At 41.0% G+C, this 72,089-nt stretch overlaps 3 protein-coding genes and 2 pseudogenes across 3 annotated transcripts; all 5 read right to left on the bottom strand.

The window, feature by feature from the left end:
* Positions 1-4,204: 4,204 nt before the first annotated feature.
* On the bottom strand, positions 4,205-8,256 carry LOC112214875 (annotated as a pseudogene).
* A 19,500-nt stretch (positions 8,257-27,756) lies between these two features.
* Positions 27,757-31,518, bottom strand: LOC121839395. Its single transcript, XM_042298279.1, has 6 exons — positions 31,388-31,518; positions 30,856-31,212; positions 28,827-29,177; positions 28,341-28,457; positions 28,169-28,218; positions 27,757-28,028 (listed from the first exon to the last, which is right to left on the bottom strand). The coding sequence occupies exons 1-6, from the start codon at positions 31,467-31,469 to the stop codon at positions 27,864-27,866; spliced, it is 1,122 nt and encodes a 373-aa protein (XP_042154213.1). The 5' UTR covers positions 31,470-31,518; the 3' UTR covers positions 27,757-27,863.
* Positions 31,519-32,801: 1,283 nt separating this feature from the next.
* LOC121839358 lies at positions 32,802-36,597 on the bottom strand. The gene is made up of 6 exons (XM_042297840.1): positions 36,461-36,597; positions 35,929-36,285; positions 33,905-34,255; positions 33,386-33,502; positions 33,214-33,263; positions 32,802-33,073 (listed from the first exon to the last, which is right to left on the bottom strand). The coding sequence occupies exons 1-6, from the start codon at positions 36,540-36,542 to the stop codon at positions 32,909-32,911; spliced, it is 1,122 nt and encodes a 373-aa protein (XP_042153774.1). The 5' UTR covers positions 36,543-36,597; the 3' UTR covers positions 32,802-32,908.
* A 1,274-nt stretch (positions 36,598-37,871) lies between these two features.
* On the bottom strand, positions 37,872-41,355 carry LOC112214874 (annotated as a pseudogene).
* A 10,789-nt stretch (positions 41,356-52,144) lies between these two features.
* On the bottom strand, positions 52,145-54,256 carry LOC112214963. Its single transcript, XM_024373995.2, has 6 exons — positions 54,173-54,256; positions 53,633-53,977; positions 53,433-53,474; positions 53,180-53,311; positions 52,981-53,015; positions 52,145-52,880 (listed from the first exon to the last, which is right to left on the bottom strand). Exons 1-6 carry the CDS (start codon positions 54,213-54,215, stop codon positions 52,761-52,763), a joined length of 717 nt encoding a protein of 238 aa, XP_024229763.1. The 5' UTR covers positions 54,216-54,256; the 3' UTR covers positions 52,145-52,760.
* Positions 54,257-72,089: the final 17,833 nt, after the last annotated feature.

Genomic DNA, 72,089 nt, shown 5'->3' with positions numbered 1-72,089 from the left:
GACACATCTCTGTGGAGGAGACCCAGCCTCAGGGCTCTTCTCACACTGATCACTCCTGTTTCCATGGGTGTAAATGATTCCTGGACGGGATTCTCCTGAGCCATGTCTGAACCAATAGACACTGTGTTCTCCTGCACAGGTCTCAGTGTGTATTGTACAGTTCAGAGTCACAGAGTCTCCTGGATGGACTGACATCCAAATCAAGGGCAGACATCTCATAAGCAGAGAAATATAAAAGTTGGACTTACACATCTCTACAAGAAGTGGAAATATCAGACACAGTGTGATCCTCATTGGAGTTGTCATCCTCCTCACAACTTGTCTTGAGTGGAAAAAGTCCACCTAAGTAGACAACACTTCAACAATGGAGCTGCAGGTGATTTGTCGAACTGGACCCATAACCTTATTCCGGTACGACAATTTTCTTCACATTGTACAGAGTCACAGAGTATAGATTTAGTACAAATTTAGTAATAATCATTCAAGTTTGACATCCCTTATTCTTCATCACTACAGATACTGTTGTCTACGTCAAGAGACTCAGTTGTGAACGTGTTGGGAACATGCATGCAATGACACTGTCATCCACTAGGGCTTCTATCACCACACAGTCACTTCACCTCACTAAAAAAACATCTATTGAAAAAACATAATTCAGGACTTACACTCAATTGTATTGGCTGGATAGAATCCCTTCCCATGATTTTGTTATTGAGGAGGCCGATACCTCTAGGCCTATAGGTGATGATAATACTTCACTGTTAAAACTGTGTTGTGATTGACTAAGAACTACAGCTCTAGCTGAAATGACCTAATAAATAGCTCATTGTGGTTTTTCACAGATTTCAGTCGACTATGTATAGAACAGCTGCCTCATCAAAAGAGTTGGTTTACTGTTGTTAAAATGGTCAACTTGAAGAGCAAGTAGTATAGCCTAGAGTATGAGATAGCTAAGAGTTCTGAGGCATCCGGCTTAAAACCACAGAAACAGAGAGAGAGAGAGAGAGAGAGAGAGAGAGAGAGAGAGAGAGAGAGAGAGAGAGAGAGAGAGAGCGAGAGAGAGAGAGAGCAGAGGGTCCTGTGTACAATACATTGGCAGCAGGCCATAACAAAGTGTAGATACATCCTCATATTGTGTTCATCGCAGACCGCAGAGTAACTGTAAATAGGTTGCTGTTTGTTTGAGGGTGTGTTAGTGTTAGTGGCATGAGAAGAGAAAAAACGGTTTAACATTATAATTTGAGTTATTGATCTTTCTTTAAAGACATTTTCAACCTGTCCCTGTAATACCAACATGTTTCAATCAGAATACCATAGTCCCTGTGCCTGAGAACAACAAGGTAATCTGCCTAAATTTCTACCGACCTGTAGAACTCACATCTGTAGCCATGAAGTGCTTTTCAAGGATGGTCATGGCTCACATCAACACCATCATTCCAGAAACCCTAGACCCACTCCAATTTGCATACTGCCCCAATAGATCCACAGAGGATGCAATCTCTATTGCACTCAACACTGCCCTTTCTCACCTGGACAAAAGGAAGACCTACGCGAGAATGTTGCTCGTTGACTAAAGTTCAGCGTTCAAAATCAAAGTGCCCTCAAACCTCATCACTAAGCTGAGGACCCTGGGACTAAACACCTCTCTCTGCAACTGGATCCTGGACTTCCTGACAGGCTGCTCCCAGGTGGTAATGGTAGGCAACAACACATATGCCACGCTGATCCTCAACATTGGAGCCCCTCAGGGGTGCGTGCTTAGTCCCCTCCGGTACTCCCTGTTAACCCATGACTGAATGGCCAAGCACGACTCCAACACCATTATTACGTTTTCAAAAGACACAACGGTGGTAGTCCTGATCACAGACAACAATGAGACACGCTATAGGGAGGAGGTCAGAGTCTTGGAAGAGCGGTGCCAGGACAACAAACTCTCCCTCAATGGGATCAAGACAAAGGAGATGATCGTGGACTACCGGAAAAGGAGCACCAAGCATGCCCCCATTCTCATTGATGGAGCTATAGTGGAGCAGGTTGAGAGCGTCAAGTTTTTTGGTGTCCACACCAACAACAAACTATCATGGTCCAAACACACCAATACAGTCGTGAACAGGGCACGACAACGCCTAATTCCCCTCAGGAGACTGAAAGGTTTTTGCATGGGTCCTGAGATCCTCAAAAATATTTCAAGCTGCACCATCGAGAGCATCCTGACTGGTTGCATCACTGCCTGGTTGGGAGCTGCTCGGCCTCCGATTGTAAGGTGCTACAGACGGTATGTACAGCCCAGTACATCACTGGGGCTAAGCTTCCTGCCATCCAGGACCTCTATATCAGGCTGAGTCAGAGGAAGGCTCTAAAAATTGTCAAAGACTCCAGCCACCCTAGTCATAGACTGTTCTCTATGCTACCGCATGGCAAGTGGTACCGGAGCACCAAGTCTAGGACAAAAAGGCTTCTTAACAGCTACTACCCCCAGCCTTAAGACTGCTGAACAGCTAATCAAATGGCTACATGTACTATTTGCATTGACCCCCCCCACACACACACCTTTTTTTTACGCTGCTGCTACTCACTATTTATAATCTATTATCTATGAATTATCACTTTACCCCTATGTACATATTACCTCAATTAGCTCGACAAACCTGTACCCCAGTACAGGTTTGTGGTAGACAGTTTGTGGTGTCTAGAATAATTATTTTGGGGGGGAAATGTATAGTTTGCTATGTGGGCACCAGCTGAATCAAAGATGTCCAACAATGAGGCAGTGTGTAAAGAGAATATATGTATATCTTTAATTTAATGGGGTTAAAAGTATAATATTATCTGGTAAGTATGGAGTACATTTTCAAGCATACATTACAAATTAATGTACCTGTATCCTCTTGTTGTCAAACTCAGTTGTGTGCCTAAAATAGATTTAGCCCCTCCCCATATAACAGTTACAGGCAGTACTCCTGATGACCTATATGGGGACTGTTATACAAAGAACATGTCCTGACATGAAGGGTGTAGCATTACTGTGAGGGTATGTGGAGGAAACACCTACAGAATGAAAGTCAGTCTTATCTCTGTCATTCATGTACTAACTCAAGTGTAGGCTACTAGTTGAGCGTTTAGTAGGGGTGTACCTCATGGATAGGCCTCTTCACTGTAGCCTAATATACATTAATACAATTTTTTAACTCAGTAAACAAATGATTGTAGTTTGAATGAAATAAACCTATGATCTTGCAAGTGACAAGATATAGGCTACATGACATACAGTATATAAGTGGACTATGTTGCTTATTGTCATGGTTGTGAACAACAATGAAAGAATGAGAGAAAACAAAGTGACACCACATAGACATCCTGCTGAAAACCACATAGAGGCACAGGGTGTGTAAAAGGCCAGCAGGCCTGTCCAAAGCGTAGAGACGGTCTTGTTTTGTGCTCACAGCAGACCACAGAGGGCAGGTACATGTGAACATCTCGCTGTGTGGGTGCATGCATGGGTGGGATTTGCATTTATCAGTAGGTTGGGTCTGCAGAATCCCTCTGCACACATTCATACAGACATACTGTATGTACAGAACACAAAGGGAAGGAACAAGTCTATTTCAGTCAGTATCAGTTGTTTAAATGGATATTTATTAATGCTATAAGAAGCAACTTATACATGGATTTCAAAAGTACAATTTAATCAACTGACACAACTTTTTAAACAAGGTCACTGGCCATTTATTTTTAGAATGCAAAACAACTCAGCAATCTCAACAAATACACATTTTCAATGATGATATTTCCAACATTTACTGCAAAAAGTCCATCGTCATTTGTCTTAGATTGATCTATTTCCTGGTGGTGTAGATGATGATGAAGATGGTCAGACAGTGGAAGAGAACTTCAGTTCTTATGACGGAGAGAAGGACCAGGATTCTCATCTGTGGATCATCAGAGTGACCACACTCAACATCCAGCTTGATCCCGTTCCCAAACAGTATCTCCCCACGAGGCCACAGCACAGAAGTATGTCCCAGCATCAGAGAGGCTGAGGTTCCTCTTGGGGAGGTTGTAGACACATCTCTGTGTAGAAGACCCAGCCTCATAGTTCTTCTCACACTGATCACTCCTGTTTCCATGGGTGTTAATGATTCCTTGATGGGATTCTCCTGAGCCATGTCTGAACCAATAGACACTGTGTTCTCCTGCACAGGTCTCAGTGTGTATTGTTCAGTTCAGAGTCTCCTGGCTGGACTGACTCAGACACAGGCTGCTGTGCAACAGACATGCTCTTGGACTCTAATTCTGAAAAGAGTGACAGAGTAAGATCATGGTGTGTCAACTGTTTGTCCTGCTAGATCTTTTTTTATGAACAATTTATATTGTATATTTAGAATTTCATGAATGCAAAATGAAAATCCAAAACAAAGACTTACTTGAGTTAGTTTACCTTTGACAATCAAATCTGCTCCTTGTCCAAATGTGACTTTGCCCACTTCAATAGCAGCACATTAGCATGTAGCTGAGTCCCCTAACTGTGTCTTAGAGATGGTCAGGTTAACGCTGTCAACTCCTCTCTCCGCACTCAGGCATTTAGTCCCAGTGAAGTCCTTGATATAGGTCTATAACTTACTTATTTTTTTGCAATTAATCCTACTTGCTCCGTTAAGCTGCTCTGAATAAGAGTGTCTTCGAAATTACTAAAATGTAAGTGTGAACAGGAGTAGAGCATTGGAAGTGTATATGGGATAAACACCTACAGCATGAAACAAGTCAATTGTATGTCAGTCTCATTCCCTATCAATTACAGAAACATGAATTAACTTTAGTGTAACACCTGTGAGTGCATCACTGATTGGACACCCCAGCCTAATATAACCAATACACATGACACACTTTATCCACTCTGTATCACTGTCTGGTTACTGTTGTTCTCATATGAGGCAATCTATCAGAAGGAGGATCCTCCTCTATTGGTCTCCTTACAGAGAACCCTGCAGTTGTCCAAGAACACTTGTCTGATTGAGAATGCACTAGTTCTCCCATGACATCATCTTAAAATAGCCCCTCACCCTGAGCAGATATATATAGTATAGATGGTTCCGTATTATGACATGAGATGCTTAACTTGGAGAGTTCATTAGCAGTTCTTTGTGGTTTGAAACTGATTTCAGATAACTATATATATCCAAGTAAATTTATAAAGAACTGGTTTGCTGTGACTGCAAGCTGTCAGTAGAAACATGAACAACAATAACAAATGTGAAAACAACTGACTGACACCAGAATAGACATCCTGCTGAAAACCACAGAGACACAGAGAGCAGGTAGGAGGGTCCTGTGTGTACAAGGCCAACAGGCCTGACCAAAGAATAGATATAGCCTCGTACTTAGAGAAGACCTCAAGTACCTGTGAACTTGTTAGCTGTGTGTGGGTGGATGTGTGTGTCATGCTATCAACACATCTAAAACTAGTTCAAGACATTTCAGAGGACTTGAAAACAATAGGTTGTGTGCCTTAATTATGCAAGGACTCCCTGGAACTCAATTACAAATCTACACAGTCAAACAAATGAGTCTTCATCATACAGTTCTCTACTGCCTGTTTCATTTTGAGTGATTGTTGCTCCTTGTTACTAAGCTACACTTTATTATAACTATGTTGAGGTTAGTAGTCATGATCCAGGGATGATGACTGTTTGGCCTGTATGGTGGCTGCTATTTAAAGATGCTGGAAATGATTTCGACCATGTTATAGATGTGTAATAAGCATGTAATAACTATATTACCTTGTTATAGATTCTTCATAGCTACAAGTTGCTGCCAACTTGACTGTTGAGGCAGTTGTGGGGACTTCCATGTGCTTTGCTGCTCCCTGTTGAAAAATGAATGGATTGGACTCCTGCAAGGTGCACTTATACGTATTCACATGTTGTCAACAGTTTGTGAAAACTTCTCCATTACAAAGTGAACATGGTCATGTTTATTATCAGTCTCTCAACCATATCAATTCTGTTCAAAGTATATTCAGCTAAGAAGTGTATTTTTAGTTCAGTCTTTTGTTATGGAGAGAGAGAGAGTTGGGCTCTTAGTGACATGGATGTTGGTGTTTTAGATGGGGTGTGAAAAGAGAGTGTGGTGAGGACTGATGGTCATTGCTGGGGGTTAGAGTTGAGTTTACGTGAGTGAGTGGAACATCTATTCAAGGCAGTCAGAAAACCACAGTGAGCTGTGATACAGGATAAAGCTAAAAGAAGACCGTTTGAAAGGCTAAAACACCAGCAATAGATATTTACAGTTATTATGCAACCAACCTTGTGTTTTACATTGAGCATTGGCTTGATATGGTTGTTGCACACTGAATCTGTGGGTGAAAGTGTTGTAGAAACGTAATGACAAAACTATGAATGCTCATCAAACAATTCCTCTTTTTGAAAGCAGTTGAATGTTATATTTGATCAAAATGGAATAACAGTATCAATGTAAGTAATTGTAACTTACAATGAAAAAGCCACAGTCAAACATACAGTGTAGAAAACACAGAATCAATGCAAATTCATAAAGAGTAAAAGTGTACATTTCTGTCCATGTTTTTGTGCCTCACTCCAGAGAACACAGTGTCTGTCTCCATGGCGCTCCTCTGTCTCCCGGACTTTGGTTTCTTGAGGACGACGTTCAGAGCGGCGTAATGGAGAGTAACAGGCTCTTGATCCTGAGAGGAATAAGAAAAATTAAAATCTAAATATTTGGTATTATACTAAATATTGCGGTATAGTGAAACAATCCACTAATAAAATTAATATTTTCATATTTTGATTGAAGGAAAAATACATTGATTCAGCAACAACTAAACAAGTGTTAGATCAGGTTAGCTGGTTATCATGACTGGGGACTGCAGGAGTAGTTGGCTGAGGGTGCGTTCCTTTTTATCAAACACAAATAATCAATATAATCATATTCATCATACATTGAAGAGCTTTTTTGACCAGTTTTGACCAAAACATGTCTACTAATGTAGCTGTAACAACAATTGAGAAGCATACTGGATCTTGCACAATATTGTCGCTTACCTATGCACTTGCTCATCTTGTACAAAACACAAGTAAGGACAATGATGAGGAGGACACACAGACCCATGTATTGCCAAGGCAATACATGAACAGAAGATGGTCCTCCTTACAACCATCTGTGAAATATCAAATAGGGATGGAGACACTGAGACACTGAGGGATAAAGCTATGACAAATTTAGAGACACCAACAAGACTCGGCCTGATCTGAGTCATATTTTATTCTCTCATATACAAAGATATCTGAAGGATATAGAAAAAAATAAGATATCTGAGTGATGTAGAAAAACAAAGATACCTGAATGATATAGAAAAACAAAGATATCTGAATAATTTAAAAAATATATGAACGATACCTTGTCTGCAATCTAAAGAACTTTGATTATATAGATGTCAGAAGTATCACTTACAGTCAATGTCCAGCTTGGTCCCGTCTCCAAACAGTATCTCCCCACATGAGCCCACAGCACAGTAGTAAGTCCCAGCATCAGAGAAGCTGAGGTTCCTCTTGGGGAGGTTATAGACACAGCTCTGTGTAGGAGACGCAGCCTCAGAGCTCTTCGCACACTGATCACTCCTGTCTCCATGGGTGTAAATGATTCATGAGCAGGATTCTCCTGAGCCATGTCTGAACCGATAGACACTGTTCTCCTGCACAGGTCTCAGTGTGTATTGTACAGTTCAGAGTCACAGAGTCTCCTGGATGGACTGACTCAGACACAGGCTGCTGGAGCACAGATATGCTGTTGGACTCTGAATCTGAAGAAGGTGAGTAACTAATGTAAGTCGAAGTGGGTGAAAAACAGTAGTTGCAGAAACATACCAATATACAGTGCCATACATTTTTTAAATGAAGAAGCAAATGTTTAGTTACCTTTGACAAATAAAACAGTTCTGTCTCCAAATGTTTGCTCATAGATGTCTGTAGTAGAACAATAGTATGTAGCTGAGTCCTCTGGCTCTGTCTTGGATATGGTCAAGTTACAGCTGTAGTCTCCTCTCCTCACACCCAAACGATTGGTCTCAATAAAGTCCTTGATAAAGTTGTGGGAATAATAACTATCTTTGCCAATATAAAGAGATGATGCCATGAGGAGGGGTTTCTGTCCAAAACTCTGCTTGAACCAATCATACCTGGTCACCAACAATTTGGGACAAAAGCAAGTGAGAGTCACAGTGTCTCCCAGCTCAGCAACCATCACAGGGGTTGTACGTTTGGTTTGGTAAAAGCACAAACTGTCAAAGCTTATAAACAAAATGGATCAAAGATAAAGACATGGATAAACCATTTCTAGCATTACAGAGAGAACGTGCACTTAACTTATTCATATTCTAACTACATACTACAAATAATTGAAAAATAAATTCAATTAAAATGTCTTACACTTCCACAAGTTGATGTAAAACATAAATACTTCTCTATTCATCATTGTAACAATAGTCCCTTCTGCACTGTATAGTCTGTGGGTCTGACAGTGGGACATCTTATGTGTACCGTATATATGATGGCACTTTACATGTACCTTTCATGCAGTAGGACGGAACACTGAAAAGAGAGATATTATTGGCCGACTACAATCTTAGAAGTGTGTCCTCTGGCTTACCATAATTTGAGCTTCCTTATAAGTACTTTTTAAGCATTATAAAGCAGGTCAGAGTAGCTGGATCAAGGAAATCAAATATTTGCTTGATACGGCTGCTTCTATATTGAGAGAAATGAAACATTAACTTCAATTCTTTCTCTTTTGATGTTTGGAAATGATACTGTGAATGATCTTTAGTGCTGCTAATACTACCGACCCAACCCCAGCCCAATGGTTAAAGTAACCCATCATGTACATTGACCCACCACTGCATAAAAGCTGCACCAATAAAATCTAATATTAGTTGTAACCGCAATAGCATTGAATAATATGGGGTGGGGGGGTTCAAACATGTGTTTGGTACCACTACTTTCTCTTTTTTCATGAAGGAAGAGTTGACAAAACTATTGAGATGACACTCAATGATGACCCCTCCCTCTCGTCAGGGGATACAGCTGTTTCTTCAATTACCAACTTCTTCTCCAGCTTGATGAAAGCCAGTGTTCCAATGTCAGAGAGCTTTTTTTCTGTCCTGTGTTGGTTGTTGTGGCGGTCAGTAAAAGCTTTTTTTTAAATATTATTTTGTAGCCGCTCCTTCAGATGTATGTGTATGACAATAGGACTTAGTGTTTGTGGTTATTGAAATTTCACACTTAGAGTATTGGTAAATTATTCTGCTTCATTTGTTCCCCAAATGCACTTTGGAAGTGTTTAGGCAAGAGGACTGCGGGCATACATAACCCGTAGCATTTAATCTGTCTATGCACACTAGGTAAGACCTGGGCGGACCACCTCCTGTTTTTTGGTTAGCGCGCCAAGTGGTGCTAAAGGTTAGGTTAGAAGGGAGGTAAGGTAGGAGAGGGGATTCCTTAAACGTTTACTTTCTTTGCTTTAGTTCCATCCAGCCCATTTTTCCCAACATTACCTTGTGTTAGGAATAATACATTCCCTGTAAACGGTATTCTCTGCCTTTGTCGTCCTTCTCCGAACCTACGATCACACTTTTTTCACTCCACAGGGAGTTGAAATGTAGCGGGGTCTTGCGTTCCCTCCAAGAGGCGTACGCAACAATGATCAAACTAACTGTTCACCAACCCTAACCCTTAACTCCAGCTCTAGCCTAACCCTAGCCCTAACCCCAGCCCTAACCCTAGTCCTAGCCAAGCCAAACCCTAACCAACCTGAACCCTAGTCTTTTATTTATTTAACTAGACAAGTCAGTCACAAATTCAGTCACAAATTCTGATTTACAATGAGGGCCTACCAAAAGGCCTCCTACGGGGGCCTGGGATTAAAAATTAAAAATAAATACAATATATAGGACAAAACACACATCACAGCACTACATAAACAGAGACCTAAGACATCAACACAGCAAGGCAGCAACACATGATATCACAGCACTATTGCAACACAACATGGTAGCAGTACAAAACATGGTACAAACATTATTGGGCACAGACAACAGCACAAAGGGAAAGAAGGAAGAGACACCAATACATCACACAAAGCAGCTACAACTGTCAGTAAGAGTGTCCATTATTGAGTCTTTGAATCAAGTCTAACCCTAACCCTAACTGTCCAGTTTGCTTGCTTTTTGCAGCTCATTCCATCGCTAGCTGCAGCGAAGTGAAAAGAGGAACGACCCAGGGATGTGTGCTTTGGGGACTTTTAATAGAATGTGACTGGCAGAACGAGTGTTGTATGTGTAGAATGTGGGCTGCAGTAGAAATCTCAAATAGGGGGGAGTGATGCCTAAGAGGTTTTATAAATTAGCATCAACCAGTGGGTCTTGCGACGGGTATACAGAGATGACCAGTTTACAGAGCATTATAGAGTGCAGTGATGTGTCCTATAAGGAGCATTGGTGGCTAATCTGATGGCCGAGTGGTAAAGAATATCTAGATGCTCGAGAGCACCCTTACCTGAGGATCTATAAATGATGTCTCTGTATTCTAGCATGAGTAAAATCGTCATCTGAATCAGGGTTAGTTTGGCAGCTGGGGTGAAAGAGGAACGATTACTTTATGTGCTGAGAGCACAGTGCACCGTCTAGCCATACTCCCAAGTACTTGTATGACGTGACTACCTCAAGCTCCCTCCTGTCACTCACTTGGTGACAGACAGTGTCTATAACAGCAGATTTTCCGACTTTATACACTGCACTCTTTGAGAGGTAGTTAGCAAACCAGGACAAAGACCCGTCAGAGACACCAATACTCCTTCGCTGGCCCACTAGAATGGAATGGTCTGCCGTATCAAAAGCTTTGGCTAAGTCAATAAAAATAGCAGCACAATATTTCTTAGAATCCAGGGTAATGTTGACATCATTGAAGACCTTTAAGGTTGCAGTGACACATCCATAACCTGAGCGAAAAGCAGATTGCATACCCGAGAGAGTACTATATACATCAAGAAACCAGTCAGTAGATTATTGACATGTTTTTCCAACACTTTTGACAAATAGGGCAAAATAGAAACAGGCCTATAGCAGTTAGGATCAACTTGATCTCCCCCTTTAAATAAAGGATGAACTGTGGCTGCCTTCCAAGCAATGGGAACCTCCCCAGAAGGAGAGACAGGCTTGGCTATGATAGGGGCAGCAACCTGAAAGAAGAAAGGGTCTAAACCATCTGACCCAGAAGTTTTTTTGTGGTCAAGTTTAACCGTTTTACAGAACTTCTTGAGGTTAGATCCACAGAAAGAGTACTGCTCCTTAAAGCAACTAACGATAGCCAATCAGCCTGAGTATGCGTGTGCTGAGCCTTTCGCAAAATGCAATTCTTGAGGTGGAGTAACTCTGTAAGATCACAGGCGAACAAGGGACTGAACTTGTTTTGATTCTCATTTTCTTTATGGGGGCGTGTTTGTTAAACAATACCACCACATATCAAAAAAGAAGGTCCAAGCATCTTCAACAGAGGGGATCAAGCTAATTCTGTACCATTTACAGAGGCCAGTTCGTGAAGGAAGGCTTGCTTGTATTTTAGCAAGCATCTATGACAAATCAGGACAGGTGGTTTCACTGAGTGGCCTTTAAGAACACAGGCTGTAAAACAGCGATCACTAAGGTCATTACAGAAAGCACCAGACTGATACTTATCAGGATTGTTTGTGAGGATCGAGGAGAGTAGCCTTTTCTGGGTGTTTGGAGTCATACCTTGTTGGATTGGTAATCTGAGAAAGATTTAGGAAGTCCCATTCAGGTGGTTTAAACATGTCCCAGTTTAGTTCACCTAGCAGGACAAATTCAGGAGAGAGCTTAGGGCAGGTGGGGTACAAGCCGGTTCTGATGGAGGAAGATAGCACCCAGCAACAGTCAACAAAGAGCTATTTGAAAGTTTAATGCTTAAAACAGGCAAATCAAATTGTTTGGGAACAGACTTGGTGGAGACAACCGAGCACTGAAGGTGTTCCTTGGTAAAGATTGCCACTCCACCACCTTTGGAAGATCTGTCTTGCTGAAAAAGGTTATAACCAGAAAGGTTAACATCAGTATTCAAAACACTCTTTCTTAACGACGTCTCAGTAATGACCAACACATCTGGAGCTGTGAATACACACTTTCAATTGATACATTTTAGGTAATAAGCTTCTGGTGTTAACGTGCAGAAAACCCAGACTTTTACGAGAGCTGAACTTAGTGAAGCAGATATCAGAGCACAAGTCAGAATTGTAGATAGCAACAGTAGATGGGCCAGGGTGTACATGCACATTTCCAGATATCATCAACAGTAATACAATCAAGGCACGGCATAGGACAGGGAGAGCTCTGCAGTGCTGATTTATGACATCTGAATGTGCATTATGCGTTATGGTAATGAGCTTGAGGCTATGATTACGCTCCCGGATACGGGATTGCTCGACGCTAGAGGTTAACTTCTTATTGGCAGGTGGGACGGTAGCGTCCCACCTGGCCAACATCCAGTGAAATTGCAGAGCGCGAAATTCAAACTACAAGTGTAATCCATCAAAATAAAGCTTAACTTCTTGTTAATCCAGCCGCTGTGCCGGATTTCAAAAAGGCTTTACGGCAAAAACAAACCATGTGATAATCTGAGGACAGCGCCCTGCATACAAACACATGAAAAACATATTTCATTCAGGCAGGTGCAGCACGAAAGTCAGAAATAGCGATATAAAAAATGCCGTACCTTTGATGATCTTCTTCTGTTGGCACTCCAAAAGGTCCCTGTTACATCATAAATGGTCCTTTTGTTCGATAATGTCCTTCTTTAAAAAATAAAAAAAAACTCAGTTTAGCTGGCACGCTTCAGTCAATAATCCACCCAGTTTCCCTCCATCAAAATGCATTCAACATGAATCCCAAACATTACTAATAATCTTTTCCAAACAAGTCAAACATTGTTTATAATCAAACCTTAGGTACCCTGATACATGAAATAAGCGATCAAATGTATTCATAGATAGGTCTTTACCGGAGAAAAATACCAAAGAACGCGTTCTCTTCCACGCGCTTGGAAATACTACAGCCAAAATGGGAGCCACCTAGACAAACTACAATTTCTGCCTCATTTTTCCAAAAACCAGCCTGAAACTCTGTCTGAAGACTTTTGACATCTAGTGGAAGCCCTAGGAACTGCAATCTGGCAGGACTTGGCCTTATAATAAAAGTGATAGCAATTGAAAATAGTGGTAGGCTGAATTTTTTGGAGGGGGATGGTTTGTCCTCGGGGTTTCGCCTGCCATATTAGTTCTGTTATACTCATAGACATCATTTTAACAGTTTTAGAATCTGTAGAGTGTTTTCTATCCAAATCGACCAATTATATGCACTTCCTAGCTTCTGGGTCTGACTAACAGGCAGTTTACTTTGGGCACACTTTTCATCCGGACGTAAAAATACTGCCCCCCCACCCAAGAGAAGTTAAAATAACCTTCAGGCCGACTGGGAGCCCAAGGCTGGTTAGGAGACACCGCAAGGGACACTGTTATAACCATATAACCACTGTTTCACAAGACGACAGCCTGGTTTGCTGGTTTTCACAGGAGTCCCTAAAACATTAAACAACACGAATTACAAATTCATTCTCATGTCATAACACTAGCAAGCTAGCTGGCTAATGTTGGGTAGTCAGCTAACTTGCTAAATAGCGATTTCCGTAAATCAAATTTATGACAAAAAAATATGCACAAACATTTGCCTCAACATTAACTTAGATCTGTAACGTCGGGATAGTGATGGGTGTGGAAGGCAGAAGGTAGACCGGAAAAAAACGCTTTAATGTCCTCAAGCACAGTAACAGGGACAAACATGGGTGAAGCCCAAAACACAGGTTCAACAAAACCCAAAACCACTGTTACCAAAATACTGGACAGCGAAAACCCAAAAGTACACAAACACCACTAACGTAGAATAACCACAAGCCCGCACAAACACCAGTGGCCTAAACGAACTTAAATAACACCCATCCCAAAACCCCAACAAGGAACAGGTGAAAACAATTATACAAAAACAAACTAAAAGGAAAAAGGGATCGGTGGCAGCTAGTAGACCGGCGAAGACGACCGCAGAGCGCCACCCGAACAGGAAGGGAAGCCACCTTCGGTGGTATTCGTGACAAGATCTTTGTTGTGTGTTAGAGATGTGTTAATTTTTTTATAGGGTGACCCGGAATGGCAAAGTACCCAGCAGTAGACAATTGTATTGATCACTTCTAAAGACAAATAAAGAGTTTAGCCAAAATAGCCTTTATCATTATGTTTTTCTTCCCTTAGAATTTCCTGTCCTGACTTTGCACTGATCACAGCCCCCTATTCCGAGAAGCACCTTATAAGGAGAATATGATTGAGCATGATTGAGCATCTCTTCCTGTGGTGTGAGTGACAGGAAGGAGCAGCTCAGTGTAGAGTGAGACCTGCTGAGGTGAACATCACTGGGCTTCTCATAGACTAACACTGTGGGCTGAAATGTCCTTTATGCTCTCTCTTTCATTCTCTTTTGCTCTCTTTCGCTCTCTCTCGCTCTCTCTCTCTCTCTCTCTCTGTATGTGTCTCTCTCTCTCTCTCTCTCTCTCTCTGTGTGTGGAAGAGTAAATACCTGGGTGATTTGAGGGTGTGGGTGGTATTTACACACCTCTCTCTCTTCATCTGTTCATCTGGACGGTAAACACCAGACCCCTGCCATTCATTTAGATGTGCAAAGCATGTCAAGAATGTATACAACAAGCTAAAATAATTTGCCAAACCCTAAACTGTACAGGTTTTCTTGAACTATGGGTCCTGAATTATGAGAATACATCTACAATCACACACTCTTCTGCTTACTTTGGGTCGTTGGAGGACGATTCGGGTCATTGGGAGGACAGTCAATTTATCATTTGGGTCTCGTGTTGAAAACATTTAACAAACCTAAATATATATAACAAGAGGACAAAGTGCAGATAAAGATTGAGTGTCTCAATAGTTTTGTCAACTCTTCCTTCATGAAAAAAAGATATTGGTAACAAACAAAAGGTTTGAAATTAAGCCAACATATATTATTGAATGCTATTGTGGTTACAACTAATATTAGTATTTATTTGTGGAGGCTTATGATGAAAACCAATAGCCATGAATGCAGCTTTAATGCAGTGGTGGGTAAATGTACATTATGGGTTACCTTAACATTTGGGCTGGGCTGGGTTGGGATAGGTAGTATTAGCAGCACCAGAGATCATTCACGGTTTCCTGTCCAAACATCAAAAGAGAAATAATTTCACAAAATGTTTAATTTCTCTCAAAAATATATATGAGTATCAAGCAAATATTTGACTGCTTTGATCAGGTAACTGAATTGGGGCGGTTGATCCCCGAGCTGACAAGGTAAAAATCTGTCATTCTGCCTCTGAACAAGGTAGTTAACCCACTGTTCCTAAGCCGTCATTGAAAATAAGAATTTGTTCTTAACTGAACAAATTAAATAAATAAATAAAATATAATTGCTTAATAATGTCTTCTTAAAAAGTAATTCCCGGGAAGCTCAAATTATGGTAAGCCAGAGGACACATTTAGATTGTAGTCAGCCAATAAAATCTATCCTTTCAGTATTCCCTCCTACTGCATGAAAGGTACATGTAAAGTGCTGTCCTATATTAGGTCCATATAAAGTGCCCCACTGTCAGACCCACACACTATACAGTGCAGAAGGGACTAATGTTACAATGATGAATAGAGAAGTATTTATGTTTTACATCAACTTGGGTAAGTGTAAGACATTTTAATTGAGTTCCTACATTTACAGTATGTAGTTTGAATATGATAGGGGAAGTATGATGTTCTGTCTGTAATGGGTAGAAATGGTTTATCCATGTATTTGTCTTTGATCCATTTTGTTTGTTTGCTTTGACAGTTTGTGCTTTTACCAAACCAAACGTAATCCAACCAACCCCTGTGATGTTGGCCAAGGTAGTTATGATTCCAACAACTTTATCAAGGACTTTACTGAGACCAAACGTTTGGGTGTGAGGAGAGGAGACTACAGCTGTAACTTGACCATATCCAAGACAGAGCCAGAGGACTCAGCTACATACTATTGTTCCACTACAGACATCTATGAGCAAACAATTGGAGACAGAACTGTTTTATTTGTCAAAGGTAACTAAACATTTGCTTCTTCATTTTAAAAATGTATGGCACTGTATATTGGTATGTTCGTATGACTGCTACGTCAAATGCTAGTTATGAATACATGGCCTTTTATGTATTTCACCAACACATCTTAGTCTTACTTTAGTCTCTCTCTCTGTTTTCAGACTCAGAGTCCAACAGCATGTCTGTGCTCCAGCAGCCTGTGTCTGAGTTAGTCCAGCCAGGAGGGTCTGTGACTCTGAACTGTACAATACACACTGAGACCTGTGCAGGAGAACACAGTGTCTATTGGTTCAGACATGGCTCAGGAGAATCCCGTCCAAGAATCATTTACACCCATGGAGACAGGAGTAATCAGTGTGAGAAGATATCTGAGGCTGGGTTTCCTCCACAGAGCTGTGTCTTCAACCTCCCCAAGAGGAACCTCAGCCTCTCTGATGCTGGGACTTACTACTGTGCTGTGGCCTCATGTGGGGAGATACTCTTTGGGAATGGGACCAAGTTGGACATTGACGGTAGGTGATACAGCTTCTATTTTATTTTATATCTACTGTATAGTCTACTGTGTAGAATGTGTGCAGTGCAGAGGTAAGTTACTATCCCTTGCTATTCATTGACGTCACCATTTGTTGTTGTTTCAGTAGTGGAAGAAGTAGAAGTATCCTAATCTTTTTTGTCATTCGTTTTAGGGCTCGTCTCACAGACCAGAGGTCCTTCAGTTACCAGATCAGATGTAGGGGTAAGCAGAAATACTTTTATATTGTCTGAAGTCTATCGTAAAGCCTGTCATTAACCAACTTCCCTATTGTGGGTAAAACAATTCTACATTTAAAATCATTTATTGTCAATAATGCTATGTTGTGCTTCACAGGACCAAGATGAAGACAGTCTCCATTACGTAGCTCTGAATCTGAGCAACAAGAAGAACAGGTCTAGAAGACAGAGAGGTCACATGGAGACAGTGGTGTATGCTGGGATCAGACAGTAGAACTGGATGAATGAAACAATGATAATTTTATACTAGATAACTCTTTATTAACTAGTTCTAGCTTCATGAACTATCTGTGAATGCATAAGCAGTCAAATGTGATAAACAGTGGTCATAGCTTTTTTGTTATTCAATGTTTAAATAATGGAATGCATTGCTTCTCTGACAAGCTATTTTTTTAAATAATAATACTTAGGGGGGTGCTTATATTTGTCTTGGTACACAAGTGTGTAATGGAAATGTTATTTTTATGCTAACCCCAACTCCCCCTGAGACACCAGCAGGGAGTGGGTTCACAGCCAGGGTCACCATTGTACAGCACCCCTGGAGCAATTAGGGTTAAGTGCCATGCCCAAGGGCACAGTGACAGATTTTTTTTATTTTATTGTATTTGTTGTGCCCATTTTAGCAACAATAAACTAGTTGCTTGTATAAAGAAAAAGAAGCGTTTCCAACTGTTTGAAGTTGAATAAATTGAACCCACTACATACTATGATGATGTGGCGCGTTGTACAGACGGATGCTCTTAACTGTCTCAGACATTATGGTCTGTTTACAAAGCCTTGTGGTGAAGGTGGAAGTGTTGCAGTAACTTTCCACTGATGGAAACTAACGTCTTATAGACATTTAACACAGGAAGACTGACCTGCACCCACACTACTCTCCACTTTGTCCCTTAGGGCCCTGTATTGTTCACACACCTTAGTGTGAAACAGACCTTTAGTGCAACAAGGACTTCTCAACACAACTGTGTAGGTCAAAGTTTACTTAATTATGTGAAGTCTAGCAGTACTGCATCATGTTATGGTAAATTATTTGCAACAGAACTACTCATAGTGAAAGTTGCACAACAGCCACTACCATGGAATGAGGACAGGCTATGGTTAAGTTTTTATTAAGACATCTGCCTACTTATTGCATGGGACACACACCCTCACATACACAGCATCCTATTTCAAGGTAGGCTTTGTTCTGCTATGAACAAAACACGAGGTAGTAACTAGCTACACTTTGGTGAGGCCTGCTGGACTTCTGCGCAGGACCATCTCTTTCTCTCTCTCTCTTTAGCTTTCTCCTTCATTCTCTGAGTTTCTCCTTCTCTCTGAGTTTCTCTTTCTCTCTTTCTTTCTTTCTTTCTTTCTTTCTTTCTTTCTTTCTTTCTTTCTTTCTTTCTTTCTTTCTTTCTTTCTTTCTTTCTTTCTTTCTTTCTATCTCTCTCTCTCTCTCTCTCTCTGTGGTTTCCAGCAGGATGTCTCAGTGGTGTCAGTCAGTTGTTTCACGTACTCTATACTTGCTCTTCAAGTTGCCCATTTTAGCAACAGTAGACCACTATTTTCATGATGCAGCTTGTTATCTGTATATATATTCAGATGAACTTTCTATTGGGTCATTTGACAAAGACATCTGAAGTACTTTTCCGAACACACATGACAGTTTTAAGTGTGATGTAAAGCATCATCATCATCTGGGACAAGAAGGATGAGCCTCCTCATATTTATATCATTGGAGGGCTTTTATCTGTCCATACATTGGATAATACTTTGTATGTGAGATATTGCTGGTTAAGCAAAGACAATTATCATGTTTTCTGTAGATGTGTCTTTGTGTTAGAAACCCTACAGGATGACAGTGTCATAACATGTGGCCAACAAAGTTCCAACTACTGTATGATTCCCATGGACCACAACGGCAATAACAACAGATGAAGTGAAGTGATCCATTGATGCTTGTCTTATACTTTCAGGTGGACAAGCAATCAGGTGGACGGCTGTAGTACATAGTATTGTAGACAGTATGAGCTGTATTTTTGTATTATAAATAATAAATTCACAGTCACATTCAGTTAAAAAAAGTGCTGTTAACATAGTCATTCAAACTTGCAATGTGATGAAGTTGTGCAACACATGTTCAAGCTGTACAACAACATGAATATACAGAGTTTGTTGCATTCGTGAGCCAAGCAAATTTGAACATCCAGATCAGATGGTACCGGAGATCAACCAATGAAAGCAAACACAAGTTTCCTTTCTCTTCTGTAGAGAGACTGCATTTCACACAGGTCAATATCATCACTTGAAGGAACATGCAAGATGGACCAACTCTTCATCTTTCTTTTCATCTGGAAAGCTTGTAAGTAACATCTATCTCAATTTACTAATCTTATAACTGTTAAACATACCTCACAGGTTCTTACTATATTTGGTGCATGTGCTTTCAACATGGTACATTTATTATTATAATTCAGGAGTATCTAAAACACAAATAATTGTTCAGCCTGCTTCTTTCCAGAAGGAGGCAATATGACTATTGATTGCCACATGACCAGTGAGAACATCAACTACATGGTATGGTACAAACTCACCACTGGCATGGTGCTTCAATACATTGCTAAATCTTCAAAGTACCAGAGTGATGTGCAATTCTACAACGAATTTGATGGTGGGTGATTCTCTGTGTTGGCTGGCAAAAACACATTTCACCATTTCAACATTTCTGCCACATGGCAAGAGGACCCTGGGACCTACAATTGTGGGAAGATTTTCTTGAATCATATGCTGTTTGCTGATGGAATCTTGTTAATGCTGACAGGTGAAAATATAACAAAATACTTTATTTTGTTAAAATACACCACCGTTCAAAAGTTTGGGGTCACTTAGAAATGTCCTTGTTTTTGAAAGAAAAGCACATTTTTTGTCCATTAAAATAACATCAAATTGATCAGAAATTGATCAGTTTAGACATTGTTAATGTTGTAAATGACTGCTCTAGCTGGAAACGGCAGATTTTCTTATGGAATATCTACATAGGTGTACAGAGGCCCATTATCAGCAACCATCACTCCTGTGTTCCAATGGCACGTTGTGTTAGCTAATCCAAGTTTATCATTTTAAAAGGCTAATTGATCATTAGAAACTATTTTGCAATGATGTTAGCACAGCTGAAAACTGTAGTTCTGATTTAAGAAGCAATAAAACTGGCCTTCTATAGACTAGTTGAGTATCTGGAGGATCAGCATATGTCGGTTTCGGGCTCAAAATGGCCAGAAACAAAGTATTTTCCTTTGAAACTCTTTCAGTCTATTCTTGTTCTGAGAAATGATGGCTATTCCATGCGAGAAATTGACAAGAAATTGAAGATCTCGTACAACGCTGTGTACTACTCCCTTCACAGAATAGTGCAAACTGGCTCTAACCAGAATAGAACGAGGAGTGGGAAGCCCTGGTGCACAACTGAGCAAGAAGACAAGCATGTTAGTGTCTAGTTTGAGAAACAGACGCCTCACATGTCCTCAACTGGCAGCTTCTTTAAATAGTACCTGCAAAACACCAGTCTCAATGTCTTTCAATTCTGGTTAGAGACAGTTTGTGCTGTTCTGTGTGTAATGTTAAATTTTTTCCATAGAACGTCTGCCTGTCACTGTTCCACTGACTGTCAGGTCATCGTAGTGGGTGTACAGTCTGAACAGTCATGTCTTTTGTAGAGTGTTTTCTAGATATAGAAACATTATATTGTAGATCATGCTGTTATCAAAATGTACAGTGCCTTGCAAGAGTATTCATCCCCCTTGGGGTTTCTCCTATTTTGTTGCATTACAAATTACAATTTAAATGGATTTTTATTTGGATTTCATGTAATGGACAGACACAAAATAGTCCAGCTTGGTCCCATTACCAGACATGCTGTTGGACTCTAAATCTTAAAAGACTATTTTGCACTGCTACTTTTATTCATCAACAATTTAATGTATATTTAGAATTTCATGGATGCAAAAGAAAAATCTAAAAGAAAGAAGTAGGTTAGGTTGCCTTTGACAATCAAAACAGCTCCTCCAAATGTGACTTGGCCCACTTCAATAGCAGCACATTAGCATGTAGCTGAGTCCCCTAACTGTGTCTTAGAGATGGTCGGGTTAAAGCTGTCAACTCCTCTCTTCACAATCAGACGTTTAGTCCCAGTGAAGTCCTTGGTAAAGCTGTTGTAGTAAAAACCATCTTGGCCAATGAAAAGTGATGATGCCATGAGAAGGGGTCTCTGTCCAACAGTCTGCCTGAACCAAGCGGCCAAAAGCAAGTGATAGTCACACTACCTCCCATCTCAGTAACCATGACCAGGCCTGGTTGGACTATGTCCTTGATAAAGGAACAAACTGTAAAAGGAAACAAACAATATAGATTGAAGATCAAGATATAGATATAGACCAAAAAACATACAAAATACGTATAATATTCATACTATAAAGTAATTCAAATGGATTCCAAAAGCTTTTTTGAAAAAAGGATCTAAATTCACAATTCTTACACAAGTTAGCATAAAGCAAAAAGATAGATCAATGTCTATTCATCATTGTAATGTCAGAGTTTGTCTCTGACAAAGGGGCAGCTTCATACACAGTATGATGACATTCTACCCGTAGCCATCATATAGTAGGAGGGAACACTTAACTGGTGGATTTAATTGCATGTCTGAACAGGAATAAAACGTACTATAATAATTATTCTCTGTCCTAACATAGTTTGAACATGTTAAGCTTGTGAAGAAGACAATATAAAGCAAATCAAAGTTATTGAATAAAGGCAATCAAATATTAGCTTGATCAAGCTGCTTATTTATTTGGGAAATTGTAGTGCAGTGAAACGTTGGCTAATATGAGATGAATGTCTGAGGATGGAGCTAGAACATGATCTAGACTAAACACACAAAAAAACATGACCTACCGTATTCAAAATATTAGCCATTATTAGCCATTATACACCTCAAAATACAACAAATTGAGTGTTGATAGCCTCAAACTGTGAATAATCTTGAAATACCCATGCCTTTTTTGGGGTGCACATCCCATAAGTATAGAAATATATAACTTATATAACTCACCCATTCCTTTGAGACTTAGAAATATCATCAACAGTGACGCCATCTTTGAATATCCCATCTTGAGTGGAGAAAGTCGACCCATGTATACAACACTTCAACAAAGTGCTAATGGGTGATTGGTAGAACTGGACCCAATCTTCTTTGTTGACTTCTCATTCAGGCGACCATGGTCTTGTGGTCTATTGCACCATACAGAGTCACACAGTCTACTGGCTGGACTCACTGAGACACAGGAAGCTGTAGAATGCAAATAACTGTCTTGAAGGTTTTGCCTGTTTGGTGGTTCGTAGTTTTCTCACCTCCCTGGAGGTCCCTGGGTCAAAATATTAGACTATTTGTTTCCTCACCTCCCTGGAGGTCCCTGGGTCAAAATATTAGACTATTTGTTTCCTCACCTCCCTGGAGGTCCCTGGGTCAAAATATTAGACTATTTGTTTCCTCACCTCCCTGGAGGTCCCTGGGTCAAAATAGTAGACTATTTGTTTCCTCACCTCCCTGGAGGTCCCTGGGTCAAAATATTAGACTATTTGTTTCCTCACCTCCCTGGAGGTCCCTGGGTCAAAATAGTAGACTATTTGTTTCCTCACCTCCCTGGAGGTCCCTGGGTCAAAATAGTAGACTATTTGTTTCCTCACCTCCCTGGAGGTCCCTGGGTCAAAATATTAGACTATTTGTTTCCTCACCTCCCTGGAGGTCCCTGGGTCAAAATAGTAGGTTGTTTGTTTTCTCACCTCTGGAGAACACTAGGTCAAAATAGTAGGCTATTTGTTTTCTCAAACCTACTTTAGTCACCCTTGATTTATCTTGCCTCCATTGCAGAAGACAACAAAACCAAATGTACCTAAAGTATTTGAAAGAAAACTTTATTTTATTTTAAACAGGTCATTCAACAGTTACAGTACTCCAGATGACTCATGGGAGGGCTGTTATGAATAGAACATGTCTTGTCTAGCAGTTAAGAGCATTGGGCCAGTAACCAAAAGGTTGCTGGTTAAAATCCTTGTGCCGACTAGGTTAAAAATCGGTGAATGTGCCCTTGAGCAAGGCACTTAACCCTACTTGCTCCCATATGTTGTTCTGGACAAGATATTAAATCTCTCCCTATCCCAGTCTGTTGTCCACACTTGCTTCAAGTTGTCCACCATTGTTCCTGTACCCAAGAAAGTGAAGGTAACTGAATTAAATGACTATCGCCCCTTAGCACTCACTTCTGTTACCATGAAGTGCTTTGAGAGGCTAGTTAAGGATCATACTGTATCACCTCCACCTTACCCGACACCCTAGACCCAATGCAATTTGCATACCGCCCCAACAGATCCACGGATGACGCAATTGATGACGCATTGCACACTGCCCTATACCATCTGGACAAAAGGAATACCTATGTAAGAATGCTGTTCATCGACTACAGCTCAGCCTTCAACACCATAGTGCCCTCCAAGCTCATCATTAAGTCCGAGGCCCTGGGTCTGAACCCCACCCTGTGCAACTGGGTCCTGGGCTTCCTGACGTGCCACCCCCCAGGCAGTGAAGGTAGGCAACAACACCTCCACTAGACTGATCCTACAAAGGGCCCCACAAGGGTGCATACTCAGCCACTCACGTCTTCAACTGAATCCTCAGGTTTGCAGACAGCACAACAGTGGTAGGACTGATTATCAACAACAACGAGAAAGCCTAAAGGAAGGAGGTGAGGGCCCTACCGAAGTGGTGCCATGAAAATTACCTCTCCCTCAACGTCAACAAAATGAAAGAGCTGATCGTGGACTTCAGGAGACAACAGACGGAACAAGCCCCCATCGAACTTGGCCGCAGTGGAGAAGATGAAAAGCTTCAAGTTCCTCTGCGTACACATCACTGGCAATCTGAAATGGTCCACCTACACAGACAGTGTGGTGAAGAAGACGCAACAGAACATCTTCAACTTCAGGAGGCTGAATAAATTTGACTTGGCCAATAAGACCCTCACAAACTTTTACAGATGCACCATTGAGAGTATCCTGTTGGGCTGTATCACCACCTGGTATGGCAACTGCACCGTCTGCAACCTCAGGGCTCTCCAGAGGGTGAAGCGGTCTGCCCAATGCATCAACGGGGGTCAGGACAACGACCCTAAACACACAGCCAAGACAACGCAGGAGTGGCTTCGGGACAAGTCTCTGAATGTCTTTGAGTGGCCCAGCCAGAGCCCAGACTTGATTGAATATCTCTGGAGAAACCTGAAAATAGCTGTGCAGTGACACTCCCCGTCCAACCTGACAGAGCTTGAGAGGATCTGCAGAGATGAATGGGAGAAACTACCCAAACACAGGTGTGCCAAGTTTGTAGAATCATACCCAAGAAAACTGTAATCGCTGTCAAAGATGCTTCAACAAAGTACTGAGTAAAGGGTCTGTATACTTTGTGTAAATGTGATTTTTCAGTTGTACATTTTTTATACATTTGAAAAACGTTCCACAAACCTGTTTTTGCTAAGTCATTATGGGGTATTGTGTGTAGATTGATGAGGAAAAAATGACAATTTAATCCATTTTTGAATAAGGCTGTAACGTAACAAAATGTGGAAAAAGTCAAGGGGTCTGAACACTTTCCGAATGCACTGTATACTGTATACTAGTCAAGGCCTATCCTAATGAACTATTGCTGGATATATACTATTCTATTCTATTCTTCCGGTATACTACATATTCTATCCATATACTGTCCATATTGTCTATACATCCCATCATACATTTATACTCCGCAATCTGACATTAATCGTCCCAACATTTCTATGTTTCTTAATTCCATTCTTTTACTTTTGAGATTTGTGTGTATTGTTGTGTATTGTTAGATATTACTGCACTGTTGGAGCTAGGAAGACAAACATTTCTCTACACCCGCAATAACATCTGCTAAATGGTCCAAGCGGTACCGGAGCATCATTTCTAGGTCCATACTACCTCAACTAACTGGTGCCCCCACACATTGACTCTGTACCGGCACCCCCCTGTATATATTGTTATTTTTTAACTGCTAATCTTTAATTACTTGTGACTTTTATCTCTTATTCTTATTTTTTTAAACTGCACTGTTGGTTAGGGGCTCCTAAGTAAGCATTTCACATTTCACTGTTGTATTCGGCTCAAGTGACGACTAATAACAGTAACAGTAACACATGCAACAGTAACACATGTGAAAACAACAGATAGACATCCTGCTAAAAACCACAGAGACACAGATAGCAGGTAGGAGGGTCCTGTGTGTACAAGGCCAGCAGGCCGGACCAAAGCCTAGATAAGGCCTCGTATTTAGAGCAGACCGCAAGTACCTGTGAACTTGTTCGATGTGTGGGTGGATGTGAGTGTCATGCTATCAACATGTCTAAAAGAAGGTCAAGACATTTCAAAAGAGATATGACTTGAAACAATAGGTTGTATGCCTTACTCATGCAAAGACTCCCTGGAACTCAATTACAAAACTACACACTCAAACAAATGAGTCATTGTCTTCATCATACATAGATCACTCTACTACCGGTTTCATTTTGAATTATTGTTGCTCCTTGTTACTGAGCTACACTTTATTATAACTATGTTGAGGTTAGTAGTCATTTACATTTTTGGCATAAGTTTGACTGCTATTTAGGCTGGACACATGAACTATCACATAAAAGCACGCTGTTAATGATACTTCATCAAATTCGTGGACATTTTGAGCCCTTCTACAAGTTGCTGCCAACTCTACTGTTGAGACAGTTATTGGGACTTCCACGTTCACTGCTGCTCCCTGTTGAAAAAGAAACGGATTGCAGTTCTGCAAGGTGCACTTATACCAATTCACATTTTGTCAATAGTTTGTGAAAACTGCTTAGTTACAATGTGAACATTGTCATATTTGAAATCAGTCTCTCAACCATATCAATTCTGTTCAAAGCATATTCCGCTAAGTTTATTTTTAGTTTCCTTATCTCATGGAGCAGTGGTAATTCCTCAGTGGAGAAGGGATTTCATAAGAATAAAAACATTTCAAAAGTTATCATTTTTTAGATAAAACTATACTAAATATAATCAAATCACCAAATAATTGATTTTAAAAAACGATTTCGCAAAGGTCTGCAGTAGCTTCAATAGCACTCAGTAGGGTAACAACATGGTGTAGCTGGTGGACAGCTAGCTTCCGTCCTCCTCTGGGTACATTGACTTCAATACAAAACCTAGGAGGCTCATGGTTCTCACCCCCATCCATAGACTTGCACAGTAATTAAAATAACTTCCGGAGGATGTCCTCCAACCTGTCTGAGCTCTTGCAGCATGAACTGACATGTTGTCCAACCAATCAAAGGATCAGAGGATTAATCTAAGACTGAAAGCATATGCTACAGCTAGCTAGCACTGCAGTGCATAACATCTGGTGAGTAGTTGACTCAAAGAGAGAGAAAGACAATAGTTGAACAGTTTTGAACAAATTAATTAAGGATTTTAAGGATTTTATTTTTCAGTTTTCAGTTTCACTTACTTAGCTAGCAAATGAGGCTAGCTAGTTTAGCCTACTGATACACCCTGCTCAAACAGAGGGATGCTATGTTAGCTAGCTGGTTATGACTATCCAACACAATACTGGAACTCTTCCAATCTTCCAAGTCAAGGTAAGCTTTTGGTTTTAATAATTTATTGTCACCGGGGCCCGCCGGGGTAACTGCTTAGGGACTGTACACTGTAACATTAATGCATGATTGTAGCTAGTTTACTAACGCTTTAGTTCTATTAGCTCTGCTGACTATGACGTTACTTTAGCTAATATGGTGACAACAATGTAGACTGTGTGTAGCAGTTTGGCTTGGAAAGGTTTTTTCCCCCGGTCACATACAGCTGATGTGTTGTGCATTGAAGTCCACAAGTGATTCTGTTGAAAAACGTTTCTTAAATGGTAGCAAACAGAACAAAAAGTGGATTAACATACTTGAATTTGTCCAATAGAAACTCTCATTTGCAACTGTTGGACTAATGATTTTCTCCTTGTTCAGCTAAATGAAGGCAAGAGTGTGCAAGGCATATTGAATGTCAATGTCTGTCCATGTGTCACTGTCCATCACCTCAAATGTGTCTCTTGACCTGTGTGCACCTACGTTGTAAACTTTCATTCATATGCTAGGTTGTAGCAACCTCATGATGGGTATAGAGACAATTTGAGTACCATGTAATTGCCTAAACCAATCGCTGTTACAATGAACTGGGTGAATGACAGTCACCCAATATGCTGTAATCGAAATAAGGCCATGCTCATGAAAAAAAAGTATGAACGCCACTGTCATGGAGAGGCAGAATTGTGATCTTAGTGAAATGGATCTTTGTTGTTTGGATGCACAGAGGTGTGTAAAGAGAGCGTGGTTAGGATTGACGGTCATTGCTGGGGGTTAGAGTTGAGTTTACGTGAGTGGAACATCTATTTAGGGCAGTCAGAACACCACAGAGAGCTACGATAAGGGATACAGCTAAAAGAAGACAGTTTGAGAGGCTAAAACACCAGCAATAGATACATATTTACAGTTATTATGCAACCAACAATTTTTTTTTTTACATTGAGCATAGGCTTGATATGGTTGTTGCATGCTGAATCTGTGGGTGAAAGTGTAGAAATGTAACAACAAAAATATGAATGCTAATCAAACAATTCCTCTCTATGAAAGCAGTTTAATGTTTTATTTGATCAAAATTGAAGGTATCAATGTGAAAATGAGCTTGGCAGATTACAAGTCATTGTAACACACTGAAAAACACATAATTATACAAAATCAATTCAAGTTATTAAAGAGGAAATGTTCACGATTCAGTCCATGTTTTGGAGTCACCCCAGAGTACACAGTGTCTGTCTCCATGGCGCTCCTCTGTCTCCCGGACTTTGGTTTCTTGTGGGCGACGTTCAGAGCGGCGTAATGGAGTGTGTCAACACCTTGATCCTGAGAGCAATAGCAAAAATGTAAATCCAATATTTGGTATTAGACTAAACATTGTGGTATTGTGAAATAAAACTTCTAATAAAATTGAAGAAAAAATACATTGATTCAGCAACAACTAAACAAGTGTTAGATCAGGTTACCTGGTTATCATGACTGGGGACTGCAGGAGTACTTGGCTGAAGGTGGGTTCCTTTTAATCAAACACATTAATCAATATAATCATCATCATCATACAATGAAGAGACTATGACCAATTTTGACCAAAACATGTCAACTAAAGCATACTCTATCTTGCACAATAAAATTGCTTACCTATGCACTTGCTCATCTTGTACAAAACACAAGTAAGGACAATGATGAGGAGGACACACAGACCCAACGCTACGCCAAGGCAATACATGAACAGAAGATGGTCCTCCTTACAACCATCTGTGAAATATCAAATAGGGATGGAGACACTGAGACACTGAGGGATAAAGCTATGACAATGTTAGAGACACCAACAAGACTCGGCCTGATCTGAGTCATATTTTATTCTCTCATATACAAAGATATCTAAATGATATAGAAAAACAATGACATCTGAAGGATATAGAAAAACAAAGATATCTGAATGACATAGAAAAACGATATCTGAATGATATAGAAAAACAGATATCTGAATGAAAATTAAAGAGAAAGACAAAGATATCGGAATGATACAGAAAACAAAGATTTCTGAATGAAAGAGAAAAACAAAAGTAACTGAATGACACCTTGCCTGCAATCTAGATTATAACAAAACACAATGTCACTTACGGTCAATGTCCAGCTTGGTCCCGTTCCCAAACACTATCTCCCCACATGAGGCCACAGCACAGTAGTAAGTTCCAGCATCAGAGAGGCTGAGGTTCCTCTTGGGGAGGTTGTAGACACAGCTCTGTGTGGAAGACTCAGCCTCAGAGTTCTTCTCACACTGATCACTTCGGTCTCCAATGGAGTAAATGATTCCTGGACGGGATTCTCCTGAGCCATGTCTGAACCAATAGACACTGTGTTCTCCTGCACAGGTCTCAGTGTGTATCGTACAGTTCAGAGACACAGAGTCTCCTGGCTGGACTGATTTAGAGACAGACTGATGTATAACTGTCTTACTGTTGGACTCTGAACCTGAAAATAAGTGAATATTTTTTATTTTTGTTCTTATTTTATTATTCTTTTATCCCTTTTTCTCCCCAATTCCATGATATTCAATTGGTAGTACAGTATTGTCCCATCGTTCTGTAGAGGGGTAGGCCATAACAGTTTGTAGGCCAAACCGATCGAACACTACAGACGATTTTGTGAGAAGACGGATTTTCAGAATGTCTCATGGTCTGACAAACACCGCTCTAGCTCCGTCACCTTTCACCACAGATGCGGAAGAGCGAGATAGGCAGTTGCAGTGGATTGAGACTCATCCAATGCAAAAAAAACAGATATCTCTATATCTCTTAAACTGAAGGATTTATATATGTTTTTGTGTAATATGCTAATTAGAAGACATCAACCTTTTATGTACATTTGATTGTCACAATAATTCCATTTCCTTTAGCTATTATTCTACACTGTTTGTGTACAAGGCGAAGAGGCGAAGGTCGAGAGCCATGCGTCCTCTGAAACACAATCCCGCCAGGCCGCACGGCTTCATGGCACAATGCCGATGTCAGTAAATCTTTTGAATATCCAAAACATCCCTGCCTAACATTTGTTGAATAATGATAGGATCTCATTATGACAATACCTAACCCATAAGAGTCCATTTATTTACAACCCGTTTCTTTTTTTTAGTAAAGTGTTTTACTGAAGCCCTGTCTAAGCCGGGGAAGGGGTTGGGGGATTCGACTAAGCTATATGGACTTGTTTTAAGAAGGTTATACCAAGGATCATGTTGCTATTTGATTTTTAATTTTAAGACTCCTTGAAGTGTCCCACAAAAAAATATTAAACAATTATTTGATTGAAAATTGTACTTGGCTTTATTGCTATTAGTACATACAAACACATTGAATAACATATTCACTACATGGAACAACAGATAGTTCCCCCCCAAAAAAAATCTTTGGGGGGAAGTTTGTTCTGAAGTGTCTGTCCTCTGTCTGAGAGATATAATATATATATATTTTTAACATTTATTTAACCCCTTATTTTTGGCAGTAAACAGTCTCCATATATACCTCCATGCACTAGTATCAGAAAAGTCTAGAGCAATACAACCAACATGTATGTTTTCGTGAAAGTCAGAGAGGTGATATCAGTGTGTAGCCCAAACTGTTCAGACATTACAGACAGAAGTTGGCAGATCGGCTGTACCGACTGCAGACAAGTCCCAAGATGCTTGTGGGGGCCGTATAGCAAAACGGAGAACACCATCATGTTCATGAGAGTCTCCTCGTTCCATAGATGGGTAGGCCATAACAGTTTGTAGGCCAAATCGAATGCTACAGACGATTTTGTGAGAAGACGGAATTGTCAGGAATTGTCAGGAATTGTCAGGAATTGTCTCATGGTCTGCCAAACATCACTCTAGCTCTGTCACCTTTCAGCGCAGATGCGGAAGAGTGGGATAGGCAGTTGCAGTGGATTGAGACTCATCCAATGCAACAAAAAAAAAAAAAAAATATCTCTAGCTTAAACTGAAGGATTTGTGTGTTTTTGTGTATTATGCTAATTAGATTTACGCGGGGGCGAGGACATCAACCTTTTATTTGATTGTCACAATAATTCAATTTCCTTTAGCTATTATTCTACACTCATTGTGTATAATCTAAGATGTTTAACTATCTGAAAATAAGAATTCTCTCTGTACCTTTTACAATGAGAAGGGTTCCTTCTCCAAACTCCACCTTGTTTCCATAAGCGCTCCCACAGTAGTATAAAGCTGAATCAGAGAGTTCCATGTCTGAGATTCTTAGGTGATTTTTTCCTTCGTCACTTTCCACTGAGAAGCGAGGGTTACCTTTAAATTCATGGTAGAATGTAGCGCCACTGTCATACTTATAAAAAAATGTTGACATGACGCGAGGAATATTTCCAAAGGGTTGCTTGTACCAGGAGAATGTTACTGCCATGTCACCTTCATAGAAACAGTGCAAAGTCACTGTGTCTCCAACATTGGGTGATATGAGACGAATGGCTGGGGATTGTGCTACAGCTGGAACATGATCTATAACACACACAACAACAAAAATTGCTTAGCTACTCACATATATTAGACAGCACATACTTAAAAATGCTATCATGATAGATGGATTGCCTGAAATCGACTGTAATATCAGTACCCAATAAAAAATCTTATAGTACACATCACACAAGCAGAGAAATAAAACAATTTGACTTACCTATTTGTTTAAGGAGGAGAAATATCACACACGGTGCGATCATCTTTGAAGGTGTCACCTTGAGTGGAAAAAGTCTAACCATGTGTACAACACTTCAACAATGGGGTTATTGTTGATTGGTCGAACTGGACGCGTCATTTTTGTTTACGCCTCACTCAGACAACCTTTGGTCTTGTATTGTACCCTGACTGACAAATTAATTAAGGATTTTAAGGATTTTATTTTTCAGTTTTCAGTTTCACTTACTTAGCTAGCAAATGAGGCTAGCTAGTTTAGCCTACTGATACACCCTGCTCAAACAGAGGGATGCTATGTTAGCTAGCTGGTTATGACTATCCAACACAATACTGGAACTCTTCCAATCTTCCAAGTCAAGGTAAGCTTTTGGTTTTAATAATTTATTGTCACCGGGGCCCGCCGGGGTAACTGCTTAGGGACTGTACACTGTAACATTAATGCATGATTGTAGCTAGTTTACTAACGCTTTAGTTCTATTAGCTCTGCTGACTATGACGTTACTTTAGCTAATATGGTGACAACAATGTAGACTGTGTGTAGCAGTTTGGCTTGGAAAGGTTTTTTCCCCCGGTCACATACAGCTGATGTGTTGTGCATTGAAGTCCACAAGTGATTCTGTTGAAAAACGTTTCTTAAATGGTAGCAAACAGAACAAAAAGTGGATTAACATACTTGAATTTGTCCAATAGAAACTCTCATTTGCAACTGTTGGACTAATGATTTTCTCCTTGTTCAGCTAAATGAAGGCAAGAGTGTGCAAGGCATATTGAATGTCAATGTCTGTCCATGTGTCACTGTCCATCACCTCAAATGTGTCTCTTGACCTGTGTGCACCTACGTTGTAAACTTTCATTCATATGCTAGGTTGTAGCAACCTCATGATGGGTATAGAGACAATTTGAGTACCATGTAATTGCCTAAACCAATCGCTGTTACAATGAACTGGGTGAATGACTGTCACCCAATATGCTGTAATCGAAATAAGGCCATGCTCATGAAAAAAAAGTATGAACGCCACTGTCATGGAGAGGCAGAATTGTGATCTTAGTGAAATGGATCTTTGTTGTTTGGATGCACAGAGGTGTGTAAAGAGAGCGTGGTTAGGATTGACGGTCATTGCTGGGGGTTAGAGTTGAGTTTACGTGAGTGGAACATCTATTTAGGGCAGTCAGAACACCACAGAGAGCTACGATAAGGGATACAGCTAAAAGAAGACAGTTTGAGAGGCTAAAACACCAGCAATAGATACATATTTACAGTTATTATGCAACCAACAATTTTTTTTTTACATTGAGCATAGGCTTGATATGGTTGTTGCATGCTGAATCTGTGGGTGAAAGTGTAGAAATGTAACAACAAAAATATGAATGCTAATCAAACAATTCCTCTCTATGAAAGCAGTTTAATGTTTTATTTGATCAAAATTGAAGGTATCAATGTGAAAATGAGCTTGGCAGATTACAAGTCATTGTAACACACTGAAAAACACATAATTATACAAAATCAATTCAAGTTATTAAAGAGGAAATGTTCACGATTCAGTCCATGTTTTGGAGTCACCCCAGAGTACACAGTGTCTGTCTCCATGGCGCTCCTCTGTCTCCCGGACTTTGGTTTCTTGTGGGCGACGTTCAGAGCGGCGTAATGGAGTGTGTCAACACCTTGATCCTGAGAGCAATAGCAAAAATGTAAATCCAATATTTGGTATTAGACTAAACATTGTGGTATTGTGAAATAAAACTTCTAATAAAATTGAAGAAAAAATACATTGATTCAGCAACAACTAAACAAGTGTTAGATCAGGTTACCTGGTTATCATGACTGGGGACTGCAGGAGTACTTGGCTGAAGGTGGGTTCCTTTTAATCAAACACATTAATCAATATAATCATCATCATCATACAATGAAGAGACTATGACCAATTTTGACCAAAACATGTCAACTAATGCATACTCTATCTTGCACAATAAAATTGCTTACCTATGCACTTGCTCATCTTGTACAAAACACAAGTAAGGACAATGATGAGGAGGACACACAGACCCAACGCTACGCCAAGGCAATACATGAACAGAAGATGGTCCTCCTTACAACCATCTGTGAAATATCAAATAGGGATGGAGACACTGAGACACTGAGGGATAAAGCTATGACAATGTTAGAGACACCAACAAGACTCGGCCTGATCTGAGTCATATTTTATTCTCTCATATACAAAGATATCTAAATGATATAGAAAAACAATGACATCTGAAGGATATAGAAAAACAAAGATATCTGAATGACATAGAAAAACGATATCTGAATGATATAGAAAAACAGATATCTGAATGAAAATTAAAGAGAAAGACAAAGATATCTGAATGAAAATTAAAGAGAAAGACAAAGATATCGGAATGATACAGAAAACAAAGATTTCTGAATGAAAGAGAAAAACAAAAGTAACTGAATGACACCTTGCCTGCAATCTAGATTATAACAAAACACAATGTCACTTACGGTCAATGTCCAGCTTTGTCCCGTTCCCAAACACTATCTCCCCACATGAGGCCACAGCACAGTAGTAAGTTCCAGCATCAGAGAGGCTGAGGTTCCTCTTGGGGAGGTTGTAGACACAGCTCTGTGTGGAAGACTCAGCCTCAGAGTTCTTCTCACACTGATCACTTCGGTCTCCAATGGAGTAAATGATTCCTGGACGGGATTCTCCTGAGCCATGTCTGAACCAATAGACACTGTGTTCTCCTGCACAGGTCTCAGTGTGTATCGTACAGTTCAGAGACACAGAGTCTCCTGGCTGGACTGATTTAGAGACAGACTGATGTATAACTGTCTTACTGTTGGACTCTGAACCTGAAAATAAGTGAATATTTTTTATTTTTGTTCTTATTTTATTATTCTTTTATCCCTTTTTCTCCCCAATTCCATGATATTCAATTGGTAGTACAGTATTGTCCCATCGTTCCGTAGAGGGGTAGGCCATAACAGTTTGTAGGCCAAACCGATCGAACACTACAGACGATTTTGTGAGAAGACGGATTTTCAGAATGTCTCATGGTCTGACAAACACCGCTCTAGCTCCGTCACCTTTCACCACAGATGCGGAAGAGCGAGATAGGCAGTTGCAGTGGATTGAGACTCATCCAATGCAAAAAAAACAGATATCTCTATATCTCTTAAACTGAAGGATTTATATATGTTTTTGTGTAATATGCTAATTAGAAGACATCAACCTTTTATGTACATTTGATTGTCACAATAATTCCATTTCCTTTAGCTATTATTCTACACTGTTTGTGTACAAGGCGAAGAGGCGAAGGTCGAGAGCCATGTGTCCTCTGAAACACAATCCCGCCAGGCCGCACGGCTTCATGGCACAATGCCGATGTCAGTAAATCTTTTGAATATCCAAAACATCCCTGCCTAACATTTGTTGAATAATGATAGGATCTCATTATGACAATACCTAACCCATAAGAGTCCATTTATTTACAACCCGTTTCTTTTTTTTAGTAAAGTGTTTTACTGAAGCCCTGTCTAAGCCGGGGAAGGGGTTGGGGGATTCGACTAAGCTATATGGACTTGTTTTAAGAAGGTTATACCAAGGATCATGTTGCTATTTGATTTTTAATTTTAAGACTCCTTGAAGTGTCCCACAAAAAATATTAAACAATTATTTGATTGAAAATTGTACTTGGCTTTATTGCTATTAGTACATACAAACACATTGAATAACATATTCACTACATGGAACAACAGATAGTTCCCCCAAAAAAATCTTTGGGGGAAGTTTGTTCTGAAGTGTCTGTCCTCTGTCTGAGAGATATAATATATATATATTTTTAACATTTATTTAACCCCTTATTTTTGGCAGTAAACAGTCTCCATATATACCTCCATGCACTAGTATCAGAAAAGTCTAGAGCAATACAACCAACATGTATGTTTTCGTGAAAGTCAGAGAGGTGATATCAGTGTGTAGCCCAAACTGTTCAGACATTACAGACAGAAGTTGGCAGATCGGCTGTACCGACTGCAGACAAGTCCCAAGATGCTTGTGGGGGCCGTATAGCAAAACGGAGAACACCATCATGTTCATGAGAGTCTCCTCGTTCCATAGATGGGTAGGCCATAACAGTTTGTAGGCCAAATCGAATGCTACAGACGATTTTGTGAGAAGACGGAATTGTCAGGAATTGTCAGGAATTGTCAGGAATTGTCTCATGGTCTGCCAAACATCACTCTAGCTCTGTCACCTTTCAGCGCAGATGCGGAAGAGTGGGATAGGCAGTTGCAGTGGATTGAGACTCATCCAATGCAACAAAAAAAAAAAAAGATATCTCTAGCTTAAACTGAAGGATTTGTGTGTTTTTTGTGTATTATGCTAATTAGATTTACGCGGGGGCGAGGACATCAACCTTTTATTTGATTGTCACAATAATTCAATTTCCTTTAGCTATTATTCTACACTCATTGTGTATAATCTAAGATGTTTAACTATCTGAAAATAAGAATTCTCTCTGTACCTTTTACAATGAGAAGGGTTCCTTCTCCAAACTCCACCTTGTTTCCATAAGCGCTCCCACAGTAGTATAAAGCTGAATCAGAGAGTTCCATGTCTGAGATTCTTAGGTGATTTTTTCCTTCGTCACTTTCCACTGAGAAGCGAGGGTTACCTTTAAATTCATGGTAGAATGTAGCGCCACTGTCATACTTATAAAAAAATGTTGACATGACGCGAGGAATATTTCCAAAGGGTTGCTTGTACCAGGAGAATGTTACTGCCATGTCACCTTCATAGAAACAGTGCAAAGTCACTGTGTCTCCAACATTGGGTGATATGAGACGAATGGCTGGGGATTGTGCTACAGCTGGAACATGATCTATAACACACACAACAACAAAAATTGCTTAGCTACTCACATATATTAGACAGCACATACTTAAAAATGCTATCATGATAGATGGATTGCCTGAAATCGACTGTAATATCAGTACCCAATAAAAAATCTTATAGTACACATCACACAAGCAGAGAAATAAAACAATTTGACTTACCTATTTGTTTAAGGAGGAGAAATATCACACACGGTGCGATCATCTTTGAAGGTGTCACCTTGAGTGGAAAAAGTCTAACCATGTGTACAACACTTCAACAATGGGGTTATTGTTGATTGGTCGAACTGGACGCGTCATTTTTGTTTACGCCTCACTCAGACAACCTTTGGTCTTGTATTGTACCCTGACTGACAAATTAATTAAGGATTTTAAGGATTTTATTTTTCAGTTTTCAGTTTCACTTACTTAGCTAGCAAATGAGGCTAGCTAGTTTAGCCTACTGATACACCCTGCTCAAACAGAGGGATGCTATGTTAGCTAGCTGGTTATGACTATCCAACACAATACTGGAACTCTTCCAATCTTCCAAGTCAAGGTAAGCTTTTGGTTTTAATAATTTATTGTCACCGGGGCCCGCCGGGTAACTGCTTAGGGACTGTACACTGTAACATTAATGCATGATTGTAGCTAGTTTACTAACGCTTTAGTTCTATTAGCTCTGCTGACTATGACGTTACTTTAGCTAATATGGTGACAACAATGTAGACTGTGTGTAGCAGTTTGGCTTGGAAAGGTTTTTTCCCCCGGTCACATACAGCTGATGTGTTGTGCATTGAAGTCCACAAGTGATTCTGTTGAAAAACGTTTCTTAAATGGTAGCAAACAGAACAAAAAGTGGATTAACATACTTGAATTTGTCCAATAGAAACTCTCATTTGCAACTGTTGGACTAATGATTTTCTCCTTGTTCAGCTAAATGAAGGCAAGAGTGTGCAAGGCATATTGAATGTCAATGTCTGTCCATGTGTCACTGTCCATCACCTCAAATGTGTCTCTTGACCTGTGTGCACCTACGTTGTAAACTTTCATTCATATGCTAGGTTGTAGCAACCTCATGATGGGTATAGAGACAATTTGAGTACCATGTAATTGCCTAAACCAATCGCTGTTACAATGAACTGGGTGAATGACAGTCACCCAATATGCTGTAATCGAAATAAGGCCATGCTCATGAAAAAAAGTATGAACGCCACTGTCATGGAGAGGCAGAATTGTGATCTTAGTGAAATGGATCTTTGTTGTTTGGATGCACAGAGGTGTGTAAAGAGAGCGTGGTTAGGATTGACGGTCATTGCTGGGGGTTAGAGTTGAGTTTACGTGAGTGGAACATCTATTTAGGGCAGTCAGAACACCACAGAGAGCTACGATAAGGGATACAGCTAAAAGAAGACAGTTTGAGAGGCTAAAACACCAGCAATAGATACATATTTACAGTTATTATGCAACCAACAATTTTTTTTTACATTGAGCATAGGCTTGATATGGTTGTTGCATGCTGAATCTGTGGGTGAAAGTGTAGAAATGTAACAACAAAAATATGAATGCTAATCAAACAATTCCTCTCTATGAAAGCAGTTTAATGTTTTATTTGATCAAAATTGAAGGTATCAATGTGAAAATGAGCTTGGCAGATTACAAGTCATTGTAACACACTGAAAAACACATAATTATACAAAATCAATTCAAGTTATTAAAGAGGAAATGTTCACGATTCAGTCCATGTTTTGGAGTCACCCCAGAGTACACAGTGTCTGTCTCCATGGCGCTCCTCTGTCTCCCGGACTTTGGTTTCTTGTGGGCGACGTTCAGAGCGGCGTAATGGAGTGTGTCAACACCTTGATCCTGAGAGCAATAGCAAAAATGTAAATCCAATATTTGGTATTAGACTAAACATTGTGGTATTGTGAAATAAAACTTCTAATAAAATTGAAGAAAAAATACATTGATTCAGCAACAACTAAACAAGTGTTAGATCAGGTTACCTGGTTATCATGACTGGGGACTGCAGGAGTACTTGGCTGAAGGTGGGTTCCTTTTAATCAAACACATTAATCAATATAATCATCATCATCATACAATGAAGAGACTATGACCAATTTTGACCAAAACATGTCAACTAAAGCATACTCTATCTTGCACAATAAAATTGCTTACCTATGCACTTGCTCATCTTGTACAAAACACAAGTAAGGACAATGATGAGGAGGACACACAGACCCAACGCTACGCCAAGGCAATACATGAACAGAAGATGGTCCTCCTTACAACCATCTGTGAAATATCAAATAGGGATGGAGACACTGAGACACTGAGGGATAAAGCTATGACAATGTTAGAGACACCAACAAGACTCGGCCTGATCTGAGTCATATTTTATTCTCTCATATACAAAGATATCTAAATGATATAGAAAAACAATGACATCTGAAGGATATAGAAAAACAAAGATATCTGAATGACATAGAAAAACGATATCTGAATGATATAGAAAAACAGATATCTGAATGAAAATTAAAGAGAAAGACAAAGATATCTGAATGAAAATTAAAGAGAAAGACAAAGATATCGGAATGATACAGAAAACAAAGATTTCTGAATGAAAGAGAAAAACAAAAGTAACTGAATGACACCTTGCCTGCAATCTAGATTATAACAAAACACAATGTCACTTACGGTCAATGTCCAGCTTGGTCCCGTTCCCAAACACTATCTCCCCACATGAGGCCACAGCACAGTAGTAAGTTCCAGCATCAGAGAGGCTGAGGTTCCTCTTGGGGAGGTTGTAGACACAGCTCTGTGTGGAAGACTCAGCCTCAGAGTTCTTCTCACACTGATCACTTCGGTCTCCAATGGAGTAAATGATTCCTGGACGGGATTCTCCTGAGCCATGTCTGAACCAATAGACACTGTGTTCTCCTGCACAGGTCTCAGTGTGTATCGTACAGTTCAGAGACACAGAGTCTCCTGGCTGGACTGATTTAGAGACAGACTGATGTATAACTGTCTTACTGTTGGACTCTGAACCTGAAAATAAGTGAATATTTTTTATTTTTGTTCTTATTTTATTATTCTTTTATCCCTTTTTCTCCCCAATTCCATGATATTCAATTGGTAGTACAGTATTGTCCCATCGTTCCGTAGAGGGGTAGGCCATAACAGTTTGTAGGCCAAACCGATCGAACACTACAGACGATTTTGTGAGAAGACGGATTTTCAGAATGTCTCATGGTCTGACAAACACCGCTCTAGCTCCGTCACCTTTCACCACAGATGCGGAAGAGCGAGATAGGCAGTTGCAGTGGATTGAGACTCATCCAATGCAAAAAAAACAGATATCTCTATATCTCTTAAACTGAAGGATTTATATATGTTTTTGTGTAATATGCTAATTAGAAGACATCAACCTTTTATGTACATTTGATTGTCACAATAATTCCATTTCCTTTAGCTATTATTCTACACTGTTTGTGTACAAGGCGAAGAGGCGAAGGTCGAGAGCCATGCGTCCTCTGAAACACAATCCCGCCAGGCCGCACGGCTTCATGGCACAATGCCGATGTCAGTAAATCTTTTGAATATCTAAAACATCCCTGCCTAACATTTGTTGAATAATGATAGGATCTCATTATGACAATACCTAACCCATAAGAGTCCATTTATTTACAACCCGTTTCTTTTTTTTAGTAAAGTGTTTTACTGAAGCCCTGTCTAAGCCGGGGAAGGGGTTGGGGGATTCTACTAAGCTATATGGACTTGTTTTAAGAAGGTTATACCAAGGATCATGTTGCTATTTGATTTTTAATTTTAAGACTCCTTGAAGTGTCCCACAAAAAAATATTAAACAATTATTTGATTGAAAATTGTACTTGGCTTTATTGCTATTAGTACATACAAACACATTGAATAACATATTCACTACATGGAACAACAGATAGTTCCCCCCAAAAAAAATCTTTGGGGGGAAGTTTGTTCTGAAGTGTCTGTCCTCTGTCTGAGAGATATAATATATATATATTTTTAACATTTATTTAACCCCTTATTTTTGGCAGTAAACAGTCTCCATATATACCTCCATGCACTAGTATCAGAAAAGTCTAGAGCAATACAACCAACATGTATGTTTTCGTGAAAGTCAGAGGGGTGATATCAGTGTGTAGCCTAAACTGTTCAGACATTACAGACAGAAGTTGGCAGATCGGCTGTACCGACTGCAGACAAGTCCCAAGATGCTTGTGGGGGCCGTATAGCAAAACGGAGAACACCATCATGTTCATGAGAGTCTCCTCGTTCCATAGATGGGTAGGCCATAACAGTTTGTAGGCCAAATCGAATGCTACAGACGATTTTGTGAGAAGACGGAATTGTCAGGAATTGTCAGGAATTGTCAGGAATTGTCTCATGGTCTGCCAAACATCACTCTAGCTCTGTCACCTTTCAGCGCAGATGCGGAAGAGTGGGATAGGCAGTTGCAGTGGATTGAGACTCATCCAATGCAACAAAAAAAAAAAAAAGATATCTCTAGCTTAAACTGAAGGATGTGTGTGTTTTTTTGTGTATTATGCTAATTAGATTTACGCGGGGGCGAGGACATCAACCTTTTATTTGATTGTCACAATAATTCAATTTCCTTTAGCTATTATTCTACACTCATTGTGTATAATCTAAGATGTTTAACTATCTGAAAATAAGAATTCTCTCTGTACCTTTTACAATGAGAAGGGTTCCTTCTCCAAACTCCACCTTGTTTCCATAAGCGCTCCCACAGTAGTATAAAGCTGAATCAGAGAGTTCCATGTCTGAGATTCTTAGGTGATTTTTTCCCTTCGTCACTTTCCACTGAGAAGCGAGGGTTACCTTTAAATTCATGGTAGAATGTAGCGCCACTGTCATACTTATAAAAAAATGTTGACATGACGCGAGGAATATTTCCAAAGGGTTGCTTGTACCAGGAGAATGTTACTGCCATGTCACCTTCATAGAAACAGTGCAAAGTCACTGTGTCTCCAACATTGGGTGATATGAGACGAATGGCTGGGGATTGTGCTACAGCTGGAACATGATCTATAACACACACAACAACAAAAATTGCTTAGCTACTCACATATATTAGACAGCACATACTTAAAAATGCTATCATGATAGATGGATTGCCTGAAATCGACTGTAATATCAGTACCCAATAAAAAATCTTATAGTACACATCACACAAGCAGAGAAATAAAACAATTTGACTTACCTATTTGTTTAAGGAGGAGAAATATCACGCACGGTGCGATCATCTTTGAAGGTGTCACCTTGAGTGGAAAAAGTCTAACCATGTGTACAACACTTCAACAATGGGGTTATTGTTGATTGGTCGAACTGGACGCGTCATTTTTGTTTACGCCTCACTCAGACAACCTTTGGTCTTGTATTGTACCCTGACTCCTGAATGGTCTTGCAAGAAATTGTGGTTTGTATTTCTCCAATTCACTCTGGTCAGATCTTTGTGAAAATGTAATTTTCTATTTGTTTACCATTTGTGTTCTAACAGTCACTTTTTTAGGTGCATTTGATTGTAGGCTATCTTGTCTCCATTGCATAAGGTCCGCTAAAGATAACATATACTCTTTTGACCAAGTCAATTAATTAGATGACAGGATAAAACAAATCAATTGCATGGCAGTCTCATTCCCTATCATTCACAGAAACATCCACTGCATCACTGATTGGAAACCTCAGCCAATCACTCTCTGGTGAATGTTGTTCTCATAGGAGGGAATCTATCAAAAGGAGGTTCCTCATCTTTTGGTCTTCTTTCCAGAGGACCCTACAGTAGTCCTTGTGCCTCACAATAGATGTCTGATTGCGAATGTACTGAAAATTCTCCCATGACATCATCACTAACTTGTCCCTCCCCCCTGGACTGAGATTGTTAACTCAGACGGTTGAAACAGAGTTCATTAGCAGGTTGTTGTGGTTTGGAACTGATTTCAGATAACTACACACATAGAGTAGGTTTACGGCTGCAAATTGTCAGTGGCAACGAGTAAAGATTGTAAGAACAACAAACTTAGAGCAAATCGACATCCTGCTGAAAACCACAAGGAGACACAGAGTGCAGGTAGCAGGGTAGATACGGCCTCATCTTGCTTAGAGCGGACCGCAGTGTACCTGTCATCTGGTTCTCTGTGTGTAGGTGGGTGTGAGTGGTATGATATGGAGACGTCTGAAAGAAGACAAAACATTTCAGAGGAGGGGCCTCCCGGGTGGCGCAGTGGTCTAAGCCACTAGGCCCATGGGGCGGCTCACAATTGGCCCAGCGTCGTCTGGGTTAGGGAGGGCTTGCCCGGCAGGGATATCTCTGTCTCATCGCGCACTAGTGACTCCCATGGTGGGCTGGGCGCAGTGCACGCTGACCAGGTCACCAGGTGCACAGTGTTTCCTCCGCTGGCTTCTGGGTTGGATGTGCATTGTGTGAAGAAGCAGTGTGGCTTGGTTGGGTTGTGTTTCGGAGGACGCATGACTCTTGACCTTCACCTTTCCCGAGTCCGTATGGGAGTTGCAGCAATGAGACAAGACAGTAACTACTACAGATTGGATACCACGAAAAAGGGGGCAACATTTTTAAATGTAAAAAAAAACATGTTCCATGGGTGATATGAGGATTGTGTGCAAAGACTTCCTGGAACTCAATTAAAAAACTACACACAAAAATGACTGTCTTCATCATATCGCTCTGTTTCATTTTGAGTGATTGTGGCTCATGATTACTTATTTGACATAAGTAGTTAAGTAGATTCAATGAGGAGGACAGTTTGACCTGTCAGATCCTGGCTATTCTATGAAGCTGAAAGAAATTTATAACATGTTATAAATGTGCAAAACAATTGTTAACATTTAAACTGCATTTTTAAAAATTGGCTTTCCATTAAAACAATAAGAAAAATGTCCCAAATGTCATGTAAATTCACAATGCAGCACTGCTGCTGCCAGCAACGCTTTGGGTTTCACGGTGCGTCCCTTTCAGATGGCTAAGCATTGCACCTTTACTACTATTACGGTATCTCAATTCCACCTCGCAAAGTTAGCATTTTCTTCTCGTTAAACTTCTCAAATTATTGTCATACAGGACTTTGCTGCTCTCGCTTGCCTTTCTCTGCGATTTTTCCAACTGTTAACGGCTTTGACGTAGTGGTGGAGAGTCTACACCAAAATAATTGACTCCTCGACTCCTGACTTCCGCAAGGAATCGACTCCTAAGATTCAGTGTTTTTGGAACGGAGGAAACTGATTAGTTACTGTACTTCTGATGCCTGTACACATTGTGATGTATTTCATTACACCTTATGTCATCTTTACGGAGTCTTGCCCCACTATACGGAACGGACAAGTGTAGTGTTTCTAACGCAAGTCTCTTGTCAGAGATCACATTTATTTTGGGAGATTGCAAAATATGACCGTTTCATTCAAAACAGGAAAAATATATTGTTTCATGTGATAAGAAAACATGTTTTGTTTAGTTAATTTTTCCTCGAGCTAGCTTGCACGGAAGAGCAGCTAGCTAGCTAGCTAAAAGCTAGGCTAGATTAAAGACACCACTAGTAGTTAGGAACCTCTACCTAATAATTATCATCAAAAACAAACATCATTACCATCACAAAAAAATTAAACAGGAGGCAGCAGTCATATAATATAATTGGTATAACGGCCAATGTGTATTTTTTTAAATTAGTACTGAAAAAATAACTCACTTATAGGAATGGGTAAATGTTTACAAGTTGGCAGCTATCCCATAAAACCCATCACCGAAAACCACATATTTTCATCTTCTTCTGTGGTTTGGTAACTTCCTGTTCTTCGATGGACTCTGGCAGGACTGAAGACGATGCATAGTTTGAACATTTCTAAGTATGCCGTGTCTGTCTCGCAACGGAATCTTCAACTGCAAGGGTGCGTTGCGATTCCACTCCATTGTGGATGTTCCCATTTAAATGCATGACAACCGGCGCAACCTAATAGAGTTCTTATGGGTAATGTGAACTAGGCTTGAGAACAGAAACGCTGGCATCTTTCATAGCGAACTAGCGAGGGACGGAGAGAGAGGGAAGGCAGGCAGACAGTCAGGCACCTGAATCCATGCACTAGACCTATCTATGGGAAAATCAAATGCTGTAACTCGCAATGGAATGCTGTATATCGCGATTTCTTGGCTTGCAGTGTCTAGCAACTTCAGTAAAGCAGGGCCTATCTTTGATGAATAGGCTAGAAAAACGCTGAAGACTGAACACACTCACTGAAGACTGAACACACTGGCATTATTAGTGAAGAGAAAGAGCAGGCAAGCCAGTTTGAGGCTGTATCGCATTAGTGGAAACCAAGACTGTTCTCAGGACTGGTCTGCAGACTTTTTTGTAGCAGGTTAGGAGAACTTACGCAGCAGGTTAAGATAATTTACATGGCAGGTTCGGAGTATTAATGTGGCAGGTCAGGAGAATTAGGTTAAGGTTAGAAAAAATGCCCCCCCAAAAAATCCAGATGACGTGACTTCAGAATAATATTGTCTATTGTATAATTTCTTGGACCACTATTTCTACTAGACTCATGAGATTCCACAGGAAAGTGAGTTCAATGATTGTTCATCATCTTAGTCAACTTTTTGACAACTTCTACAAGTTGCTGCCAACTCTATTGCTGAGGCAGTCATGGGGACTTCCATAATAGTACACTGCTGCACCCTATTGAACGATACATGAATTGCAGTCCTTCATTCTGCACAGATACATACACTATATTTAAACAAGTATGTGGACACCACTTCAAATTAGTGGATTCTACTATTTCTGCCACACCCGTTGCTGACAGGTGTATAAAATCTAGCACACAGCCAGGCAATCTCCATAGACAAACATTGGCAATAGAACGGGACCGCCGAGTGCAATACTCACTACCGAGTTCCAAACTCCCTCTGGAAGCAATGATTGCACAAGAACTGTTCCTCTGGAGCTTCATGAAATGGGTTTCCATGGCCCGAGCAGCCACACACAAGCCTAAGATCACCATGCGCAATGCCAAGCGTTGGCTGGAGTGGTGTAAAATTCACCGCCATTGGACTCTGGAGCAGTGGAAACGCAGTCTCTGGAGGGATGAATCACGCTTCACCATCTGACAGTCCGATGGACGAATCTGAGTTTGGCGGATGCCAGGAGAACGCAACCTGCTCGAATGCATAGTGAAAACTGTAAAGTTTGGTGTAGGAAGATTGATGGGCTGGGCTGTTTTTCATGGTTCAGGCTAGACCCCTTAGTTCCAATGAAGAAAATCTTAATGCCACAGCATATAATAACATTCTAGACGATTCTATTCTTCCAACTTTGTGGTAACAGTTTGGGGAAGGCCCTTTCCTGTTTCAGTATGACAATTCGCCCGTGCACAAAGCGAGGTCCATACAGAAATGGTTTGTCGAGATCGTTGTGGAAGAACTTGACTGGCCTGCACAGAGCCAAGATCTCAACCCCATCAAACACTTTTGGGATGAACTGAAACGCTGACTGTCAGCCAGGCCTAATCACTTAACATCAGTGCCCGACCTCACTAAATCTCTTGTGGCTGAATGAAAGCAGGTCCTCGCAGCAATGTTCCAACATCTAGTGGACAATCCTCCCAGAAGAGTGGAGGCTGTTACAAAGCAAAGGGGGGACCTACTCCATATTAATGCCCATGATTTTGGAATGAGATTTTCAAAAAGCAGATGTCCACATACCTTTGGTAATGTTTTGTATAAAGGGTGAACATGGGTGAAGCATTACTGTAAGGGTATATGGGGGAAACACTTACAGAGTGAAAGTCAGTCTCATCCCTGTCATTCATGTACTAACTCAAGTGTAGGCTACTAGTTGAGCGTTTGGTAGGGGTGTACCTCATGGATAGGCCTCTTCACTGTAGCCTAATATACATTAATACAATTTTTTAACTCAGCAAACAAATGATTGTAGTTTGAATTAATTAAACCTATGATCTTGTAAGTGACAAGATAAAGGCTACATGACATACAGTATATAAGTGGACTGTGTTGCTAATTGTCATGGTTGTGAACAACAATGAAAGAATGAGAGAAACTGACTGACACCACATAGACATCCTGCTGAAAACCACATAGAGACACAGGGTATGTAGGCCTGTCCAAAGCGTAGAGACGGCCTTGTTTTGTGTTCACAGCAGACCACAGTGTGCAGGTTGGTACTTGTGAACATTTCGCTGTGTGGGTGTATGCATGGATGGGTTTTGTATTTATCAGTAGGTTGGGTCTGCAGAAGCCCTCTGCACACATTCATACAGACATACTGAACAGAACACAAGAGAAGAAACAAGTCTATTCCTCGGGCCGGAGTACATGGCACCAGCCCTACGCATGGTGTCCCCAGTTCACCAGCACAGCCCAGTGCGGTCTATTCCACCTCGCCGCACTGGCCTGGCTACGGGGAGCATTCAGCCAGGTAGGGTTGGGCAGGCTCGGTGCTCGAGACCTCCAGTGCGCCTCCACGGTCCGGTCTATCCGGTGCTTCCTCCACGCACCAGCCCTCCGGTGGCAGCCCCCCGCACCAGGCTGTCTCTCCGTCTCCTCCCTACAGGTGCTCCCGCCTGCTCAGCGCTGTCAGAGTTGCCCGTCTGTCCTGAGCTGCCAGAGTCGCCTGTCTGTCCTGAGCTGCCAGAGTCACCCGTCTGTCCCGAGCTGCCAGAGTCTCCCGTCTGTCCTGAGCTGCCAGAGTCTCCCGTCTGTCCTGAGCTGCCAGAGTCTCCCGTCTGTCCTGAGCTGCCAGAGTCTCCCGTCTGTCCTGAGCTGCCAGAGTCGCCCGTCTGTCCTGAGCTGCTAGAGTCGCCCGTCTGTCCTGCGCTTCCAGAGTCGCCTGTCTGTCCTGAGCTGCCAGAGTCACCCGTCTGTCCCGAGCTGCCAGAGTCTCCCGTCTGTCCTGAGCTGCCAGAGTCTCCCGTCTGTCCTGAGCTGCCAGAGTCGCCCGTCTGTCCTGAGCTGCTAGAGTCGCCCGTCTGTCCTGAGCTTCCAGAGTCGCCCGTCTGTCCTGAGCTGCCAGAGTCGCCCACCAGTCAGGAGCTGCCGGAATCGCCCCTCATGGTCGCCGCTCGAAAGGCGCCACGGAGGCGGGATAAGAGGTGGATAAAAACTATTGTGGTGTGGGGTCCACGTCCCGTGCCAGAGCCACCACCGTGGACAGACACCCACCCAGACCCTCCCCTATAGGTTCAGGTTTTGCGGCCGGAGTCCGCACCTTTGGGTGGGGGGGGGGTACTGTCACGTTCTGACCTTAGTTCTTTTGTTATGTCTTTGTTTTAGTATGGTCAGGGCGTGAGTTGGGTGGGTTGTCTATGTACCTTTTCCTATGTGGTGTTTTTGTGTTTGGCCTGGTATGGTTCTCAATCAGAGGCAGGTGTCGTTAGTTGTCTCTGATTGAGGTAGCCTTTTCCCACCTGTGTGATGCGGGTGATTGTTTTCTGTTTTGTGTATTCACCGTACAGGACTGTTTGGTTTTGTTCGTTCTCGTTATCTTGTTTTTGTGTTCATGATAATAAATTATCAATATGGACACTTACCACGCTGGGCATTGGTCCTCCTCTTCTTCCACCATAGACGAGCGTTACAAAAGTAGTAAGTTCCAGCATCGGAGAGGGTGAGGTTCCTCTTCAAATCAAATCAAATCAAATCAAATCAAATTTTATTTGTCACATACACATGGTTAGCAGATGTTAATGCGAGTGTAGCGAAATGCTTGTGCTTCTAGTTCCGACAATGCAGTAATAACGAGCAAGTAATCTAACTAACAATTCCAAAAAAAAAAAAAACTACTGTCATACACAGTGTAAGGGGATAAAGAATATGTACATAAGGATATATGAATGAGTGATGGTACAGAGCAGCATAGGCAAGATACAGTAGATGATATCGAGTACAGTAGATGATATCGAGTACAGTATATACATATGAGATAAGTATGTAAACCAAGTGGCATAGTTAAAGTGGCTAGTGATACATGTATTACATAAGGATGCAGTCGATGATATAGAGTACAGTATCAACGTATGCATATGAGATGAACAATGTAGGGTAAGTAACATTATATAAGGTAGCATTGTTTAAAGTGGCTAGTGATATATTTACATCATTTCCCATCAATTCCCATGATTAAAGTGGCTGGAGTAGAGTCCGTGTCATTGACAGTGTGTTGGCAGTAGCCACTCAATGTTAGTGGTGGCTGTTTAACAGTCTGATGGCCTTGAGATAGAAGCTGTTTTTCAGTCTCTCGGTCCCAGCTTTGATGCACCTGTACTGACCTCGCCTTCTGGATGGCAGCGGGGTGAACAGGCAGTGGCTCGGGTGGTTGATGTCCTTGATGATCTTTATGGCCTTCCTGTAGCATCGGGTGGTGTAGGTGTCCTGGAGGGCAGGTAGTTTGCCCCCGGTGATGCGTTGTGCAGACCTCACTACCCTCTGGAGAGCCTTACGGTTGAGGGCGGTGCAGTTGCCATACCAGGCGGTGATACAGCCCGCCAGGATGCTCTCGATTGTGCATCTGTAGAAGTTTGTGAGTGCTTTTGGTGACAAGCCGAATTTCTTCAGCCTCCTGAGGTTGAAGAGGCGCTGCTGCGCCTTCCTCACGATGCTGTCTGTGTGAGTGGACCAATTCAGTTTGTCTGTGATGTGTATGCCGAGGAACTTGCTACCCTCTCCACTACTGTTCCATCGATGTGGATGGGGGGGTGTTCCCTCTGCTGTTTCCTGAAGTCCACAATCATCTCCTTAGTTTTGTTGACGTTGAGTGTGAGGTTATTTTCCTGACACCACACCCCGAGGGCCCTCACCTCCTCCCTGTAGGCCGTCTCGTCGTTGTTGGTAATCAAGCCTACCACTGTTGTGTCGTCCGCAAACTTGATGATTGAGTTGGAGGCGTGCATGGCGACGCAGTCGTGGGTGAACAGGGAGTACAGGAGAGGGCTCAGAACGCACCCTTGTGGGGCCCCAGTGTTGAGGATCAGCGGGGAGGAGATGTTGTTGCCTACCCTCACCACCTGGGGGCGGCCCGTCAGGAAGTCCAGTACCCAGTTGCACAGGGCGGGGTCGAGACCCAGGGTCTCGAGCTTGATGACGAGCTTGGAGGGTACTATGGTGTTGAATGCCGAGCTGTAGTCGATGAACAGCATTCTCACATAGGTATTCCTCTTGTCCAGATGGGTTAGGGCAGTGTGCAGTGTGGTTGAGATTGCATCGTCTGTGGACCTATTTGGGCGGTAAGCAAATTGGAGTGGGTCAAGGGTGTCAGGTAGGGTGGAGGTGATATGGTCCTTGACTAGTCTCTCAAAGCACTTCATGATGACGGATGTGAGTGCTACGGGCGGTAGTCGTTTAGCTCAGTTACCTTAGCTTTCTTGGGAACAGGAACAATGGTGGCCCTCTTGAGGCATGTGGGAACAGCAGACTGGTATAGGGATTGATTGAATATGTCCGTAAACACACCGGCCAGCTGGTCTGCGCATGCTCTGAGGGCGCGGCTGGGGATGCCGTCTGGGCCTGCAGCCTTGCGAGGGTTAACACGTTTAAATGTCTTACTCACTTCGGCTGCAGTGAAGGAGAGACCGCATGTTTCCGTTGCAGGCCGTGTCAGTGGCACTGTATTGTCCTCAAAGCGGGCAAAAAGTTATTTAGTCTGCCTGGGAGCAAGACATCCTGGTCCGTGACTGGGCTGGGTTTCTTCCTGTAGTCCGTGATTGACTGTAGACCCTGCCACATACCTCTTGTGTCTGAGCCGTTGAATTGAGATTCTACTTTGTCTCTGTACTGGCGCTTAGCTTGTTTGATAGCCTTGCGGAGGGAATAGCTGCACTGTTTGTATTCAGTCATGTTACCAGACACCTTGCCCTGATTAAAAGCAGTGGTTCGTGCCTTCAGTTTCACACGAATGCTGCCATCAATCCATGGTTTCTGGTTAGGGAATGTTTTAATCGTTGCTATGGGAACGACATCTTCAACGCACGTTCTAATGAACTCGCACACCGTATCAGCGTATTCGTCAATGTTGTTGTCTGACGCAATACGAAACATCTCCCAGTCCACGTGATGGAAGCAGTCTTGGAGTGTGGAGTCAGCTTGGTCGGACCAGCGTTGGACAGACCTCAGCGTGGGAGCTTCTTGTTTTAGTTTCTGTCTGTAGGCAGGGATCAACAAAATGGAGTCGTGGTCAGCTTTTCCGAAAGGGGGGCGGGGCAGGGCCTTATATGCGTCGCGGAAGTTAGAGTAACAATGATCCAGGGTCTTTCCACCCCTGGTTGCGCAATCGATGTGCTGATAAAATTTAGGGAGTCTTGTTTTCAGATTAGCCTTGTTAAAATCCCCAGCTACAATGAATGCAGCCTCCGGATAAATCGTTTCCAGTTTGCAGAGAGTTAAATAAAGTTCGTTCAGAGCCATCGATGTGTCTGCTTGGGGGGGGATATATACGGCTGTGATTATAATCGAAGAGAATTCTCTTGGTAGATAATGCGGTCTACATTTGATTGTGAGGAATTCTAAATCAGGTGAACAGAAGGATTCCTCTTGTGGAGGTTGTAGACACAGCTCTGTGTAGGAGACTCAGCATCAGGGCTGTTCTCACACTGATCACTCCTGTCTACATGGGTGTATTTGTATTTGTCATTGATCCCTGTTAGCTGCTGCAAAGGCAGTAAAGGATTAGTCTTTCCAACAGGACAACGACTCTAAGCACACAGCCAAGACAACACAGGAGTGGCTTTGGGACAAGTCTCTGAATATCCAAACAATTTTTAAAAACATCTCAAGGATGATCAATGGAAACAGGATGCACCTGAGCTCAATAGCAAATGGTCTGAATACTTGTGTAAATAAGATATTTCTGTTGTTTACATTTGAAAACATTTTCAAAACCTGTTTTTGCTTTGTCTTTAGGGGGTATTGTGTGTAGGTTGATGAGGGATTTTTTTTAGAATAAGGCTGTAACGTAACAAAATGTGGAAAAAGGGAAGAGGTCTGAATTCTTTCCCGAATGCACTATACAAATACAGGTGTGCCAAGCTTGTAGTGTTTTGGCATATAGATTTGATATTTCAGTCATTTATTTCTAATACATTTGCAAGCATTTATAAAAATCTGTTTTTGCTTTGTCATTATGGGGTATTGTGTGCAGATCAGGGTACTGAAAAAATAGTTTAGCTTGTTTGTTTCCAAAAGTGTTTTTTTAGCTGTCCCAATAGGATAGCCCTTTTTGGTTACAGCTAAAACCCTTTTCAAAGAGGGTTCAACATAGAACCCAAAGGGGATCTACCTGGAACCAAAAAAGGGTTCTCCAAAGGCTTCTTCTATGGGGACAGCCTAATAACCCTATCAGGTTCTAGATAGGACTTTTTTTAAAGAGTGTACTTAGCACATATAACTGAGGGGGAGAGGTCCGGAGTTATCGTCCAGATGAACAGATGAAGAGAGGTGTGAAAAGAGCGTGTGGTTTTGATGCACTGAGAGGTGTGGTGAGAGCTGAATGCCAGTCTTCCTGTAGTGCAGGTTGCTTGTCTTCAGCAGAAAGAGAGAGAAATAGAGAGAAAAACAGAGAAAGAGAAAGAAAGAAAGTGTGTGAGAGAGAGAGAGAGAGAGAGAGAGAATGACACATGTAAGGCTCACCACAGTGGAAAATAACAGTTGGTCAGTGTCACTGTCTAACCCCCTTAAATCATCCCCTCATTTACAGTCACTTAAATACTTTGCCCTTTAAAAAAGAGATTCAACAGCGAGAGAGAGCGAGAGGAAATACTAAGGGACGAATAACATCATGACAAAGGCAATTTAAGTTGAACTCTTTATTTATCTTTAGAAGTGACAAATACTGCTGGGTACTTTGGCCCTCAGGGTCACCCTATAAAAAAATACCAATTCATTAACACACACAACAGAGATCTAAGTTAAGAGAGGTCAAAAGAGGCAACTATTCCCCTGTGACCATTAAACAGTTGTGTTTTGACTTCTAACTCCTCTCTAACCACACCCTGAACCACTGAGCTGTGTGACCTAACTGCGTTGGAGAAGGCTACAGTGGCCCTGAGGTACAACTCACAAACACTCCAGAGTTATTTTCTGATTTACGTTTCAAAACATTTAATTTACCTACACATACAATATAGCAAGATTTAAACTTGTATTGAAAGATATGGCAAATCAATGTATTCAAAGATATGGCCAACCAATTTCCCTCCCGTTCCATCCTCCTGTACTATGGAGCTCTAACTTAGTTGGAGAGGGCTACAGTAGCCCTGAGGGACAACTAACAAACATACACTGCAGAGATTGATTGATTTACATTTAAATCCATTTCAGTCCATGTAATAGAACTACACAGATTCAATGTAGCAAGATTTAAACTTGTTTTCAAAGATGTGGCCAACCAAACTTCCATCCTCCTCCACTTTATCATCTTGTAGCAGCATACACTACATGGGTGTCCAGCTCCTTCTCTCTTCTCCTCTCCATCTTCCTCTTCTTGGAGGTGAAATTCAGGGCAGCATAAATCAATGAATCTGGATATTGGTTCTGTATAACATCATGAAAGTGGCTTAAGTTGTAATTTTCTGTTTCTGAATTGCTTACAAAATGTCACTGAAAATAGAGTATTTAACAATATAGTATTTACCTGATCATTTTGTGGTTGTCTTTGAGAATCAGGTCCTGAATATGATATTAAAGAGAGACGCGAGAACGGATTAATGGATCATTCCATTCTAGTGAGCACACTGTCTCTTCTGATAGTCAGTGTGCAGTATATAATGGGAAAACGTTCACATTTGAAGTGTAGTTCACAGGTCGCATATGATCATGAAATCAGCTTCTACCTGTGTTGTGTCTGTTTGTGTCTCGTCTGATCTTGAGGACCAGGATGAGGATGACTATCAGTAGAACAGCAGTCACAACACCCAGGATCACAACCAGGGTAAGGAGGTACATGGTTCCATCATCATCCAGTCCTACCAGACCAATAGTTAAACTAGACCCCATCAATCTAACAATTACTAGCTCACATTAAAGATATGGGTTGAAATTGATGTTTTAAATGATTTTCACCATACAATAACAGACTAAGCATACCGTCAGGACATTGCTCTGGCTCTTTGTCAGAATCCTTGTAACCTTTTGGATGAATAGGAGAGTTTAATAGAGTTTAATATTCCAGCTACATAAAAGTTGATTGAACACTAACTTGTTTCCAACTCTTTTATGTGCATACCTATAGCACAACATTTCATAGCATTCAGTAGTCACAGCTGAGAAATTATTGAAAAGATTACCTTGAACCATCAGGAAAGTCATGTTGGTGAAGATGAAGTACTCATTGTACATTCCACAGCAGTACAGACCAGAATCAGCTACATCCACCTCTGTGATTTTGAGGACGATTATTCTATTGCTGATGAACATTTCCATATGGCTGGGCTGAAAACCATTGTGATGCTTGACATACGGCTGAGAGCTGTACATCGACGCGATGCACAGAGGCTCTGAGACGTTGACTTGTTTGAACCAGGCAACGTGTCCTGGACCTTTAAGTACATCAGTACACTGTAGGGTGACATTATCCCCAGGATGGACCACCACTGAGAGTGGCGGAGAGAACAACATGACAGGGGTCAAACCTGAAGGAGAGAAAACAGATTTAGAAACATAACTTTCTGTGTAATTCTTATGGAAAGTACATCTGGTGTGATTGAATAAAAAGCTATTGTTCACACACAACAATGTTTTGCACACATATACTACATACACACCTAGACACAGTCACACATGTTTGAATGACCAAATCTATTAAAGTCTGAACTGGAGAAACTTACAGAAGCCGTAGAGGACCAGAGCTGATACATATATTCGTGCCATTCTGTGTGTAGGTCTGCATTGAGATACCAGTTAGGAAGGACTGAATCTTCAAATAAGAGAGACGAATGTAATTTCTGATAATGGGCGGGACATGGTGTGACAACCAAACAGCTGCATACACCACAATTTAATAGTTGGGTTGAGAGAGAGAATGGGTAAGATATTTTAATTGTAGACTGATGTTTATCAATCATAGAGGTTCTCAAAATATACAATTGTAAATTCTCAAAATGTATAACATTTATTTCAGTAGACCAGCTGGTTAATGATATTTCATCCATTTTAAAGTAATAACCTTTGAAAAAAAGATAGTATGAGAGCATATATTCCAAATCTGAATCTGTTTTCTCAATGATGATGAATTGCATTGGATCTAATAATTGTATTGGTCGGGAGACCCCCTGGAGTGGGTAAGTATTGGCTGGAGTTAGTGGTAGTTAACCATTACCATAACCATGTCTTTGTCTACACCCATTCAGCATCGTTCACACCCTCTAAACCCATCGCTTTAAGGATTCACATGTGAGGCCGTGTACTATACAACCAAAGATTTAAAGACTAAAGACTGGTTTACACTACGGGTGTCTTCATAAATTCAATATGGAGTGCCAGAGTGTGCTCTGGACGTTCGTAAACTCAGAGCGTTGTCAGATTGTCCGTTTGTAAATTCTGAGTGTTTCGCTCTTGGAGCCTTCAGAGCACATACCGGATGCTCTGGCTGAGGAATAAGGTTAATCCGAGCGTTCTGAACTAACAACAGTCAAGCACCCAAGCTAACTGGCTAATGTTGGCTAGCTAGTTCCAGACACAAATGAGAGCTGGTTGGCTGTTTTTATGTCATTCAGAGTGACTGAAACTGTGCTGCTGGCAACAATTTAATTGTGCTCTTTTGCTACAGTTACTGACCCCGGACATATTCAACAGGTGTTGAGCGTTCGTAAATTCGTCAGTTTTTCTGCACTCTCAGACGATAGTGCTCAGAAATCGGAGTATATAGCCAGAGCGAATATACCAGATATGTCAATTGACAGTTGTCACAGTGACATCATGGACATTCTATTGAAATGGTTAATTGTATAGTGGAGTCTTTTGTTTAGACATGTAGCTAGCTAGCTAAACAATTAACCATAATCCCAACTCATAACGTTACTACCCTGCATGAATATTCAGGTAGCTAACCAACCAGGTTCAATGTTAGCTAGCTAACATTAGGCTACAACTAGTAATGCAAATGGCTCTGAGATACAAATACTATTGCTACACAGATAATGCACGTAATGTATCGACTTGACTCAGACTCGGGAATCATTGACTTGTACTTTATTCCTGGTCTCTCAAGCATAGCCTCCCTCTGTTTCTCTCGTGACTTCTCGTGCCCTGCTGGTATTGCATCACTAGGTGTCGCTAATACACTACATCCCTCCTCTTCATAGATGTTTGACTAACCATTGTAAACTGCAGATCTATGCATTATAACATAGCAAAACATTGTCTAGTACTCAAAATAAAATATCTCTTGTAGTCAGTATTAACATATTTTCCAACAACAACATACTGTAATGTTTATTTTCTTTAAACTACCAACAACAACTCTGGTTACATTGCTGGAACTCTTTTGTTAGCTATGTTTATTTGAGAAGAATTCTTGCCAGAACATTTCTGGGGTAGACTGCCCTAACATTGAGACTGTAACGGAGATTATTCTGTTCCATTTTGGCAACATGTCTATCTAACATAGCCCTTCAGACACACAACTTGTTGGCTTGAGTCTTTGGGGTCAAGGCTGTAGTTGAATGGCCTTGTCAGGAGCAGGCACTTGTCTTGGCAGTGTATCAGGCTCTGCCCGGTCTGTCACTTGTAGTCCATTGTCCTAACTGTGGTTGTATCCACCGTTTCACGAAAGAATGTTGCATGATGCTCTGTGAGTCTTCTCAGCGCTCCGGATGTGGTTGCCAGATAAATCTGCCACAGTAGTTTACTAGTCCAAAGAAACTCCTTACTCCAGTAGCGTTTGTCGGTCTGCGTGTGTTCTGCACCGCTTCCACCTTTTACTGTACTGCCGTTCTTCGAGAGAACGTGGCCCATGAACTCCATCTCCGTCAGTTGGAATTCACATTTGTCTGTTTTATCATTTTGTATAGAAGGTGTGTTTGTGACTTGACTTGATACAATCAGTTTTATCTTTGTGCTGCACATTTTTGAGAAATGTCCATCTTTGCCACATGTTTTGCATTGTTTACCTTATGTGATGGAACATACCCGTCCAGTATGGCCCTCCTGACCACATCTGAAGCATTTAACAGTTTGGTCATCATTAGATGGCTTGCTTTTGTTGGATGAAGAAAATATTGTTATCATTTTTTCTATTTTGTTCCATTCCCGTCTGGCTTGTTTTTGTTCACTTTTCCCCTTTAAATTGCATTGACATTTAGTCTTTCCATTCTGGCCGCCTGCTGATCCACAGCCTCCAATGCTCTTGCTATATCCATTAGAGTGGTGAGAGTGAGGTCCCTCTCGCACAGAAAACATTTGCGCAACACATTTGAGTGACACTTGACAATCAGTTGGTCCCTTATGAAATTGTCTTTGAAATCTCCACAATCACATGTAGCAGCCAACTGTTTCAGTTTGCTCACAAACGTGTCCACTGATTTCCCCCTGCGCTTGTTCAGCTTGCCTAAAAAAATGTCTCTCGTAGGTAATGTTTTTTGTGTAGTGAAGTACTCGTTTAGCTTAGTCAACGCGATCTCGTAGTCCTTGTCTTCCCCCGCGCCATCTAATGTGGTGAATATATCCTGCACATCCTAACCTCCCAAGTGCAATAAAAGAGCTCGTGTTCGTGCTGCATCTTTGACTCCTGAAGCAGTGATGAACAGTTTGAAACTATTAATAAATTTTGCCCATCGCAAACCAACACTGGCTGGGTCGGAATGCAGATCAAATGGCGAGAGAGAAGGTAAATTCAGTGCCATTATTCTTAGCTTCTTTTGTTACCTAGCACACTTGTTTGCTAGTTAGCTGTGTTAACTGAACGGCTAGGTTTTCATGAAAAGTCCCTTTACAAATTCACTTTTCCTGCACTAACCCAGCTTCTTGAGTGGATAAGGTTTATTTTATTTCCATATCTTCGTCGCCAGTAGTAATATTGACTTGACTCAAGCATAGCCTTCCTCTGTTCCTCCTGTGACTCCTCGTGCTCTGCTGGTATTGCACCACTAAGTGTCGCTAATACACCACAGTAACGTTAGTAACGATGTAATCCGGAGACAGGTGTTTTATACAACAGCCTTCTATGTGTTCTCTTTTAGATTCTGTCTGCATATTTGCAATCAAATTGTGGAACTCTAATTCCGCTGATTTCAAAACGCTGTGAAAGTGGAGAGCAACACTTATGCAGTTCTACTACGTGATGTCTGCCAAAAAAGCAGCATAAGAAATAATTACCTACACATACTGACCAGCTCATGTTATAGACAGAAGTGTGCTACATGGCTGACCAATCCAAACTCATCTCTCGGCATATCCAACCCACTCATTATCTCAGCCAATACTGGCTAGCGGGAAAGTTGATTACTTTTTCTGTGGCTAAACCAACTAGGCTCAAATGGCTCTACTGGTAAGGAATGACACATGAAATATGTCTAGTTTCCTGAAACGAGTCAAATATTCCTGTTAGGCTGAGATGATGTGGAAGTAATATGGCTACAGGTTCATTTTCCTCACCTAAAGCCTATTTTCTGGGACTAAAATTGGGTGTAAGTGATGAAAAGGGTTCTTCAGCTGTCGCCATAGGGGAAACCATTTTGGTTCCAGGGAGAACTATTTTGGGTTCCATGAAGAATCCTCTGTGTAAAGGGTTCTACTTGAAACTCAAAAGAGTTTTACCTGGAACCAAAAAGGGTTCTTCAAAGGGTTATCCTATGGGGACAGCCGAAGAACAATTTTAGGTTCTAGATAGCTCTTTATTTTCTGAGTGTACAAGAGCTTTTTTTGTTGGTTTGATGTGTGTAATGAGGGACAACCTGATGTTGCACTTGAAGCATTTATGAAATTGCTTCTTCCAGTTACTGATAGGCATACACCCATCAGGAAACTGAACTGCCAACTCCCAAAACTGTATGGCTGAGAGGGATGAGGCAAAGGGAAAAGCAAATATGTCTGACAACATAGCAGATTGGCAAACATTCAGTAAATTGAGAAAGCATTTAACTAAGCTAAACATAAAGAAGAAGAAACTATACTGTAATAAGGAACAAAGATAAATTATATAAAGAATGCTTAATTGAGGCAGATGGCTTGTTCATCACAAAGCACTTTGATATTGCAAACCACTTAAATAGTTTTTTTGTTGACAATATTTACAAACTTAAGCATGACATGCAAACAACAAACAGTGAGCCTTCATATTCATGCATAACGGACCAAATAATGAGAGACAAGCACTGTAGTTAGCACTATTTATAAATAAGGATAAACCACCTGATTCCAACAACCTGGATGGTAATTTACTGAGGTTGGTAGCAGAATACATTACAAATCCTATTTGCCTCATCTTCAACTAAGCCTAGCAGACGTTGTATGCCCTTAGGCCTGGAGAGAGGAAAAGGTAATTCCACTGCTCAAGAATAGAAAAACACCCATTAATGGTTCAAACAATCAGCATGTTACTGGTGTTGATGCAAACTTTGTGAAAGAATCCTGTTGGACCAAATACAATTTTATTTTACAGAAAACAGATAAACAACAGACTTTCAGCCTGCTTATAGGGAAGGGCACTCAACACTGACACAAATGACTAATGATTGGCTGAAAGAAATTGAAAATAAGAAGATTGTGGCAGCTGTTGTGTAAACTTCGATGCAGCTTTTGATATCATTGACCATAACCTATTGCTGAAAAAACGTAGGTGTTCTTCATTTACAGCCTTATCATGGATTGAGCGTTACCTATCTAATAGAACACAGAGGTTTTTTAAAAATGGAACTCTCTCTAATGCAAATCTGTTTGAGTATGGTGTACCACAGGGCAGCCGGCTAGGGCCATATTTTTTTCTGTTTTTAATAATGACCTTTCACTGACCTTAAACATAGCCTGCTTGTCTATGTATGCTGACGACTCAACAGTATACACGTTTGCTATGACAGTAAAATAAATAACTGCCACCCTTAACACAGAGTTCAAGTAAATGTTTTAGTGGGTAACTAGCAATAGGCTGGTGCTAAATATCTCCAAAACTAAAAGCCTTGTTTTTGGGACAAATCACTCACTCAACCCTAAACATCATATACAGTGGTTGCTCAACTAAAAGTTTTGAGATAATGCTGCGGGACTTAGAGGTAATTTGTGGTTTAGTACAGTACCCTGCGTCACTGCTTCATTGCTCCAGACCAGCGCAACGGGGAGTTAGAGCACTGATTATGCTTTTTGGTCCCAGGGCAGTAATGTGACAATGAATGGGCAAAATCAACCAAATAGAAACTGATAATAGTGCACGACTTCAAAATTGAATTTAAATTTCGTTCTGCTGCCTGCAACATCCTCCAGCATGACCGGTTTGGCGGTGGGTCAGTCATGGTGTGGGGTGGGCCGCACAGCCCTCCATGTGCTCGCCAGAGGTAGCCTGACTGCCATTAGGTACTAAGATGAGATCCTCAGACCCCTTATGAGACCATATGCTGGTGCGGTTGGCCCTGGGTTCCTCCTAATGCAAGACAATGCTAGACCTCATGTGGCTGGAGTGTGTCAGCAGTTCCTGCAAGAGGAAGGCATTGATGCTATGGACTGGCCCGCCCGTTCCCCAGACCTGAATCCAATTGAGCACATCTGGGACATCATGTCTCGCTCCATCCACCAACGCCACGTTGCACCACAGACTGTCCAGGAGTTGGCGGATGCTTTAGTCCAGGTCTGGGAGGAGATCCCTCAGGAGACTATCCGCCACCTCATCAGGAGCATGCCCAGGCGTTGTAGGGAGGTCATACAGGCACGTGGAGGCCACACACACTACTGAGCCTCATTTTGTTTTAAGGACATTACATCAAAGTTGGATCAGCCTGTAGTGTGGTTTTCCACTTTAATTTTGAGTGTGACTCCAAATCCAGACCTCCATGGGTTGATAAATTTGATTTCCATTGATAATTTTTGTGTGGTTTTGTTGTCAGCACATTCAACTATGTAAAAAGTATTTAATAAGAATATTTCATTCATTCAGATCTAGGATGTGTTATTTTAGTGTTCCCTTTCTTTTTTTGAGCAGTGTATATTGGTCATATTGGTCATGGCTCCCGAGTGGTGCAGTGGTCTAAGGCATATCAGTGCTACAGGCATCACTACAGACATCCAGGTTCAAATCCAGGCTGTATCAAAACCCGCTGTGATTGGGAGTCACATAGGACAGCGCACAATTGGCCCAGCGCTGTCTGGGTTTGGCTGGTTTAGGCCGTCATTGTAAATAAGAATTTGTTCTTAACTGACTTGCATAGTTAAATAAAGGTTAAATAAAAATATTGTAAAAAATGAATCCCTATATAGCAAGCTGTCATGGTCAAAACATAGACTCAATGGTTGCTTAAAAGGGGAAAGAGGTCTGTCGATGATAAGACATTGCTCTGCTTTCTTCACATCTCAACCAGACAGGTCCTATAGGCCCTAGTTTTGTTGAACCTGGATTACTGACCAGTTGTGTGGTCATGTGCAGCAAAGAAGGACAAAGGTCAATTGCAGTTGGTCCACAACAGAGCAGCACATATTGTACTTAGATGTACACAGATAATGAATGTCAACAACATGCATGTCAGTCTCCCCTGGCTCAAAGTTGAGGAGAGATTGACTGCATCACTATTGGTCTTTGCGCGAGGTGATGATATATTGAAGGTACCAAGCAGTTGGCAGACAGTTCAAACTCTCATTGGTACCACACAAGAGATGCAACCAGAGTTATCTTCGCAGTCCCCAGGTTCAGAACAGAGTATTAAATAGAGTAATGACTGCAGGGAACTCTTAGCCACCTCATGTACCAAAAACAGATTCAAAAACCAGAAGAAGAAAAAAGAACTAACAGCACTACGGGTACTGTGAGAGACACAGAGATTTTTATATGTTGTATTGTATTTCGCATTGCATTATGTACTGTATTATGTAATGTAGTAATATGTGATGGGAGCATCCGCTAAATGACTAAAGTGTCATGTAAATGTAGTGTTATGTATATTTTAACACAGTGATTGAAATACATGTATGAGAATATTTTGAAGATAAATACACAACGCCGTTTGAGAGGACGAGAGGACGAGAGAACTAAACTAAATATAGTACTAATGGTCAATAGGCAATTGTAAATAGGAGTTGGGTTTCAGTTCAACATCTATTTAGAATCTGTGGAATGTCACTCCTGAACTATGTGTTCTATGTTCTGTACATTGAGTCGGGAGCAGGATACTTGTTATTTGGCCATTGGCCCAATCGTAAAGGCAAAGACTTCTGATTTGTCAACCCTAGGCTAGTGTGACAAAGTGAAAATATAGAGTTTCCATCGACCTCGCGCGCAATGTAGATATCAAAGAACGGAGCAGTTCACGGGTAGAGTAGTGGGTATCGCAGTTAAACATGTAAAAGTAGGCTACAAAAAAGTGGACTAAAATCATTCTAATTCCGATTGAAATACAAGGGATGTTTAGCATATTGCCTGGCTGGCTTTCAGACCATGCGGATCATTGCTAGGGGAGAAGCTGCCAGCATGTGTGCCTTTCTCTCACTTTAACAAAGCAGAGACAGTGCCAGACAGTTTCCTTTGCTGGTCATTTGGTCATTTCTTTGAATTTGATGTCGCATTGGAACTCGGCCATTTAAGCCTTGCCGCCATCTGTTTTATGCACCGGTTGCTTCCAAATTGATGTTGGCATAATTATCGATATAATTACTCATAAAACAGACATAATAAAATCATTCAAAATACAACACCAGAGAGCATGATTTGGTCAGAGAGAATCATCTTATTTAAAAAATGGGCTGTAGATTGTTTTAAGCCTGTCATTTGAGCAGTGCACGTGGCAAGACAAACAGCCTTACAAATGGCTTATTGTTGAGTTGAGTTGTGGCACTCAGTGAAAAGCTGATATATAGGCCTAGGCCTATCGCGTTATTTTAAAATACAATCATAAGAAACATAGTTCAGAAAGAAAATGGCTATTGCTGAAAAGAGAACACATTAAAAGACTAATCTGTCTCTACCAATTGAGCGAACAGTAGTTTATGTTATTGGCACTAGCGGAGGCCATATCCTCGGTGAGCACGAGCATATTCACTGTTTTTATCATTGGATCAGTACCACTAGAAAGTTGTTTGGGGACAATAATTTCCTCCTTCAGGCTAGATGGACATCATATTGTATAATTTGTGTCTCCCTTTTCTTGCAAGCCGGATTAGATGGTTGCATTCAAGGCAAGGTCATTTTTAATGCAAGGAGGCCCACAGCTCCACTAAAACCAATGACAACTGCATGCTGTTTTAAAGGGATTGTGATATAAATGCTAATTATTTGGTTGTAAAATCATCACCTCTTGAAGAGCATAGTCAGACCTACAAATGTTTGATTATTCCATGCACATTTAGCTCTATCATCAGAGTTATACAGCAAGTAACTGCATGCTTTTCATGATCAGTGAACATCATTTATCATTGATCATTTGCAGTGATAATTAATGCCCTGGGTCATTTGAATTTATTTTTGCTGTTCTCCAAATAACATTTTAGAGTTTATAAATTGTGTTGAAATGCAGTAAATGAGCGTCAACTTCCACCCCCCCCCCCAGCTGAACTGACGCCACTGCATGTGTTTGCACCTATTGAATAAGCATTCAAGCATACTTCAGAGCCCCGGCACGTCCCGATTTACAACTTAAGCACAGTGTATAAGCATGAATAAATATCACTGTGAACATTGATACTGACTGAAGTTGTTTTTCATGAAGGGAAAGCGTTGGCAAATCGATAAATAAATTATACTTTTTTGTTGTCAAGTTACAAGGTATCTGTACTGTGTAGTCTTTTTGAATGCTTTATAGTACGGGAAATACTTTTATCTTGTTGGTAAATTTTTTATTTTATATTTTTAACATCTAATTGAGCAGCAGGGGTCTGCTCTAGTGTTTATCATACAGATGAAGAGAGGTGTGAAAAGAATGTGTGTGGTTTTGATGCACTGAGAGGTGTGGTGAGCATTGAGAACTGAAGGCCAGTCTTCCTGTGGTGCAGGTATTTTTGTCTTTAGCAGAGAGAGAGAGAGAATGATGCATGTTAAGTCTACCGCAATGGAAAATGACGGTTGGTCAGTGTCTCTGTCTCACATCCCCTTATCGCCCCCCCCAAACAAAAAAAATCACCCACACATGTACACTCAAATGCTTAACCAACCTTACTGATGTGGTGGCAGGTGGACTGTAAATCTGGAGAGAGAGAGAGCGAGAGAGAGAGAGAGAGAGAGAGAGAGAGGACCATGTCATTCCCCGGTGATGAGAGGCCCAGTGATGTGTTGCTCACTGGTCCATCCTCTACCTCAGAGCCCAATCCTATTCTCCCTACCCCTAACGTTAACCATAGCCCTAACATTAACCATAGCCGTTGCCCTAACCATTTTAGCTCATGATCAAAGCCTGCAGATCTGTCTGGGTGTCAGAGCCAATAACTAATAATATCAGGTCATCACTGTCTCACTGTGGTTGATGCACATATCACATTTATAATGTCAGTCAGAAAATGAAGTACAAACTGCAAAAAAGGAGCAGAAGCTGACACCTACAGAGGACCTTTTCATACATTTGAGTCAAGGTACACCTATAGGGTTTATTCAGGAATTTCATATAACTTCACAGGTCACTGTTCGAAGCAGGACTGATGATACAGTAGGCTCAAATACATTCTCAAAGGGAACCAAACAATTATCTGGCAAATATGTTTTGATTAAGGACTAGCAGCATACCACCCTGCATCCCACTACTGGCTTGCCTCTGAAGCTAAGCAGAGTTGGTCCTGGTCGGTCTTTGGATGGGAGACCAGATGCAGCCAGAAGTGGTGTTGGAAGGGGCACTCTTTCCTCTGGTCTAAAATAAAATATTCTAATTTCCCAGGGCAGTGATTGGGGACTGGTTGGGGACATTTCCCTGTGTAGAGTGAGACGTTAAATGGTTGTCCTGACTCTCTGTGGTCACTGAAGATCTCATGGCACTTACTGTAAGAGTAGGGGTGTTTACCCTGGTGTCTTGGCTAAGTTCCCAATCTGGCCCCTCATACTATAATGGCCACTGAATCATTCCCAGCTTCCAATTGGCTCATTCATCCCCCCTCCTCTCCATATAACTATTCCCCAGTTCAATGCTGTAAATGAAAAAGTGTTCTCAGTCAACTTACACTGAAGGCTGTTGTATAAAACACCTGTCTCCAGATTACATCTTCAAACTAAGGGCAACCATGGCATCCATATGACAGAGAGGGAGAAGTGTTCATCCATGTACAATATATGGGTAAGATAGTCTAGCTTGCTACATTTTCAGATATTATACATTTCTAATTTTGTCAGAAAGTAGTTTTCATTGCAAATTAAAGCATACTGTTAGCTAGCTAGCTAACGTTAGCTGGCTGGCTGGCTAACTATTGTTATGTGTATGATCTGGGTAGTAATATTATTTGTATGTCAGACCCATTTGCATTAAACCTAACTAGTTGGTTAGCTTTAGCTACCTATAGATTCATGCAGGGTAATTATGGTTAATTGTTTAGCTAGCTAGATGTCTAAATAAAAGACTCCACTAGTAAGGGTGTGGTTAGAATGGAGGAGTTAGAAGTCAAAACACAACTGTTGTAACGGTTTTCTTCATCTGAAGGAGAGGCGGACCAAAATGCAGCGTGGTGGTTATTCATGTTTTTAATAAAGACGACTATACATGAACAGACTAAACAAAACAAGAAAAGTGAAAAACCTAAACAGTCCTATCTGGCGCAAACACAGAGACAGGAACAATCACCCACGACAAACTCAAAGAATATGGCTGCCTAAATATGGTTCCCAATCAGAGACAACAATAAACACCTGCCTCTGATTGAGAACCACTCCAGACAGCCATAGACTATGCTAGATACCCCCACTAAGCCACAAACCCAATACCTAACAAAACCCCAAGACAAAACACACCACAATAAACCCATGTCACACCCTGGCCTGACCAAAATAATAAAGAAAACACAAAATACTAAGACCAGGGCGTGACAACTGTTTAATGGCCGCAGAAGAGTAGTTGCCTCTTTTGGCCTCTTCTAACTTAGATCTCTGTTGTGTATATTAGTGATTTTGTCATTTCTAATAAGGTGGCCTTAAAGGGCAAAACACCAGGCAGTTGATGATTATATTGTATTGTAGGGGTCACTTATAAAGACAAAGTTAAATCAAAATTGGCATTCTCATGATGTTATTCGTCCCTTCAGTATTTCCTGTTTTTACTTTGCACTGATCACAGCCCCCTATTCTGAGAAGCAGCTAGTCGCCTTTTAAAGAGAATGTGATATAGGTCAGAGATAGAGGAGGGGCCAGTGTGGAGGAGCAGCTCAGTGTTTCATGAGACCTGCTGAGGTGAACATCCCTGGGCCTCTCACTGACCTCATGTCTCTCTCTCTCTCTCTCTCTCTCTCTCTCTATCAGTATGTCTTGACAGATTTCCTGTCCACCTGCCAACAGATTGCGTAGTTGGTGAAGCATCTAGTAGTTGAATCTCTTTTTTTTTAAATGGGCAAAATATTTAAGTATGTAAGTGTAACTGCGTGGATGATTTGATGAAGGGGGGGTTGACGATAATGGGCCTAACATGCATCATTCTCTGTCTCTGCTGAAGACGAGCACCCTGCACTACAGGAAGACCGGCATTCAGTTCTCACCACACCTCTCATCTCAGTGCATAAAAACCACAAGCTCTTTTAACACAACTCTTCATCTGTTATTCTGGGCGAAAACACCAGACCCCAGCTGCTCAATTAAGGTGTAGAGTATAGAGTGTTTGAAGAATACAAAAAACAAGCTAATATAATTTCCCATACCATAAATCATTCAACGAGAGTACAATGTACATTTTATCTCACTTTTTTCAGGGCGTGACTGGGGGTTAGTCTAGTTTATTATTTCTATGTAGGGTTCTAGTTTTGTTTTTCTATGTTGGTGATTTTGTATGATTCCCAATTAGAGGCAGCTGGTAATCATTGTGTCTAATTGGGGATCATATTTAGGTAGCTTTTTTCCACCTGTGTTTTGTGGGATATTGTTAATGTGTAGTTGCATGTTAGCACTCCATTGTCGTCACGGTTCGTTTAGTCGTTATTGTTTTGTTTTGTTGTGTGGTGTGGTGTGGTTCACTTATTTCGAATAAAAGATGTGGAACCCAAATCACGCTGCACGTTGGTCCGAGTATGCTTCCAACGATCGTGACAACCTTCTCAAGCTATAATTTTGCTAGGACTGTCTGGGAGTGATCTCAGTGGGGAGGGAAAAACTGCAAACTAGCTGTTATTGGCAAAGAACTGGAACTCTCTTTCTTATTGGTCTATTAACTAATTTACAGCCTGGTGATGTTTCCAGGCAGGACAAAGCTCCTTCCCACCAAAACTGACTGATATTTCAGGAGCTCTTTTTCAACAGCTCTTACACTAAAAGGACATTATATAATTTTCACAATTACACAGTATTCTGCAGCAAGTTTTCATCAAGAATCTCTCTGTACTTTGCTCTCAAGCTCTGTCAGGTTGAAAGGGGAGGGTCACTCCAGAGATGTTCGATCAGGTTCAGGTCCGGGCTCTGACTGGGCCTCTCAAGGACATTCAGAGACTTGTCCCGAAGTCACTCCTGCGTTGTCTTGGCTGTGGGCTTAGTGTTGTTGTCCTGTTGGAAGGTGAATGTTAACCCAAGTCTGAGGTCCTGAGCGCTCTGGAGCAAGTTTTCATCAAGAATCTCTCTGTACTTTGCTCTGTTCATCTTTCCCTCGAACCTGTCTATTCTCCCAGTCCCTGATGCTGAAAAACATCACCACAGCATGACTCTGTTTAACTGTCCTATGTAAAGTATCTAGAAAAGCTCATTTAAGTGGGACCATTCTACTACTCTTTTCAAACCATCGTATTCCACTACTCGCATCACCCCACTGGGAACCTGGCTAGCCTATCTACAAAGAATTATCATCCAGAGCGAATGGAAGGAGAATAAACTTGTAGTTATTTTCAGGACTACATGACAAGTCTCTGGATACCGGATGACTGCAGGGGAGAACAACAGAGAAACCCCTTTTGGACAATCAGAGCCTTACAAGCATGGCGTGAAAAGGCCCAAACCCCCCTTTCCAAGGCGTCTCCTGTTTTACCATTTAGTTAGCTAGTAAATAAATAATTTAACCAATTTGTGTAGAACTGAATCATAAGTAAGGTTCTGGTTTTTGAGGATGAAAGGAGATTACGACTGTTCAGAATGATGATATGATACGAGGTTATGATTAATAAGTTGACTGTTTATAGATGTGATAGGTAAAGACCTTCAGAGTTTAATTCAGGAGATGGTAGCTCTATAAAGTACCGATCTCGTGGTGCCACAGGTCCTAATGAGTTAATTGTTGCATTATTCATTTAATCGGTCACCTCCCTGACCAAGGCTCTTCTTCCCCGATTACTCAGTTTGGCCGGGCGGTTCAAGTCTTGGTGGTTCCAAATTTCTTCCATTTATAAATAATGGAGGCCACCATGTTTTTGGGGACCTTCAATGCTGCAGACATTTTTTGTACCCTTCCCCAGATCTGTGCCTCGACCACATGGCTTGGTTTTTGCTCTGACATGCACCGTTAATTGTGGGATCTTATATAGACAGGTGTTTGCCTTTCCAAATCATGTCCAATCAAGTGAATTTTCCACAGGTGGACTCCAATCAAGTTGTAGAAATATCTCAAGGATGATCGTTGGTAACAGGATGCATCTGAGCTCAATTTTGAGTCTCATAGCAAAGCGTCTGAATACTTATATAAATAAGTTAGTTCTGTTTTTTATTTTTAATACAGTTGCAAAAATGTCTAAAAAACTGTTTTCACTTTGTCAATTTGTGGTTGTGTGTAGATTGATGAGGAATGTTTTTAATACATTTTAGAATAAGGCTGTAACGTAACAACGTTTGGAAAAAGTCAAGGGGTCTGAATATTTCCCGAATGCACTGTTTATATATTTGTGACTCACCACCTGGATGCGGTCTTATGTGGCGAAATATGAAATTGTGTTTTTTACAATGGATAAAAGTAGAGACTCAGAGCTACAAAATGGTTTATCACATACTGCATTTTTGAAGACCAATGGGAAAGTAATTCTGATCAACTCACTTTTCAGAAAATGGCCTTTAAATGTTTTGGTATCTAGTGAAGAGCAGTTTTTTGTCAACACCCATTCAGCATCGTTCACACCCTCTTAAGCTTTAGCCCCACCCATCTCGTTTCGCTCTAGGAGCGTTCAGAGCGCACATTTGATGCTCTGGCCGATGACTTGTTTACCTACGGATAACATGAAAACAGCCTAACCAGCTCTGCTTGCAACAATTTCGTTACGCTTTTATTCAGATGTTTACTGACACTGTCCATATTCAACGGGTGTTGTACCCATTAGCTTAAGACAAGTAGCTAGCTAGGTAAACAATGAACCTAGCTAGGTAAACAACGTGTAAGATCACACACGTTATGTCACGTAAGCTAACAAGCCAGCCAGCTAACGTTAGCTAGTTAACCCTTTCATGCGTGAGTTCAAAATATCTCTAACGATCGCCCCAGCGTGAATTTTTTTATGCCAGTGATGTTAGAACATTCTCTCCATTCCAGAAAGGGATTGTTACGCAACAGTACATTTAATCCACACTGCCGTCAAACCAAGGCAAGTTCAAAGTATTTTCAAACTAGTTTTTTATTTTCTAAGAACAGTTTGAATTGAGTTGTGTTCTGCCTCATTCATTCACATAAAAGTAGTCATTTTTACTTTTGCAGACCAATAAATATTTTTGACATTTCTGACCCGGACAAAATTCCCCAAACACTTTACAATTGTTTGTGCAGTTCAAGTCTCCAGACTTTTGCTCATGTCCCTTCCTGCACACAGGTGTTCACATTTTCCGTCTGTTGCCTGCATCGTAGTCATAGTTGTTTTCGTTACCAATAATAACTTTGGAAATGTATGAGTTTCTATCAAAGTAAGTGCCTTATTACGTTATAATAGTTTCTGCATGTCTGTTATGTCGTTTCTACTGTAGCTAATATTTTTGTGTATATTCCTTTAAACCCCGGACACGCGAGGTAATGTTACTCATTTCATAAATGTTATGGTGTTATACTCAATACTTAGGTAGCTAGCTACATTCTTCTATTAGCTCTAGAAAACAATGATAATTGCATCAGAGAAGTATTACCATCTATTGTATTTTGAAGCTACCCTGGCCTTATGACTCCCAAGTGGCGCAGCTGTCTATGGCACAGCGTCTCAGTGCTAGAGGCGTCACTACAGACTGTGTTTCTATCAAAGTAAGTGCCTTATTACGTTATAATAGTTTCCGTATTTCGTGTTACACCGTTTCTACTGTAGCTCACGTGTGTATGGAGCATAATAGATTTGTTATATTCCTTATAACCGTGGACATGTGAGGTAACCTTACTCATTTCATAACCTTTATGGTGTTATATTCAATCGTGCTTATGTAGCTAGCTACATTCTTCTATTAGCTCTGTAAAACAATGCTAATTGTGTGAGAGAAGTATTGGCTTGTTGTATTATTTTTGGCTTTAATTTGAAGATGTGATCTGGAGACAGGTGTTTTCTCCATCTCTTTAGCTATCATATTCTAATTCCACTGATTTCAAAATATAATCCTCCAGAAAGTGGAGAACAACACTTATGCAGCTCCACTACACAATAAAAGTTTTTTTAAAGCCGCGTTCGATAGGATTACCAACACAGACTTACCAACACAGACTGATCAGCTCAAATAGACAGAAGCCCTCTATATGGCAGTCCAATCCGAACTCCTCTCTCGCATGTTCAGCCCAGTCATTATGCTCTCTTTCTGTGGCTTAACCACCAATGCTTGTAATGTAACAATTATATTCATATTTATAGATGGCATATAAGTTTGTTATTAAGGCACATGAACGCTCACATGTTCGAAAAGACATTTCTGCAAGTACCATACTACATATACTCTGTTGACATTGGCCTTAGCTTTATTTATTTATTATTTTTCCTGGTGGTGTAGAGGATGATGAATAGGTTCAAGCAGAAGAGAACTCCAGTTCTTATGGCGTAGAGAAGGACCAGGATTCTCATCTGTGGATCAGCAACTGAAATAACAAGTATTCTCTGGCTAGGTAGCTGGTTATTTCTATTCTGTGGTACTTCCATTGTACTTCATATTACTTTATTTGTAAAAGATTCTCATTTAAAATAACAGAATTATCATACCTTCTTCACAGTGCTCTGTAAGGTCCTTTTCAGAACCTTTGTGACCTTTTGGACAATTAGGAGAGTTAAATATTTGGACGATTAGGAGAGTTAAATATTCCCACTGTTATTTACACTGTAGTACGATAGTATTATATCTCCAAGTTTTCCTCGTATACATGTTACATGTCTGATTCCTCATATACATGTTAGTGCAGTTAGAGTCACAGCAGACAAGTTGTTGAAAAGATTACCTTGGACCTTCAGAACAGTCGCATTGGTGAAGTAGATGTATTTATTAAACATTCCACAGAAGTACAGACAAGAATCAGCTTCATCAAACTCTGTTCTTTTCAGGAAAAATATTCTATGGCTGCTTAACTTTTCCATATGGCTGGGCTGAAAACCATTATGATGTTGGACATGATGTTGGCTCAGAGCTGTAAATAGATGTGATGCATAGGGGCTCTGAGCCGTTGAATCGCTTGAACCAGCCAATGTGTCCTGGAGCACCAGTGACTTTGGTGCACTGCAAATTGACATTATCTCCAGGATGGTCCAACACTGAGGGAGGAGGAGAGGCAGACACAACAGGGGTCAGACCTGAAAGAAAGAAGACAAAGGTTTAGAAACAATCCCAAACATAGAACTTTCTGTTCACTCATGCACTACTATACCTAAACCTAGTCTCAACTATGAATCACATAATCGTAATGACTCAGAAAACTTACACAAGCCATAGAGGACAACAGCTGATACAAATATGTATACCATTCTGTGTTTAGAGCTAGACTGCCAGACTGTGAAGGAAGGACTCCATCTTGAGATGAATGTAATTTGTGATTAGGGGCGGGACATGGTGTGAGAGCCATAGCTGCATACAATGACCACAGATAATGTTTTCTTATCACCAACCACTGATTTTCCACTCTTGCATTTGCTTTGAGAGAGCGAAGGATACAATATTTTAGTTGTAGGCTGTAGTTTATCATCACAGAGGTTCCCAGAATTGTACCATTTTAAGTTGCTCAAACACAGTGTATATTGTCCATCTTAAAGTAATGACGTTTAAATAAAGGGGCTGGATGACAGTTAGTAAGTATTCAAAATCTGTTTTCACAGTGATGACACCCAGAACGGTTGCTTTGAATAATTGTGTTGGGCGGGAGGACCCCCTGGTATGGGTAACTTTTGGAGTTGGTGGTCATTGGCCAATAGGGGGCACTCTTCTGACTGCACCAAGTAAATCAGTGAACTGAGGAACTCTTGCGGTTGGTAGGAGCATTGGCTTGTTGTCCACCAAATGTATACCTTAAAGGGGATTGTCCTTTGAAATTGGACAGACTTTATTTTAAGACAACAGTATCTGTCCTCGTTTGAAATTGAAGGCCA

This window comes from Oncorhynchus tshawytscha, linkage group LG15 (assembly GCF_018296145.1).
Source record: "Oncorhynchus tshawytscha isolate Ot180627B linkage group LG15, Otsh_v2.0, whole genome shotgun sequence".
Lineage (NCBI taxonomy): Eukaryota > Metazoa > Chordata > Actinopteri > Salmoniformes > Salmonidae > Oncorhynchus > Oncorhynchus tshawytscha.
Note: the sequence above shows the minus strand (reverse complement) of the source record. Positions and strands in the feature narration are given on the sequence as shown.

Excerpts from the sequence above, each read along its gene's own strand:
- LOC121839395 (XM_042298279.1), bottom strand. The coding sequence starts at position 31,469 with ATGGTTAGACTTTTTCCACTCAAGGTGACACCTTCAAAGATGATCGCA. Across the intron at positions 29,178-30,855 it reads AACCCTTCTCATTGTAAAAG|GTTCAGAGTCCAACAGTAAG; the intron begins GTACAGAGAGAA and ends ACTTATTTTCAG. Across the intron at positions 28,219-28,340 it reads CAAGATGAGCAAGTGCATAG|GAACCCACCTTCAGCCAAGT; the intron begins GTAAGCAATTTT and ends TTTGATTAAAAG.
- LOC121839358 (XM_042297840.1), bottom strand. The coding sequence starts at position 36,542 with ATGGTTAGACTTTTTCCACTCAAGGTGACACCTTCAAAGATGATCGCA. Across the intron at positions 36,286-36,460 it reads TCTCCTCCTTAAACAAATAG|ATCATGTTCCAGCTGTAGCA; the intron begins GTAAGTCAAATT and ends TGTGTGTTATAG. Across the intron at positions 33,074-33,213 it reads TCCCCAGTCATGATAACCAG|GATCAAGGTGTTGACACACT; the intron begins GTAACCTGATCT and ends TATTGCTCTCAG.
- LOC112214963 (XM_024373995.2), bottom strand. The coding sequence starts at position 54,215 with ATGGCACGAATATATGTATCAGCTCTGGTCCTCTACGGCTTCT. Across the intron at positions 53,978-54,172 it reads TCTGGTCCTCTACGGCTTCT|GTTTGACCCCTGTCATGTTG; the intron begins GTAAGTTTCTCC and ends TCTCTCCTTCAG. Across the intron at positions 52,881-52,980 it reads GACAACCACAAAATGATCAG|AACCAATATCCAGATTCATT; the intron begins GTAAATACTATA and ends GATGTTATACAG.